Source organism: Anolis sagrei, chromosome 1 (assembly GCF_037176765.1).
Source record: "Anolis sagrei isolate rAnoSag1 chromosome 1, rAnoSag1.mat, whole genome shotgun sequence".
NCBI classification, from domain to species: domain Eukaryota; kingdom Metazoa; phylum Chordata; class Lepidosauria; order Squamata; family Dactyloidae; genus Anolis; species Anolis sagrei.
In genome coordinates, this window is record NC_090021.1 from 21,628,246 (window position 1) to 21,689,193 (window position 60,948).

The 60,948-nt window shown below is 41.6% G+C and overlaps 1 protein-coding gene across 2 annotated transcripts; it reads left to right on the forward strand.

Moving 5' to 3' along the window:
• The first annotated feature begins 28,026 nt into the window (after positions 1-28,026).
• Positions 28,027-60,722, forward strand: ENTPD6 (ectonucleoside triphosphate diphosphohydrolase 6). 2 transcript variants are annotated; one of them, XM_060754536.2, is made up of 14 exons: positions 28,027-28,204; positions 37,374-37,643; positions 39,594-39,670; positions 40,353-40,496; positions 42,970-43,045; positions 46,645-46,680; positions 48,863-48,951; positions 49,566-49,645; positions 49,816-49,880; positions 51,980-52,081; positions 53,836-53,976; positions 56,937-56,993; positions 57,889-58,001; positions 59,643-60,722. In XM_060754536.2, the coding sequence occupies exons 2-14, from the start codon at positions 37,427-37,429 to the stop codon at positions 59,730-59,732; spliced, it is 1,287 nt and encodes a 428-aa protein (XP_060610519.2). In that variant the 5' UTR covers positions 28,027-28,204; positions 37,374-37,426; the 3' UTR covers positions 59,733-60,722. The 2 variants fall into 2 exon arrangements, with proteins under 2 accessions (XP_060610519.2, XP_067319296.1); XM_067463195.1 differs by lacking the exon at positions 28,027-28,204 and adding an exon at positions 30,775-30,800.
• Positions 60,723-60,948: the final 226 nt, after the last annotated feature.

Below are 60,948 nucleotides of genomic sequence, written 5' to 3' on the forward strand. Positions count from 1 at the left end.
CCACTAGCATCAGTAAATATACTTTCATTAGCATCAGGAGGAACAAACAGAGAATCAGGTTCAAGTTCAAACTCAGGCTGAACCCCAACACCTTTGTTCTACTGTCCACTTTGGACTGCAAAAATGGTAGTGGTGGGGAGCTCTGTCACACATACAGCAGGGAAATGGGCTGCATCTCCAAGGAGGAGGGAGGGATGGGATTTAAAGTTTATTTCATTTTTATCCAATTTTTTTTCTTCAACAACTGGGATTCAAGACAACTGCCAGCAAATACAATAGATACAGATGAAACTATGAAAAATGATCACAAAGGTATTGCTAGAATCAACAACTGTAAGAACATATCCATTATGGATAGTCTAACCTCTGTCCAACTCTTAGCTGACTGGACAATATTCATAATTCTCACCTTTACCTGATTTGCAGGATTGTAGTGAAGGAGAGCACTGGAAAACACTACACCATTCAGAACTCTTTGGAGGAATAGTGAGATGTTGTTGTTTGTTATGAGCCTTCAAGTTGACTCTGAGTTTGGCAACTGGGGACGCCCAGATGTTTTACCATCCCATGGGAGGCTTCTCTCATGTCCCCGCATGGGGAGCTGGAGCTGACAGATGGGAGCTCACTCTCTCACTGGATTCAAACCACTGACCTCTTGGTCAACAGTCCTGCCAGCACAAGGGTTTAACCCACTGAGCCACTGAGGGCTCCTGAGACACACACTCTCACACACAAAAACATAATGCAGTTTCTCAAGTTGCTCCTGACGTGAAAAAAACAAAAAAAAATGATAGTTATATTTGATGAGATTAACATGTAAAATAAATCCATCAATAAAATTGATTCAATATAATCAAAGGAAATTTCACTGAAACGTGTTCCTGCATTTTGCCTGATTGCTGTAGCACAAATGTGAGCTCACACATAATCAGGCTACAGCTTTGAGACTCTCTCCATCAGTATAGTAGGCCCTTGATATCTGCTGAGGTTTGGTTCCAGTTTCCCTTCTGGATACCCTCTCACCAGCATTCAAACAACTGCATTTTGCCTTCTTCAAAGGTAAAACCTCTCAATGTCATGCATTTTGTTGCATGATGTTGGAGAATGCTGGCTGCAATGTCTTATGAGTTGTCGATCCAAAAAAGTGTCCTTTCTGAACTCTGAGGAACCGGGCTTCATTACTTAATGATTACCTTTTTAATTGGATCCAGGTTATTTGAAAAAATGCTTACAACCATAAAATCTTGGAACTTGAAGTTGGAAAGGGCCATAAGGGCCACTCCCTTTGAAAATCTGTATTTTCTCATGTGAAGCAACATGAGCATTAAGATTTGCAGGGAAGGATGTCAAGATTAAAGATAAATGTTCTGGGGGTCAGTGAACTGAAATGAACTGGAATGCACCACTTCACAACAAATGACCACCAGATCTAATACTGTGGATGAGAGGAACACTGAAGAAATGGAGTAGCCTTCATAATTAATAATAAAGTCACTAAAACGGTGCTTGGATACAATCCAAAAAATGATAGAATTGTCTCAATTCGAATTCAAGGCAAGCCATTTAACATCACAGTGATCCAAATATATGCCCTAACCACAGCTGCTGATGAAGCAGAAGTAGATCAGTCCTATGAGGATCTGCAGCACCTACTGGATAATACACCATCATGATAATATACTGACAAGACTATAATATTTGGAAACTATTTTAAAACTATTTTTAAAAGGTGTCTACCTGAACCTGTCATTTTCTAAACCTGTAATTCTTCATTAGGTTTAGATTAATTGCATCTCACCTGTGTCTCACTTACAAGGCATCCAAAAATCTGATGTTTTATTTAGAGCTTTTTAAATGATATATGTTATTTTCTGTTTGCTGGTGTTTTTTTATGGCACTGTTGTATTACTGCAATATGCCTACTATTTTTGTTAACATCTTTAAATGCTAATGTTGATATCTTTCGAACATGCACAAACATACATATATGTAGAGATTATTTATGTTATCTTGGGTATGCATAGTCATATAAATTGAAGCAAACAAATTATAAAATGATCCCTTTACAAATCAAGGCAAAAACAAGGATTGGAAAAAGATAAAACATGTATTTAAAATAATAATAAAAATCTGTAAGCATTTATTTTGGCTTTTTGGTTCTATCCATTCGGAATCAGCCCGATTAGGGATTCACTTTTATTGCTTTTTGTCGTTATTATTTAACAGCTGCACATTAATAACAACTCCATTTATTGAAGGATTTGAGTTGGGATTGCTATAATAAAATATACGGATTTATATTGGTCACTAAAAGAACTCTTTGCAAAAGTAGAATTTCCCCCAAGTGATTATGAGTCCAGAACATATTGTTTTTGCTCCGAGCGGCCGCAAAGCCCCATCACAGCTGAGTATGGTGACAGATGTCTTGTGTTAATGTTGAATGATTAAATGTCATCTCTGTAGCCACTCCCTATCTATGTGGCACCGCAGCGCATCGTCTGCACAATCTGTCTTCAATCTGTTCTTTTTGCTGAAAGCCTCAAGTGTCACCAATTGTCAGGGAGCTGACACTGCTGCATGGCCCCTGCATGTTGCTTCTTGCAGGCGAATTCCCTCCACAAAACTGTTGCAGTTTGAGAAAGCCATGCCAATCTATTAACACTGAAAGTTTGCTCTCACAAACTTTTGAAAGAATGTGCAGAGGAAGAAAGTTTGTGCATATTGAGTTCTTGGGCTTGGCAATTCCCTATTTTTCCAGTGGGAACCCACCCTGCTTCTTCAATATCATAAGGGTATCACAAACAGACATATTACATCCACAAATACCTTGGTAGGCCAGTTTAAGAAGTTACTTTTTGGAACAGCACCTCCTAGAATATCCAAAGCCATGCCAGCTTGAGGATTCTGGAAGTTATCATCCCCAAAAGTAACTTTCCCAAATTCAGGCCCTACTGCGGATTGGTGCACGTGACACTTGCTCTAATAGTTTGCTTGCTATTAAGGGGAGCCGAATGAGAGACAGATCTGGCATAAGGTGAACCTGGAAGGAATAGATTTGGAGAACATCCCAGTCATTTCAGGAAGAACTGATCAACATCCCTTTCCAAAAGATTGTGCCACATGGTGAAAGCGAGGAAAGAAGTTGGCATTACTGGCATTTTCCACTTTAGCCAATGAATACACTTGCTATCATGAGTTGCAATTCATACTAAGAATTGAGGATCTACCTTTTACACAAACTCTTTACACACTTGCTGTGGGTAACCTGTCAAAACAATCTTTTGGATAATCAGGGGAAACATTTCCAATACGAGACAATTTAAGTCCAATCTTAGAAGGTTTTTTACTGTTTCCATTTTTTTCAGTGGGTTTCATGAACTGCATTGTGATTTCTGCTCTTTGTCCCTGTCTGACACCAACAGCTTGGTTTTTACGTATTCCAGAGGAAAGGCAGCTTCAAATAATCAGATTGCTTCTATTTCCTAGCCCCAGATAATGGCTTCTTCTTCTAGCTTTCTAATCAAGTAAACCAATCAGTTAGTGAAGAGATCTGCAAAACTAACAGTGTCTCACAATCAAGTCAAATACTGTTTTTTCACTTCATGCGTGGGCTGTCTCCATCCTTTCCATGCAGCGCATGAAAAGAGACAGAGATAAGGGCACTCCATGTCAAAAGGATCACACCAAATATGTCCTTTGGCCTCTAATCACCATTTATATCCAGACCCACAGAAGTTCATAAAGCACATTTCAATCCAAACCTCTGCACCAGTGGTTCTCAACCTGTGGGTCCCCAGGTGTTTTGGCCTACAACTCCCAGAAATCCCAGCCAGTTTACCAGCTGTTAGGATTTCTGAGAGTTGAAGGCCAAATCATCTGGGGATCCACAGGTTGAGACCCAACGCTTTACACCAAAGGCAAGCCAGTATGATATTATTAACTGAAGAGAAGAGGTGTGAATAACCTCAATATCAAAGAACTACCACACATACTCATATATAAGCTGACCTCATGTATAAGTCAAGGATGATTCTGGGGGTCAAAATTATGGATTTGGATATGACCCAAGAATAAGTCAAGGGTCACCCCATAGAGAGAAGAAAGTGTCAGCACTGTCACAAGTGGCAATTTTCTCACCCAAGCATTCCAAAAGGCCAGAAGCAGCACCACAGCAGAAAGAGTAGAGAGGATGAGTGCTTCTTTTAGGTCCTCATGGAATGGACTAAGCTCTCAGTTTTCACCCCTCTACACAGAGAAGGGCATGGTTCCTTTTTTGGATAAGAGTTAAGGTACAGGACTTACACTGAATGTGGATAAAGATCTCATCCCATGAGTGTGGCAGGGGACAGGGAGAGTGGGAGAAAGCAGAGGGTACTGTTTGTTCCCTCCCATCTTCCCCCTCTTTTGGGATGGCAAATCATCCCACATCCCTTCTGCGACAAGGTCTGTTTCTCCCCCACTTTGTGACGCTTTCTCCCATTTGAAGTAGGTTTTACCCAACTCCTGAAAACAGCTTTAGGGCTCTGTTTCCATGCACTATGGAAAAGAAGCCCTACAGAGTCCCACTGGAAGTTCCCTTACTGGCTTATGTGGGACTCCTGTGTGGCCTCAATTCCAAAGTGCATGGAAACAGAGACCTAAAACTGTGGGATGAAGTCCTAAGTCAACTAAAATGTCTATACTTATACATAAGTGTATACAGTAAGTGATATAATTTGTGTTTTTTTGCTATTGATTTATCAATGAGAGCCAATATGGTGTAGTAGTTTGAGAACAGGGTTCAAATCCCCACTCTACCATGCAAGCATGCAAATCACATTCTCTCAGTCTCAGAGGAAAGCAATGACAAACAAATCTTGTCAAGAAAAACTCCATTGCAATGTTCATAATGAATTGGAAACAACTTAGTGTTATCTTGGGACAGGCACTGGCAGTCCTTCAGATTCTGAAATCTCCAAGCCCATTAGTGCTTGAATATCATCACCACTATCGTGCCCCATGAAGACCCTCACTGTTTACCTCTAGTTAAGCCCTTTTTAGTTAGTGGGATTAATACTTTATGTAGAGTTTCTGGGGGTCAGTCTAGACAGCTCTTTGTATTTGAATCCTCTGTTGCTCTGTCCCTTTAACAGTCCCCTCAGGGGCAGAACCTCGGGTAAGGCACTTTTGGTTCTTGCAAGAGTCAGCCTTTTTTGTGACTGGAAGGTGAAGAGAGAGGAAAGCTGGAAGGTCTACAAAATAGTATGTCCAGTTGGAGCAGTATTCAAGTCCAGTCAAAGCTGTATTCAGGTTTAGTCAGAGCTGAAAAATAGGACATGGGCTGGACAGAAATTTCAATCACAGCTTCTTGTAGAAGTTGTCAGAACTGAGAACTACTGCAGTAACTTTGAGGCTTGAATAGACATGAAGCCTCATTTAGAGTCTATAGTATGAACCCGATTCATTTGCTTCTTTATTGCCTTGTAATGTGTCAGACCACTAGGCATCTAGTTCAGTCCTGTCAACACCAAAGATGTGACTCTTCAGATGTTTTGGCCCTTAACCCTGCCAGGACATCTAATGCTAATGCTCTCTACGTGGGGTTGCCTCTGAAGACTGCCCGGAAGCTTCAATCAGTCCAACGTGCGGCAGCCAGATTGGTAACGGGCGGGGTACAGAGACCATATGACCCCTCTGTTACACCAGCTCCACTGGCTGCCGATCAGCTTCCAGGCACAATTCAAAGTGCTGGTTTTGACCTATAAAGCCCTAAACGGCTCTGGCCCAGTTTACCTGTCCGAACGGATTCTCCCCTATGAACCATCAAGGCTATTACGATCTTCCGGGGGGGGGCTGCTCTCGGTCCCACCACCCTCACAATCACGGTTGGTGGGGACGAGAGACAGGGCCTTCTCAGTGGTGGCTCCCCGGCTTTGGAACTCCCTCCCACTAGAGGTTAGATCTGCCCCCTCCCTCCTGACGTTCAGGAAATCACTAAAAATCTGGCTCTGGAATGTGGCATTCGGGGACTGAACCTAGAACCTTTCCCTGTGATGAATTATGATGAACTGTGACTACGAGCATGACTATGACTTTGACTGGATCGACAATTTGGCGTAGGAAACTGTAATGATGTAATGATGATGTTTTTATTGTACTGTGTTGTACTATTTTAATATGTAATGATTGTACTTGTTGTTCTTTTATATGATTGTACTTTATATATGCTGTAAACCGACCTGAGTCCCTCCTCCAGGTTGAGAAGGCCGGTATAGAAAACCTCTAAATAATAAATAATAATAATAAGGGATCATGATAGGTCCAGATATTGAAAGTACCACAACTTCACACTCCAATCTATATCAACATTGGGGAATGAATGATTGTGTGTGGTCATTTCTGAATTTCTCTTAACTTTTTTCCCAGACTACTACAAAGATCTCAACCACCATCACTAGAGGCAACAATATTTGCTGTGCCTTGAAACGAAGTGTGGGAAGACTACAAACTTTGTTGGGAGCCTATTAAGGCTTCTTGAAGTTAGCCGAAAGAGCTGATTTGCTTCCAAACAAAGTGTATGCTCCCATGTGCTTTGATTTATATAAAGAGGTGTTGTACTTTAATAAGATTATTATTATTATTATTATTATTATTATTATTCTTAATGACAAGTGATATTTCGTTTTTTGTTGCAGCTATTCTGACAAGTTCTTGCATAGCAATGGTGGAGAGGGTGCAATCCCCGATTGGTTGGGTTCACCAGGCCCTTGGAAGGGGCTAACCCTTGGTCTATACCGATGGAAAGCAACTCTCTAAAATGTCCCCAGCCTTTTCCTGGAAATGCCCAGAACTAAACCTGGATGTTCTGCAACACATGGGATTTCTGTCACTGGGTGAATGTACTCACTGCTCTAGAAAAACAGCCCAGTTCTCAAAAGGTTGTGTTGGCTCAAGCGTCACTAAAAGCAAATGGATATGTGCTGTCTGAGAGTAAGATTTCTTGCAACACCACCTCCTCTCCCTTGTACAGAACATCTGTATAATCTGGAAGTATATTGTCTTCCCAAAACTATTATCTGTTTGGCATCTGTTGCAATGACCTACTCCAGTGACAAGTCACACGCATGTACCCACACACACACACATGGAGCCATATGCGAAGAACAGATGAGAGTTTGTTTAGGGGTTTTTTTAATGAAAAAGGACCGATGTGGGGAGGGAAGCTGGTGAAGATGCGATCAGTTCACATGCTTTTACACATGCCACTTCAATTCCTGAAAGGAAGAAAACAAGAAACCTATTAAGAGGGCACTTAACTATGTCAGAAAGCAGAACAGATTGGCCCAAGGGCTCTTCTGCCCCCTCAATGTTAAGTCTTGTTTGATTTACAACATTTAGTATCCCTGTCATGGCACTCAGCGTTACTATGGCTGGACTGCTGTACAATTCCTTTTCATTATTTGAATGGTTATTCTTGCTTGAAATGACAACAGTAATATTTTTTGAAAGGACATTACCTTTTGGCAGAGTGGTGAGTTGCCCCTGGAGAGCAGATAAGGGGTGATGTGGACAGAGCAATTTGTCAGTTGTGGCTCTTTGTTTCATATGGAAGACAAAGCTGTGTTCTCCATGTAGTCTGCTCTGTGTCCCCTAAGATAAATTGAAGATCTTAGTTGGTGTGAAGGTTGTTGTTGATGTGAGCCTTCAAATCATTTCTGACCTTCAGCAATTCTAAAATGCCCCTATCAGTGTTGAATTGCTGAAGTGTTCTCTCAGGTTTAAAAATAGTAGGTTTTTCATTTGTGGTTTTTCCATTTTTTTTGCTGGGGTCTTTCACCCCTAAGATCCACAAAAGTGGAGGACCTACTGTAATTAAATCTTGTGCACCAGCTGCAACCATATGTCAAGAAGCCTGACTTGGCCACAGTGGTCCACGCCTTAGTTACATCCACACTGGATTACTGCAATGCACTCTATGTGGGCTGGTTATAGTTCAGCCTGTGATGTCAATGGCAATGTGTCCTGAGCCTGTGTCCAATGTCAATGGGGATGCGGGTTCTGGGCCTGAGTCAAGCCAAGGCCTTGCTGAAAGGTATCTCATGAATGAAGTGCTTCTCCTACAGATTCACAAGGTCAAATTCCTGGGGGAGGTCCAGAGTCTTTTTCTGAGAAACTGTCTTTGGAGGATAATTTGTCAGGTGCAGAATTTAATGAGTGTTAAGACAGAGAAAAGACTTTTGTAAAATGAGTCAGAGTTCTCAGGATCGACAAAGGTCAATCCATCTGTTGGAAAAGAAAGTTAAGAAATCCTTATGTGGTTGTAAGGGCAAGCGGAATGCTTTCCTTTCAGTTCTTGGGCAGGAAAAGCTTTATATTGGTACAAAGGAAAGGTTTTAGCTCAGTCTCATCAATATTGAAACTTCATGACAGTCTTGTTTCCAAGTGGATTTCCAGTTTCATGTTCCCAGTTTTGCCAGATTCTTGCATCATATATTGGATTCCCGTGCTGTCTTGTTCTCTGGATTTTGCATCCTTGGATCTTGTGCTTTTACCTTTATACCTCAAAGTTCATGGACTATCTTGTATCTTTGGACTACACTGTTTTGGACTATACTGTTTTTACAATTTTTACTGCTTTGCTTACATATATGCTTCAATAAATTGCTTGCTGATTTTACTATACTGATGTGGTGTTTAAGGACTGAAGTGTTTCTTTTCTGTGATACAACAGTGGCTACTTTTGAAAATGGCCTGGAAACTGCAACTAGTGCAAAGGTCGACAGCCAGATTGCTGCCTGGATCTAATAGGAAATGGACAATACCCCTATTAAAACAGCTCCACTGATTGCCAATAAGTTTCCAGTCCCAATTCAAAGTGCAGGTTATTACCTAAAAAGCCCTAAACAATTTAGGCACTACCCACTTTCATGACCACATTTTCCCTATGAACCAGGTTGGTGGGGATGAGAGAGAGGGCCTTTTCAGTGGTGGCTTCCCAGCCCTGGAACCTCTTCTCCAGGGAAGAGGATTTAAAGATTTAAAGATGGGCTCAAAGCCAACCTTAAAAACTCTGGCATAGACAGTGAGGACTGGGAAGCCCTGGCCCTTGACCGCTCCAGCTGGAGGTCAGCTGTGACCAGCAGTGCTGCAGAATTTGAGGAGGCACGAGTGGAGGGTGAAAAAGAGAAACGTGCCAAGAGGAAGGCACATCAAGCCAACCCCGGCCAAGACCGCCTTCCACCTGGAAACCAATGCCCTCACTGCGGAAGAAGATGCAGAACAAGAATAGGGCTCCACAGCCACATACGGACCCACAAGAATATTGGAAGACAATCATCCTCGGAAAGCGAGGGATCACCTAAGTAAGTCCCCAGGGAGATTAGGCTAGCACCAACTCTGTCCATCTACCACAGGGACCTCAAAACCTGGATGCTCCACTATGCGTTTGATAATGGTTAGGGCCCTGTCCATGAATGCCCAGCCCAAATTCATCATTATAGTGAACTCAGTGCTTTACCCCAACCCTGGCTCTATAATCTGCTTTTTGCACAAACCCATGTCCAGCCCTCTCGAATTTCTAGTCTTGCCCATCTTATTCCTGGTTCTAATACCAACATGTCTGGAGCACTGCTGGAGTCCCCTCAAGTCAAAATTAAATTTTGTGAATTTTTGGGGGGAAATGCCATGGAGGAGCCCAGAAAGGCCTGAAAATATATCTCCATGCCCCAGAGGACATTTGCAAGCAAATCATTTTTTTATTTTGATTTTTTGCAGGAACAGGTATAGGTCGGGGAGGGGAGCACTCCAAGGTCTCCTCATATTCCACAGTTTTCCACCCTTCGTCTAGATGACATGAAAGTGAGTGTAAGTTTATTTCCTTTCATATATCTCCATGAACAGAAGGGCTAGCTAATCACTTACTTTATTGCATCGCATAATAGTAGAATTTTATCCTCTTTTTTGAGCAAAAAAGGGGGGGGTGACTATTATGTGAGGAAAACAATTGGTGCCTCGTGTTTGTCAGTTTCCAGATTTTCTTTTAAAAGAACCTGTCTTCTTATCTCCAAGACAAAGAAGAGGGAGAGAGACCTCCCCATGTGTTTAAACTGTCCTATGGAGGAAAGCAAGCAGAGAGAGATCAAGTTTGTTTAAACTGTCTTTGAGGGGAGCTCTGGTTTTGTTTTGCTTTATTTAACACTACCCTTACAAATATACTTTTTTTCATTGTTATCTCATCCAGAGTTTTATCATTTTATGTCGTACATTTGGCCCCACCCACTGTGTTTGATTTTTCACTTTGTTATTTTGCACTGTTTTATTTTACTTGTATGTTTTACTTATTTTATTGTGATGTTTTTTTGTGCCATTCTGTATTTTTTTGCTGTAATGTATCAACGGGCTTGGCCTCATGTAAGTCACTCCGAGTCCCCTCTTGGGAGATGATGGTGGGTTATAAATAAAGTATACTATTATTATTATTATTATTATTATTATTATTATTATTACCTTCAATGATTATGTGAAGAAAGGGGGGAAAGTCTATTAAAATGGAGGTGCGACTATTACATGGTGGCAACTATTATGCGATGAAATACAGTATTTTCCTTTTGAAAAGGAAAAGAGTCCACGTTCACAACCCCAGCCACTCAGCTTCAGCTCTAGGTGGAGTTTATCCATCTAATAGGTCATGTTAAAAGAGGGCAATCCATTCTCTTTCACTTTCTCTACACCTACACTTACAAGTTAATAATGCGTTCCCATTAATTATTGATTTTCCTGGTAATACTTGTTAAAGTAGAATTAACGCTATTGTTCGTGAACAAACACTCTGCCTAAAGACAGTGTTTAGTGGGCTTGTAATCAGCTTTACCCACTTTTCTTCTAATCTGATTGAAACAGATTTCCTACCCAAATCTTTTTTATTATTTTGTTGATATTAAAAGGTCACATATTCACGATCCTTCAACTTTAATTTGAGTTGCCGGGAGTGAGTTGCCATTATGGGCAGATGAACGGAAAATTCCAAATAGCTCACGTTTTAATTAAAACGGAACAAGGAGACAGTAAATGAGTTTAATAAAAAAATAAAAGACAAAGAAGGCATGGTCCACGTCTGATGGAATTCATGGGTTCGTATTTGGTATCGACCACTGGATGCATTTTCGCCAGTTTCCCAAGCTGAATGCTATGTAGCTGTTCATCATAATGCTTTGTGACCCCCCGCATTTACTCCATCATAATTATCCTTTAATACTCTTATAAATGAACTTTTAGCTTATCTTTCATTAATTCTCAGAACAAGCAAAGCACTAAAATGTAACAAACAAAGCCATCTAAATAAAGTGTTTAACCCTTTGGAGAAAGGACTTACTGCTCAAAAGAGCGAGGTATATTTCGAAAAAGGACAATAGCCCACTTTTAAAAGGGTTTGACTCCACTTACAAATGACAACAGGGTTTCAAGTTGTCTCGGCTACAGATGCCTTCATAGCAGAAAACAATCTAAGGGTGAAAGCAAATATTACATTTTTAAAGGCAGAGGAAACCTTGCTTTAAATACTTACAACATTCAGTCCATCACCTCTCAACAAAGGAGTCCCCCAGGCAGTAAGAAGCCACAACTTGAAACTGCTAGGCCATCAAATATTGATGAAGGTGGCCAACTGAAACATTTACACCACTTCTGGCCCATCCCCTGTTTGGATATCAGCCAGCATGTCAACAACTTAAATCAATAAATTGTTTTCTAAAATCTACAGAGACACTCGCAGGAACACCTCAGCAAGTGAGAGTCCAAAAGTGGCAGGCTAAAACCCAGAACCTCAATCCATAGCTGATACCAAATGAGAGACTCCCCGCTGGGCACACAGAAAACTGGGTGACTTGGAAGGCACTGCACAAACTGTGCTCTGCCACCACGAGATGCAGAGCTAATCTTAAGAAATGGGGCTACAAAGTGGAGTCCATGACATCCGAGTGCGGAGAAGAGCAAACCACAGACCACCTATTACAATGCAACCTGAGCCCTGCCACACGCACAATGGAGGACCTTCTTATAGCAACACCAGAGGCACTCCAAGTGGCCAGCTTCTGGTCAAAGGACACCCTCCCTGTTGACATCAGACAGGCGCCCTCCCTTATGTCCTTCCGTAAGAGCCTGAAGACATGGCTATTCGAGAAGGCATTTAACTGAGTGCTACAGTAACTGGAAATGACAACTGGAACGGAATATGGACTACGATATTGGTTATGATTCTACGATAAGACGGAGCGGATATTTTTAGTGTAATTAGATGACTGTGTATTAGTGATATGTTGGTTTTTGTCGTTGTAGCTTATTGTAAATTGTTTTTTATATGTTGTACACTGCCGCGAGTCGCCCTAGGGCTGATAGCGGCGGTTAACAAATGCAGCAAATAAATAAATAAATTAATTAATTAATTAATAGAATGCCAAGTTTGCAAACTTTGTTGTTTTTTTTAATACAATACAACTGTTTGGTTTGCTCCTGATATGATAAATACCTACCTCCAACAGTCTCCCACCCTGGACATTCCACAGATATATACACCCCATTTTCCTAGTTTCAACAGACCTTACAACCTCTGAGGATGCCTGCCATAGATGCAGGCAAAACATCAGGAGAGAATGCTTTTGGAACATGGCCATACAGCCCGAAAAACTTACAACAACCCACATTCAGTCCATACTTTTCCTGTTCAGAGCTGCAGGGAAGGAGTGTTTTCACTGTAATTGTTTAAAATGTTCGATTTTTTTAAATTGACAAAAAGATTAATCAACAGAATACCTTGAAAAATAATTTTAAAAACTGATGCTGGAAACTATGATTGATTGGCTTGCATATGTCTTTGCTATCTTAATAATAAATCCCAAGAGGAACCTTGGCTTTGCCTGCAACTACCATTAACTCCAATTCCACCCATTGTGAGATGACAGAGGACACAATCAACAAGTGGAACCAACCTGGACTCAAGACGATTATTTGAGAACACAGAAATGCTGAACCACTCTAACAACCACCATGCAGAGAAGCCATTGAAATCCACAAGCATGTGGACAATTTCAACAGAAAGGAGGAAACCATGAAAATGAACAAAATCTGGCTACCAGATTTTAAAAAAATTCTATAATCAGAACAGTAAATAACGAGCAGCACTCAAAAACAAGGGGATTCCAGACAGGAATCAATAAGGGCCAGCTAACAACTCCCAACAAAGGATTCCCCCAGGCAGGAAGCAGCCACGCTTTGAAGTTGCAAGGCCATTCAATGCTAATCAATGTGGCCAATTGCAGCTTTCAAACTTGCCTCAAGCATACAAGAGTTTTTTCTCCCACCCTGGACATTCCACAGATATATAAACCTCACTTGTTTAGTTTCCAAAAGACCTCACAACTTCTTAGGATGCCTGCCACAGATGTGGGCAAAATGTCAGGAGATAATGCTTTTGGAACATGGCCATATAACCTAGAACACTCACAGTAAGTGGAAGGACTTAAAAACATTTCTTTCACACTGTACAGTTAGAATATTTAGATACCAATTTAGCTGCCATGGTTCCATCCTATAGAATACTGGGATCTGTAGTCATTCCACAGATATATAAACCTCACTGGTCTAGTTTCCAACAGACCTAGTTTCCAACAGTCAGAGCACAGTCCAGGGTAACTCCCAGGTATTTTGGTGTGCTGCAATGCTCCAGTGGGATTCCTTCCCAGGTAATCCTCAGAGCTCGGGATGCTTGTTTGTTCTTAAGGTGAAAAGCACACGTCTATGTTTTAAATGGATTAGGAATCAGCTGTTTTTCCCTGTAATAGGCTTCAGAGAACTTTAGGTATTGTAGCTTTAGGTATTGTAGGGTACTGAATACCATACATTGTACATAGCAAGGATCTAGCTGTACTCAGATTCCATTCCTGAAGAAAGCTCCAAAGAAAAGAAGCAGAACTTGGACTATAGCCCAAAGAGCCCAATGCCACTTACTCAAATAATAACCTATCCAAAAAGGTTGCAATATCAATAATCACCCCATGATGGAACCATACACTAGTTCTGAAAGCTACATTGTCTACCCCAGGGTCCAAGGGTAAGAGTCAAACATGGACCAGTGGTGGAGATCAGCACATGTGCATGATTCACTTGGCAGCTGAAAGCCTCTCCAACCTTATATCAATGCAAACAACAATTCTATGACTTGGAAATTTGTGGTACATCAGTATTGTCTGTCAATTGCTAGAATAAAATTTCCAGGAGGGACAGCACCTTTACACAACTTCAATTTCTGCTGAATGGTTCCCTAGTTGCTCCATTACGGATTCTGATCTCATATCTCTGCTTATGTTGGACAGCTCCCTAAGTTTGTCCAGGTCTCCTTATTTATGGCCTGGTTCTTTCATACTAAGATCCAATTAGAGCTTTTTAAAATACCACTTTAACCAAAATGGTTGCACTTTGGTAATGCACTAAGCATTCTTGGAATGGATTCTGAAGATTTTGAATTTGTTTTTTGCAAAATTATAAGAAACTAGCTGTACCTGCCACGCGTTGCTGTGGCCAACCTTCCCTCCCCCTTTCTCTCCTTCCTTCCTTCCCTTTTTTTCTTCCCTTCTTTCTTTCCTTTCTTCCTTCCTTCCCTACCTCTTTCCTTCCTTCCCCTACCTTTTTCTCCTTTCTTCCTTCTCTACCTATTCTTGGACTGCAACTCCCAGCAGCCCTCCTGATTGATCTATCCACCTACTATCTATCTCTATCTAATCTATCTATCTTATCTATCTGGAGGATTGCTAGAAGTTGCAGTCCAGGAATAGGAAACAGGAAATATGTTTGGATTGGGGTGCTCTCAAAGAAATCCAAGGAGAAGCAAGCTTGCAGATTGGAAGCAGTGCATTTGGATCATCCTCTTCCCCTAAAGGGCCTGGTCTTGGGGATGCTGGGAGCTGTCATTTTTGTGCATGCACTGTATTGTCATTTGGAGGTTTTTAAGTCCTTTTTGCTGTTTTTGGGAGGGGTTTATGAGTGATGGTCACTTGTTGGTCTGTAAGGGGTGCAGTGTCCAAATTGTGTGTATTGTGTGTAATTTTGTGAGTACTCAAAATTTGCTGAAAGATAATGGGAAATCTCTTCCCTTGTCCCCTGTAAATACTCTTTCTGCATTCACCTCTATTTTAATTGACAAAAACCAGAATACCAATCCACTCAAGCTTATTTATTTATTTATTGTGCCAGGAGCAAACCAAACAGTTGTATTTCATTTTTTAAACAAACAAACAAAACACAAAGTTTGCAAGCTTGGTAGTTGATTAAATGTCCTTTGACCGGTATCTGGCCACTTGGAGTGCCTCTGGTGTTGACGCAAGAAGGTCCTCCATTGTGCACGTGGCAGGGCTCAGGTTGCATTGCAGCAGGTGGTCAGTGGTTTGCTCCTCTCCGCACTCGCATGTCGTGGATTCCACTTTGTAGCCCCATTTCTGAAGGTTGGCTCTGCATCTCATGGTGCCAGAGCACAGTCTGTTCAGTGCCTTCCAAGTCACCCAGTTTTCTGTGTGCCCTGGGGGAGTCTCTAATTTGATATCAGCCAAACTGTGAGACTGAAATGGTTGTGGGTGCTTTGGCTATGAGGTTAATTGATGGTGTAGTAGTCATAAACTTTTAAAATAGTTTCCTTGCACTTTCCTCATCCAATTCTTCAGTATGTTGCTGGAAATCAATTGGTTTTTCACTGAGGTTTTTGTGATATTCAGTGAAAAGGTATTGCATTCATAATAGGAAAATACCTAATTCTCTGGGAGAGGAGTTTATGCCCATAAGTGCATTGACATTAACCTGGGAGGGCTAGATTATATCTAGTAATGCTCTGCAGAGCTCTAAAGAAGATTAGGCCAAGAGTATTGCTAGGGCAGGTGTACTCCTCCTGATTTCCAGTGGTAATAGAAATAATATTAGTAATAAATAATGTACTCATAAAGAATCATAAAAGATTAGCAGCTCTGCCCTGAGCCCCAAGCCAACTTGACAAATTGGTAGCTTTTCCAATATTAAAATGTTCAAAGACGACAAATTACACAAACTCTTTATCTGTTTCCCTCATGTCCCTGACCTACCTTATTTGCTCTGTAATATGATTTGCTTTCATCAAATCCTGTTATATGATTTCCCATGATTCTGATAGCAAGGTGATGATTTGCAAAGAGCCACAGGACCAAATCGTCCATTTACGGTAATACTATTGGATGCAATAGAGCTGTGCTGATTTACACCAGGAGAATTTCTTTACACCAGGAGAATATCCGATCCCTTCTTATGCTTTGCTTGGGGGGAAAAAGAGATAAATAAACACTGTTGTTATTTAGCTTTAAGGGTATTACAATTTTATTTACCCTAAAAGCATTTTTCTAAGCAATTCTGAATAACCCAATCCTCTATTTAAGCTTAACGGCATACCTATTTCTTTCCTGATTACCCATCAGGACAGTGCTCTACAGACTGAAAAAACTGTATTTTTTTCTGACAGCAGTAATCCCACTTTCCAGAGAATTTGCTATGATAATACATTTCCTTTTTCTAAATGCAAAAAGTGTTAATGCAAGAGAATAAGGCAACAAAGCTGGTTTCAAGCTGACAGCTTTGGGGAAAGAGAACTAGATGGCAAAAGAGTGCGACACAGTCATCCAGCAGGAAAAGTAACCTTTTTGTGGCTAGTTGATTCCATTGACTTAATTACACTAACATGACCGTTGCAACTCTTATGAATACATTTGATAATCCAAACTGAAGAATATTAATTTTGTGAGGAAACATTCATCCTACAAATTAGTTCCAGCTCATACATTACAAATAGCGAACACAAGTGATTATTTGGACTCGGCATGAGTCATTTTTCCAAATGAAGCAGAGAGTGTTTGAGGACCAGGACATCCGCAGGGAGACCAAGGTGCTTGTTTATAAAACCATTGTCCTCCCAATCCTGCTATATACCTGCGAAACGTGGATTGTCTACAGATGTCAGAGGCAACTCCTTGAACGAGTTCATCAGTGTTGCCTCCAAAATATCCTGCAAATCTCTTGGGAAGACAGGCGGACAAATGTCAGTGTGCTGGAAGAAACAAAGACCATCAGCATTGAAGCGATGCTCCTCCGCCATCAACTCTGCTGGACTGGCCACATTGTTCAAATGCCCGATCACCATCTCCCAAAGCAGCTACTCTATTCCAAACACAAGAACAGGAAATGTAATGTTGGTGGACAGGAAAAGAGATTTGAAGATGAGCTTAAAGCCAACCTTAAAAACTGTGGCATAGACTTCGAGAACTGGAAAGCCCTGGCCCTTGAATGCTCTAACTGGAGGTCAGCTGTGACCAGCAGTGCTGTGTAATTCAAAGAGGCATGAACAAAGGGCAAAAGAGAGAATCGTGCCAAGTGGAAGGCGTGTCAAGCCAACTCTAACCAGGACCACCTTCCACCTGGAAGCCAATGTCCTCACTGCAGGAGAAGATGTGGATCAAGAATAGGGCTCCACAGCCACCTACAGACCCACCGCCAAGACATCACATCTGGACAAGCCCAATTTAAGGTGCAGGTGCTTACCTACAAAGCCCTGAACGGTTTGGGACCAGCCTACCTGCGTGATCGCATCTCCATCTACGAACCCACGTGCTCCCTTCGTTCATCTGGAGAGGCCCTGCTCGTGATCCCACCTGCGTCACAAGCGCGTTTGGTGGGGACACGAGACAGGGCTTTTTCCGTGGTTGTCCCCCGACTCTGGAACACCCTCCCCAAAGATCTCAGACAGGCCCCTACATTGGCAGTCTTCAGAAAGAACTTGAAGACCTGGCTGTTCCGATGTGCCTTCCCCGAATAGGAAACCTCCAATACCAAGTCCCAGAAGCATTTTATTAAAGCTAAGACCGCTGCACACTGCACTTGCCCATAAGACTCATATTCCACCCGTCACATCAGCACTTTTAACTCTTGTACCCTTACTCTGGCCCCGGCCCAGTTTTATTGTGTCTTAGTGGATTGTTCATTGTTTGTTGTTGTTTAGATTACTTTAATTGTTTTTAATTTGCCTAGGTTTGTATTGTTGTATTGTGTGTTAAGGCCTCGGCCTTTGTAAGCCGCATCGAGTCCTTCGGGAGATGCTAGCGGGGTACAAATAAAGTTTAATAATAAAATTATTATTATTATTTTGATTTACATCAGCGTTTCTCAACCTAGGGGTTGGGACCCCTGGAGGGAGTCGCAAGGGGGTGTCAGAGGGGTCACCAAAGGCCATCAGAAAACACAGTATTTTCTGTTGGTCATGGGGGATCTTTGTAGGAAGTTTACCTCAATTCTGACATTGATGGGGTTCAGAATGCTCTTTGATTGTAGGTGAACGATAAATCCCAGCAACTACAACTCTTGAATGTCAAGTCCATTTTCCCCAAACCCCACCAAGTTCAGTCCAGATCCATCATTGTTTGAGCCCACTGTGCTCTCTACAACTCCAAAACTGAAGGTCAATGCCCACCAGACTCTTCCAGTATTTTCTGTTGGTCACTGGAGTTCTGTGTGCCATGTTTGGTTCAATTCCATCATTGGTGGAGTACTGAATGCTCTTTGATTGTAGGTTAACTATAAATCCCACCAAGTACAACTCCCAAATGACAAAATCAATCCCCCTAACCCCACCAGTATTCAAATCTGGACGTATTGTGTATTTGTACCAAATTTGGTCCAATTAATGAAAATACATCCTGCATATCAGATATTTACATAACAATTCATAACAGTAGCAAAATTACAGTTGTGAAGTAATAACAAAAATTGTATTTTATTTTATTTATTTATTTATTTGACTTGTATACCTCCACTCCCAATTTGGCCCGGAGTAGATTAAAACAATACTACTGTTTACAGCAGTAGATTAAAACAATACAACCAACTTTAAAATACAATAAAAACGAAAACAGACATAGTCCCGAGTTATTCACCCATCGAAAGCTTGTCGGAAAAGAAAGGTTTTACAGGCTTTCCGAAAAGCAAGTATTAAGGGGTTGCTGCATTAGGAAGGTTGAGAACCACTGATTTACATCTAAATAAGACCATGATTCAAGCAAGAGGCACTCAATTTTTTCCAGAGTTAAACATTTTATGATAGTTGAATGTAGGTAGATGCTCATCTCTGTGTCATTTGACTGTATCTTTTTTTTAACATTTTGTAGGATTTCATAGGGATCCAAAACCCAGAAAACTCTGCTTGACTGAAGACAATAGCAAGACAAAAGCATTAGCATGTACACCCGGGGCAACAATGGCTTAATTGCACTGCTCAAATCTCTTACAAATTGCCCGACTCCAGACTAAGATTCAACCCGAATGTTTCAAGTGCAGTCCCTGCTATTCCTCTCCTCCGCCCCTCCAAAACAATCTGTCTCTTCTTCCACTTGTTAAGGCAGAAACAATCGCTCTATTTATCCAGCGCTTCTCATCAGATTACCCTACTTATTCATGGGACTTCCTTTAATAAAAAAAACAATGGTAATTGAAAATGAAAGCACAGTTTGGGGGAGAGGAAGGTAACTAATTTGGGCTGGGATCTGCAAACAGGCAATTTGCAAATTAATTGCCCCCAAACAATATGTTCTGCAGACAGGTTGTCCGCACAGAGAGGCTGCATCCTTTGCGTTGTCTGGCGGCTGCCTGGTAATGGGCAGTTGAGATGCCTTTTTAAAAGTGGACAATGTGTTTGCTCATGTGTGCAGCCATTTAGTGGGGAAGCTGCAACGCCCACCCCGGGTGGCAAAGGCTTGTTCTGTTTGCGTCCAGCTGCCACGGCCCGCTCTCAAGAATACAGGGGCCATGTGTACCCAACAAAGCATGCTTGCCTTACTGCCCCTTCTGGCCTGGAAATGCCAATAGCATATGGGCCTTAAGGGAATCCCCGCGTTTAACAAACGCTACATTCTCCGCAGCCAAATGAAAATGTTATTGGCCTTTCGATCAACCAAGTTGCCCCAATTAAATTCCCTAGATGACCACAAATGGGATGCTAATTGGCTTGGCTCATAGATTTTCCACGCACCTTCCCAAGAAACAGATTGCGGCATTTTTCAGGCGACTAATCGTTAATTGAAGTAATGAATGGAAAGCTGGAGGGATGGATCATTTAGGTTTGGTAAATTTACATCCAAGCTATTCATGAAGGTATTGTACCAACTAAGTCCTTTTCATGGGAGATGGGTCCGTCATAGATTAGCTGGAGCCAGTCTCCAGACTCGCTTGTATGCTTCTGCCTGCTGGAGAATAGCCCAGAAAACGTTTGATAAAGATATTCTAGAGACAATTGTTTCTGTTGTGGAGGACATATTCCGAATGTTAGATCTATCTGCACTCTAAAAGACTTGTTCCTTTTGATATTTTCAGTAGTGTCTAACTTCCACCTGGTAACTGAATTGACCTGTTTATTCCAGCAAGCAAAAAACTTTTTTTATTGTTGTGGATACCAGTATTCAGATATATGTGGGTCCAAAGGCCTTGTGTGGACCAACAAGGCTTCAGCATGATTATATAATTATCTATTATTAGAATTATTCAATGCAGTTTAAAACATTCAGCTAATAATGCTGCTATTCAGTGCCAATAAAGAAACACACTTGATCCAGGACTTGATCAGACTTCCAACAATTTGAATGCAATATTCCTGCTTCTTGGCAGGGGGTTGGACTGGATGGCCCATGAGGTCTCTTCCAACTCTTTGATTCTCTGATTCTATGACCACACTACCTTGGCTCGGTATTAGAGCAGCATTTCTCAACATCGGAGTTATAGTTAGGAAGCAGCAATGAAAATAATTTTATAGCTGGGAGTCACCACAACATGACGAACTGTATTAAGGGGTCGCACTCCCCTTGAAGGCGCAGGTTCGCAGCTTGGGTGTGACCCTGGATTCATCGCTGAGCCTGGATCCCCAGGTTTCAGCGGTGACCAGGGGAGCATTTGCACAGCTTAGGCTCGTGCGCCAGCTGCGCCCGTATCTTGGGAAGTCTGACTTGGCCACGGTGGTACACGCTTTGGTCACATCCCGCCTCGACTACTGCAACGCTCTCTACGTGGGGCTGCCCTTGAAGACAGCCCGGAAGCTTCAGCTAGTCCAGCGCGCGGCAGCCATGTTGTTAACTGGAGCGGGACGCAGGGAGCATACAACGCCCTTGTTGTCCCAGCTCCACTGGCTGCCGATTTGCTACCGGGCCCAATTTAAGGTGCTGGTGTTATCCTACAAAGCCCTAAACGGTTCCGGCCCAAAATACCTTGCAGACCGCATCTCGGCCTACGAGCCCACGAGGACCTTGAGATCATCTGGGGAGGCCCTTCTCTCGGTCCTGCCTGCCTCACAGGCACGCCTGGCGGGGACAAGAGAGCGGGCCTTCTCGGTGGTGGCCCCCCGGCTATGGAACTCCCTCCCTGCTGAAATCAGACAGGCGCCCTCCCTTATGGCCTTCCGTAGGGCCTGAAAACATGGCTCTTCGAGAAGGCCTTCAATTGAGTGCTATGTTATCGGAATGACGACCGGAATGGACTACGACTATGAGATTGTTTATGACCCCAAAATAAGACGAAGCGGATTTTTAGCTTAATTAGATGTTTGTATTAGTAGGATGTTGTGCTGTGGTCTTGACTCTTTGTAAATTGTTGTTTTTTCTATGTTTTGTACACCGCCACGAGTCGCCCTAGGGCTGAGAGCGGCGGTTAACAAGTGCAAATAATAAATAAATAAATAAATAAAGGTTGAGAACCACTGACCTATATGGTCCAGGCTATCTCACTATATGAACCTGACAAAACCCTAACAGCTACAAAGGAAGGCTTTGTTTTTGCCCTCACCACCATCACAGGCTTTGCTTGGTGAGGACACAGGAGACAGGCTTCTCAATTATTCCAACTACCCTCTGGAACTCCCTTCTGCAGGAGGCTATGCTGGCCCTTTGCCTTTTGATATGTGATTACTGTCAAGGGATGGGGCTCCCGGTGGCGCAGTGGGTTAAACCCTTGTGCCGGCAGGACTGAAGACCAACAGGTTGCAGGTTCGAATCCAGGGACAGCCCAGATGAGCTCCCACTGTCAGCTACAGCTCCCCATGCAGAGACATGAGAGACGCCTCCCACAAGGATGGTAAAACATCAAAACATCCAGGCGTCCCCTGGGCAATGTCCTTGCAGATGGAAAATTCTCTCACACCAGAAGCGACTTGAAATTTCTCCAATTGCTCCTGACATGGAAAGAAACTGTCAAGGGGGAAATTGGGGTCTGTGTTCTTTTTTATGTTTAAACTTTTGTATCTTTTGAAAATAATTTGTACTGTTTATTGTTTTCAAAATTGCCTCTTTTTTTTAAATAGTGTTTATTGAATTTTTAAGTGTACATGAATAAAAAATGAAGAATAAAGATATAAACAAAAATAAATTGATCAGACAAACACCTACTCTTCAGATTGTATAAATCTTTCGCCTTTTACAAAATTGCATCTGTGACCTGCCTTGATCTCATTTAGGGAGAAAGAAATATATATTAAATAAAAAAATGGTTTGACAATTAAAATAAGGCTTTTCACTCATTACACAGAGAGCTCGTTATCTACAAGGCAGAATATTTTTTTATTGAACAATGGGCATAATGTCCAATGCTCTTTGTTCCTTTTTTTTCTCTAAAAGGACTACAGATACGAGGGCCATTCATTAAAGACTTCCCCTGACCCACTTCTATTTATCACAGGATGCTGAAACTGCACATGTGTAATTATATAAATCTCTATAGGTTACATGCCAATTTACAACTCAGAACTGATAACGGTCTTGATTTTACAGGTGCTGAAGTGGTGTGAGGTTTGATAATCGACCCAGTGGAAAGCAGAGCAGTCCTCAAGTTCCTTTACTTGAAAGGCCGCACACCAAAGGAGGCGTCCAATGAGATGAACAAGGTTTATGGTTATGATTCCCATCATATAATGTCGTCAATAACTGACAAAGTCAATTCAAATGTGATCAGACTTCGGGTGGAAACAGCTCCAATTCCAGGGTGACCTCACTCTGCTATTGATGAATGCACCATCCAGCAAGTGGAGGTTGCCATTTTGGAAAATCGCAGCGTAACCATTCGCCACCTAGCCCAAAATGTCAAGATTAGTGTTGGGTCCATGGAAAAAATAATTCAAGATCATCTTCACATACATAAGGTATCTACTCACTGGGTCCCCTGGCTGCTCACACCTTTCCGGAAGCAGGAATGAGTCGAATGCTCTCAGGCTCTATTGACGATGTGCCATGGAAACCAGGAGGACTTTTTCCACCAACTGATCACACAGGAGGAAAGCTGGGTCCATCACTATGATCCTGAGACTAAAGTCCAGTCGATGCAATGGAAGCATCATGACTCACCACCTCCAAAGAAGGCACATGCCCAACTCTTGGCAGGCAAAGTCATGTTCACAGTATTTTGGGACCAGCACAGAGTAGTAATGATGGATTTTCAAGCAAAGGAGACCATGATCACTGGGACATACTATGCATCACTGCTGCAGAAAATGTGGGAGGCCATCAAAACCAAGAGACGTGGCATGCTCACCAGTTCACAATGCACATGTTGCCCAAATGGAAGCATGCTCCTGTGGCTTTGAAATTCTACTACATCCCCCTTATTCACCTGATCTCGCACCATCAGACTTCCAACAATAAAGTTATTTTTGAAGGGCAAGCATTTTTCAGATGATGAGACTCTGATTTCTGAAGTCACAACGTGGCTTTTGGAGCAACCTGTCGACTTCTGCAAGCAAGGTGTTTACAGTTGCTTAAAAAGATGGGAGAAGTGTTTGCCCCTAGGTGACACCTATGGAGAGAAGGACTCATAACTGTGCGAAGTTTCATTGCTCTCAGTCCACAGGAAGTGGGTCAGGGGAAATCTTTAATGAACATCCCTCATATACTGTTTTAGAATAAAAACATTGAACTAAAGGAGGCCTGTATGCTCCCTATCATGGCCACAGCCCTATTCAAAGTTGGGGAGACCTGGAGTACATGAAAAAAGCCCCCATCAAGGAGATCAAGATGTTCTCACCGCCAAAGATGGGGGAAACTAGATCCCGGTTCATCACAACAACTTGCCAAATCCTCAGACCCAATTCACTCTAAATTAAAGCCAATGTTTCTCTCCTGATCAACAGCCTGCTTTGTGGATAAGTCAAATTGCAGCAGCTGTGGCTATTCAGTTCTGTCTTAATGATTAATTGAGAGCTAGAGCTTAATTGAAGAAGCGTGTTAAAAGTTAAAAGAGCCAAAGACCAACTAAGGAGCTGAAGGTTTTGCTGGACAAACAACATAACACTGTGTTCTGCTGCTTAGGGAGCTTTGATCCAGCTTGCTTTTTTAAATAAGGGAATGGCTGCTCAGCCCTAATCCTAATAACAGTTTATTTACGAATTGCCAGGCTGCTTACATTTACACACAGTAGCAGCATGCTTATTCAAAAGTATAGTCTGATTTCAAGAGATGTAACTCCAAAGTAAAAATGATAACATAAGTCATCCTTTTTTCTTTTCTCTCTCTCTTTCTCTCTTTATTTTATTTTATTTTATTTTTTGCCACCAGCCACCAAATTGTAATGCTGGCAGTTGTTCCGATCAGCCATTTGCAAGATGGAATTGGGCAACTGGTAAGCTCCCCAGATATTTCTTGTATTGTATCCCTCATCATAACTGTATCAATAATAATACCACTTTATTTATATGCTGCTCTATCTCCCAAGGGGACTCAGAGCAGATTACAACATACACAGATAGGCAAACATTCAATGCCTTTTAATACAGTAGAATAACAATGACATACAAATACATAGAGCAAAGGTAAAGGCTTCCCCTTTCATCTCCAGCTTTCTGGAGGCAATGCTCATCTCTGGCTACGGGGAGGTGCTCTTGTTCCATTTCCAAGACAAGGAGCCTGTTGTTCGTAGACACCTCCTAGTCATGTTTGCCAGCATGGCTGTATGGACATCTTTATTACCTATTGATCCACTCACATTTGCATATTTTCTTTTTTTCTTTTTGTTAATAATTTTTAATAGTTATGTATTTACAGTATTTTAAAAGATGTTGGCGGACAGGAAAAGAGATTTAAATATGGGCTTAAAGCCAACCTTAAAAACTTGTTGCATAAGCATCAAGAATTGGAGAGCCTTGGCTCTTGAGTGCTCTAACTGGAGGTCAGATGTGACCAGCAGTGCTGCAGAATTCAAAGCCACGAGGGATCACCTAAATAATGCTGAATACCCTGATCATAGGAATTGGCTGTTTTTTAAAATGGCGTGTTCATATATACACATACATACATACATACATACACTGTTTTTAGAGGGCTAAATAGTCTTTTAAACTTTTATTTATTTGTGTTTACACAATTGTGCTATTTTTTATTATTTGATATCTGATTGTTGTCTGTGTTACATCATTTATTTGATTCATCATGTATTTGTTTATTTTGCTGTAAGCCGCCCTGAGTCCCTTCGGAGAGAGGAGAGGGATATAAATAAAATTATTATTATTATTATTATTATTATTATTATTATTATTATTGGAGGAAAGGATATTAGAGACAAAGTTGAAGTACTTTGGCCACATCATGAGAAGACAGGAAAGCTTAGAGAAGACAATGATGCTGGGGAAAATGGAAGGAAAAAGGAAGAGGGGCTGACCATGGGCAAGATGGATGGATGGTATCCTTGAAGTGACTGGACTGACCTTGAAGGAGCTGGGGGTGGTGACGGCCGACAGGGAGCTCTGGCATGGGCTGGTCCATGAGGTCACGAAGAGTCGGAAGCAACTGAATGAATAAACAGCAATTATTATTATTAGAATAAAAATGCAAATAGTCGCAAAAAATGTCAAACACATACAATAAAGGAAAGAAATTAGTTTTCTATATTTGTTTTCATTTCATGTGGAATGAAATGATATGTTTAGGTAGGTAGTCCCCTGACATTAAGTCCAGTCATGTCTGACACTGGGGTGTGGTGCTCATCTCCATTTCTAAGCCGAAGAGCCAGCGTTGTCTGTAGATACCTCCAAGGTCATGTGGCCGGCATGACTGCATGGAGTGCCGTTACCTTCCCGCAGTACCTATTGATCTACTCACATTTGCATGTTTTCGAACTGCTAGGTTGGCAGAAGCTAGGGCTGACAGCGGAAGCGCACGCCGCTCCCCAGAATGGTACCTGCGACCTTTCGATCAACAAGCTCAGCAGCTCAGTGCTTTAACCCCCTGCACCACCGGGGTGTGACATTTGAGTCTTGAAGGCCCAGGCCGCATTGTATGCTGCTTTGAGTCCCACCCGGTGTAGAAATGAATAAACAACAATAATATTATTTTTATTTCGTATCAAAAGCATTGCATAAATTAGTATAAAAACTGATAAAAATAGAAGGAGCGCAGGTGGCTAATATCCTTTGACCAAAAACAGGCAACAGTAATGGCATTGTCTGTAGCCTCCAACAACTCTTCCTCTGTACATGAGGCAGGGCACAGTGGGTAAGCATACAGATGTGGAGTTGTCTGTTCTACTCCACAGTCACACAAGGTGTGGGATTCTTCTAGGTAATGCCATTTTGCCAGGTTGTCTTTTGATCTGCCCACTCCACTTCTGAGTCTGTTCAGGGACTTCCAAGTTGCACATTCCTGGTTTGCCCCTGGAGGAAGACCCTTGTGGAGGGCCATCCAATTGTGATTTCCTGGTTTAGCTGCCCAGAGGGATACCCTTGCTGTTGCTGGGGGGACGCCAAGAGGAGTGGTAGTTCTCATAAAGCTTTTCCTTGATTTGAGTCTACTGGGAGGAGGCTGGTAGCCATGTAGTGGATGCCTTTCACAGTGTTCAACCTTATTTCTCTCACATTTAGCAGCAATTATGTTGTATTAACTTTGGGTTTGGCCTCATGTTAGCCGCCCCGAATCCCCTTTGGTGAGATAGTGACGGGTTATAAATAAAGTTTATTTATATTTATTATAACTTCCTGTTGCACATCAGGGGGGCAACGCCAGGTAGCTTGTAGTGTTTATCAACAGGTGTAGGTTTCATCCTGTGAATATTCTGCATGTTTCATTCAATGCAATATTATATTCGTTTATCAACAGGTGTAGGTTTAAGACATCCTGTGAATATTCTTCATGTTTCATTCAATGCTATATTATATTTATTATTATTATTAATGCACTCCTTTATTATTATGGCACCAATATAAATATATGGGAGGCTCACAAAGCACTCAAAGGTGCAAACACGCAAAGTACAGAAAATGCAAAGACAGTAACGCAAAAGCAATAACAACCAACATGTTTCATTCAATCTATATTATATTTATTATTATTATTATTATTATTATTATTATTATTATTAATGCACTCCTTTATTATTATGGCACCAATATAAATATATGGGAGGCTCACAAAGCACTCAAAGGTGCAAACATGCAAAGTACAGAAAGTGCAAAGACAGTAACACAAAAGCAATAACAACCAACATAAACATCACCAAAAAAAAAACCTAGTTAAGATCAGTAAAATGCAACATCTGCAGGAATAAAACAACTGCAATCCCAACACAACCCCCTCCCCTACTTTTTCAAATTTATTGTAGGCTTTTCCTTGAACTTAAAATTGCAACAGTCTCACTCCTAACTGCAAAAATGAAATTGCAACATTAGTTCTCCCTCCTTCACATGAATTGCTATATTGAATTGTATCCACTAGATGTCAGAATGCTACAAGTAATAACAGGCTGAATCCTCACATGGGCAAACTTGGGCCCTCCAGGTGTTTTGGACTTCAACTCCCACCATTCCTAACAGGCTGTTAGGAATGGTGGGAGTTGGAGTCCAAAACACCTGGAGGGCCCAAGTTTGCCACTCTATGTTTACCCGTGACGTTTGAGTCTTGGAAGCCAGGGCAGGCACGCGCCCCCAGATATGGCGCGTGCCCGGCGCGCGCATGCGCAGCTCCTTCCCAGGCTTTCTCCTCTTCCTTTTCCTCCTCCTCCTTCCAGGCTGAAGGGCAGAGATGGAGGAGCACTTTCCTCCAGAAACCGGAGCCGGGAGCTGACAGGAAGGAAGGCAGGCAATGGAGGCCCCGGCTCTCCGTATGAGGAGCCGGCTGGGAAGTCTCTGGGCCTCCCCCTTGCAATACCCCCAAGGGAGGTGAGTGCCGGTGCATCTACACTGTAAGGTTAATTCGGGTTGGCACCACTTTGGTCCCAACCCCTAACCTTTTTGCTACGCCTTCTCTCGCCCAAGAGAGATGGTGCCTGCCTCTCTCTCAAGACTACAAAACCCAGGAGCTCAGTCATTGAGCTCTTTCAGTGCAAGTGGTATTGAACTGTGTTAATTCTGCAGTGTAGATGCACTTGGGGGGGGGGGGAGAAAGCTCTTCCACTTATGGAACTCCCTGCCACAAGGTCTGGCCATGAAAGAGTGATGGTGCCTGCTTCACCAGACTACAAATCCCAGGAGTTTAGTCATTCAGTTCTTTCAGTGAAAGTGGTATTGAACTGTGTTAATTCTGCAGTGTAGATGCACTTGAAGAAAAGAAAGAAAAGAAAGCTCTTCCACTCTGGAACTCCCTGCCACAAGGTCTGGCCATGAAAGAGTGATGGTTCCTGCTTCACCAGACTACAAATCCCAGGAGCTCAGTCATTGAGCTGTTTCAGTGAAAGTGGCATTGAAGTGAGTTAATTCTGTAGTGTAGATCAGGCATGGGCAAACTTTGGCCCTCCAGGTGCTTTGGATTTCAACTTCCACAATTCCTAACCTCCACCACACTCTGGGGCAGAGAGTTCCACTGCTGAATGGCTCTCACCAGGCATGTAGCCAGGGGGAGGGGCTTGTGGGGCTTCAGCCCTCCCCCCTTCCCCGAGATTCTTATGGTGGTCCATGAGAAAGCCTTACTGGTACATTATTTAAACTGTCATGTTTATTCATATTATGATCTGATCACCATGCTCAATACATCCCATATGCATGGGGGTATTGGGGTAACAATACAAAAGGTTTCCTAGGGTGGACCCTCTTTCACTCAGACTCAGCCCCCCCTCCCTCCAAATCAAACTCAGCTCCCCCTGAATCAAAATCCTGGCTACGGGCTTGGCTCTCACAGTCAGGAAGTTCTTCCTAATCTTCAGATGGGATCTCCTTTCTTGTAGTTAGAAGCTATTGTTCTGCATCCTAGTCTCCAGGGCAGCAGAAAACAAGCGTGCTCCCTCCTCCTTATGACTTTTGCTCACATATTTATACATGGCTATCATGTCTCCTCTCAGCCTTCTCTTCTTCAGGCTAAACATGACCAGCTCTTTAAGCTGCTCCTCACAGGGCTTGTTCCCAGACCTTTGATCATTTTAGCCGCCCTCCTCTGGACACATTCCAGCTTGTCAACATCTCTGTGGTGCCCAATTCTGTGGTGCCCAGAATTGGACACAATATCCCAGGTGTGGTCTAACCAAGGTGGAATAGAGGGGTAGCATGACTTCCCTGGATCTAGACACTATGCTCCTATCGATGCAGTCCAAAATCCCATTGGCTTTTTTTGCTGCCGCATCACATTGTTAGCTCATGTTTAATTTGTTGTCCGCGAGGACCCCAAGATCTTTTTCACACGTACTGCTCTTGAGCCACACGCCCCCCATTCTGTATCTTTGCATTTCGTTTTTTTCTGCCTAAGTGGAGTATCTTGCATTTGTCACTGTTGAACTAGTTTTGGCCCATCTCTCTAATCTGTCAAGATCGTTTTGAATTCTGCTCCTGTCTTCTGGAGTATTGGCTCTGGAGTATTGATTACAATGTTCTCTCTAGAAATCCCTAGTTTTTCAATGCTGGTAATGGGCCAACTTGGGGCCTCTTGATGTTTTGGACTTCAACTCACACAATTCCTAACAGGCTGTTAGGAATTGTGGAAGTTGAAGTCCGAAATACCTGGAGGGCTCAAGTGTACCCATGCCTGTTGTCTCTAACCCTATAACTCTGTGATCCCAGTATTCTTTGCCATCAGCTTCCTGTATGAGCATTTCTCACCCTTGGCCTAGGACAGGTTGTACTAGGTTTTAAAAAAAGACACAGAAGAAATCCTATCTATTTCAACAATTTTACAAAGTCAGGAGGACATAGGTCTTGCACCTATAGATAGAAAGGGTTGGTGCTTGGAGACAGAGCAGCAAGATGGATTGTTTATTGAATTCTACCTAAGGCTATGAATCGGGACCATCGGTACTCACCATTTAACACCATTTCAAACCAGTATTGAAGTTTTCATAGGAACCCGTAGGAGGCCCAGATCGGGATTACACAAACCACAGAGCACTGATGCGCATGAAGGGCTTCCTTCTGTTGCCTGGCCACTGCAGTTTGAAACTAGCTTCGACCTGCATTAAATAGTTAGTGTAGATGGGGCCTAGGATGCCCAAATATAGAGGATGTATTTCATTCTGTCTCTTGCTGTTTCTGACAGTGAAACTGCATTGTAGAATTGATGTAATAAACATCAACTGAGGGAAAGACATTTCAAAAAGTACAGTTTATCTTGCATCAAAAAGAGGGAAATGATAACAAGCCTCCCGAATGTTCTCTCCTGCACAACTATGGAACGTGCACCTGTACATCTATGTATCTTACCTTTTGCTTTGATGTACAGATGTACAAACTGTCTTGCGTGTGTGTGGGTGAAGACAGCTTTCAAAATAGCGAACCTCTAAGTCTATGTGGAAAAAGAAAGAATAGGAAATAATTTGAAATCACATATTTGTTGGTAAGTTGCATGTAGCTGGGAAAGCAGAAGTATTGTCAGTGTAATTATCCCATACAGTTATCTCTTTGTACACTGGGTTGCTGTGAGTTTGTACACTCTTTTTCATGAGAAAGCCCATGTAAAGTTAAATTTCTGTACAATTTGATGGGGAGGTGGGTTGTGTCGTGTCAGGAGCGACTTGAGAAACTGCAAGTCGCTTCTGGTGTGAGAGAGTTAGCCGTCTGCAAGGACATTGCCCAGGGGACGGCCAGATGTTTTGATGTTTTATCATCCTTGTAGGAGGCTTCTCTCATGTCCCCGCATGAGGAGCTGGAGCTGATAGAGGGAGCTCATCCGCACTCTCCCCGGAATCGAACCTGCGACCTGTTGGTCTTCAGTCCTGCCAGCACAGGGGTTTAACCCACTGCGCCACTGGGGGCTCCAATTTGATGTTGATGTTGTGTCAATAACTTCTATAACAGGCATGGGCAAACTCTGGCTCTCCAAGTGTTTTGAACTTCAACTCCCACAATTCCTAACAGCCTCCGGCCCTTTCCTTTTTCCCCCTCAGCCACTTAAGCTTTATAGTTCATCTACATTCAAAGAGCATTCTGAACTCCACCAATGATAGAATTGGGCCAGATTTATTTATTTATTTATTTAAAACATTTATATTCCACCCTTCTCACCCCGAAGGGGACTTAGGGCGGAGCACAGCGTATATACGGCAAACATTCAATGTCAGGACACAAATTCACATACAATACATAAACATTAAAAAACATTTATCAAAATATTAAAATACACCATTTAAAACCGTCCTAGTCATCTGCGTAAAATCTAATTGGCCTGGTTGTCTTTCCTATTGCCGCCTCATTGCCCTGTCCCGAAAGCTTGGTCCCACAGCCAAGTTTTTACCATCCTTCTAAAGGACAAGAGGGAGGGGGCTGACCTGATCTCACCAGGAAGGGAGTTCCATAGCCAGGGAGCAATCACTGAGAAGGCCCTGTCAACTCGTCCCCACCAATCCTGCCTGTGACAATGCCGGGACAGAAAGCAAGGCCTCCCCGGAGGATCTTAATCTCCATGATGGTTCATAGGGGGAGATGTGTTCAGACAGGAAATTTGGACCGGGGTCGTTTAGGGCTTTATAGGCCAAAGCCAGCACTATGAATTGTGCCTGGTAGCAAATTGGCAGTCAGTGGAGCTGGTGTAACATGGGAGTTGTATGCTCCCTGTATGCCGCCCCAATTATTAACCTGGCTGCCTCTCATTGGACTATTTGAATCTTCCGAACAGTCTTCAACGGCAACCCCACATAGAGTGTGTTGCAGTAGTCTATCCTAGATGTAACGAGAGTGTGGACCACCGTGGCCAAGTCTGACTTCCCAAGGTACAGAACCCCATGCTTTGAAGCGGGCCTCCCTCCAGCCTTGCATGCTCTCCCTTGCCCGCACATGCGTACACCTGCTCTCCCTTCCCCACTTGGAGTCTTAGAAACAGCCCTCCCCTTGGCTGAGAGGCTGACCAATCACAGTGTAGAAGGGCTTTTGGTGGGAGGATTCACAGCCTGTTTCCAAATAGAAAGAGAAGGACAGGAGGAGAGATCTTCAGCCTTCTCTGCCAAATATGTTTTCTGATGGTCTTTGGCGACCCCCCTTGATCCCCCCCCCCACTCCAGAGTCCCGACCTCCAGGTTGAGAAACGCTGGCTTAAAGCCATCACCATTGCCTGAGATGAGGCCACTATATGCCTCTTGCAATAGTATTCTAAGCTCAAAAGCCCATTGACTTTTTAAAAAAATCCAGCTTAAAAAAACCAAAGTCAAGTAACTGATTTTTATCTATTGCAAAAAAAACTATTTCTGCAAAAAAAAAATGCTATGAATGTTTTGTTTAAAAAAAAAAGCATTGCGTGTACTCAATAAGAACATCAGAGAACAGAACTTAAAAACACAGAGTGGAGGAGAAGGTCATTTTAAATTGAGAGCACATTCTACTCAGTATACTTTTTCCATTTATAAGAAAGATGTGGGAAATGCTAATATTGACGTGGTGTTCGTATTAAAGGAATTTGGATCTATATCTCCCTGGACTGGTTCCATCTGACTCTTGTGTTGACATTTTTGAAGTTCTCAAAGCCACTCAGTCTTGTAGTCACCTTAACTGACTGTTCACCATGTTGCATTTTAATATTTTTTTTTCCTGTTTGCACTGATGTGGATGCCAACCTGAGCAAATGGTTTACGCACCTTGTTTTGTTTGGCTTCCTATAGGGCTGAGCTCAGGTTAAGCTAAAAACCCAGATAAATATCGAATTATGCATATAATTTTATTTTATTGCAGTGCTGTGTATGATTTTTAATTATTTGTGGGCCAGAAAACATCCATAAACTTCTGACATTTCATGACTAGGAGACTAGGACGTGGAACAATGGCTTCAAACTACAAGAGAGGAGATTCCATCTGAACATTAGGAAGAACTTCCTGACTGTGAGAGCCGTTCAGCAGTGGAACTCTCTGCCCCGGAGTGTGGTGGAGGCTCCTTCTTTGGAAGCTTTTAAGCAGAGGCTGGATGGCCATCTGTCAGGGGTGATTTGAATGCAATATTCCTGCTTCTTGGCAGGGGGTTGGACTGGATGGCCCATGAGGTCTCTTCCAACTCTTTGATTCTATGATTCTATGATTCTATGAAGAGGCCTTTATTCTCAGAGATGGAGATCTGGACCAAAGTTGGCACAGTATGGACCTGTGTCTTCTGTGCCCACTGCGTAGGAACAATAAGATTTTGACACGACAGAGAATAACTAACAGAGTCCATTGTTCTTAAAATCCTGGAGAACACGGCCCTGATAATATGCTCAATATGTTCCCATAAAACAGATCAGGAAATCTATTTTCCAAGAGTTGCTGATTAATTGTTGAAAGGCCCTTCCCCAAGGAAAGGGAATAAATAGATTTTGGGGCCAGTGGAGCTTTGCATTGGCATAATCCTCTGACGGTGCCACAAGAATTAAAGCAACAAGAAGAACTCCAGAGTGGTCTTGTATTTGGTCAACAAAAAAGACTTTGAGAAGATTCATCGGCTGGATACCATTGCAACGTCTCTTAATAAACTAGCTTTAATAGCTTAACAGCATGTGTTAAGTATTTGGGCAGGTACTTTATCATTCTTTTTTTTTTTACCCTTACCCACTCATTATGATGTCAGAAATCTAGGCACCACAATTCTGGGCACCAGAATTCAAGAGAGATATTGACAAGCTGGAATGTGTCCAGAGGAGGGCAACTAAAATGATCAAGGGTCTGGAGAACAAGCCCTATGAGGAGCAGCTTAAGGAGCTGGGCATGTTTAGCCTGAAGAAGAGAAGGCTGAAGGGAGATATGATAGCCATGTATAAATATGTGAGAGGAAGCCACAGGGACATGAGAGAAGCCTCCTCGCAGGATTGCAAGACATCCGGGCATCCCCTGGGCAACGTCTTCGTAGACGGCTGATTCTCTTGATCCAGAAGCAACCAGAGACGACTTGCAGCATGCAAACAAGCAAGCAAAACAACCAACTGACCTTTTCAGGTTTTTTATCTGTTTGTTTGTTTTGTTCTTTTAAAAATGTAATACAATGTTCTGGTTGCGGATGACACGATAAATAAATAAGCCACAGGGAGGAGGGAGCAAGCTTGTTTTCTGCTTCCTTGGAGACTAGGACGCGGAACAACGGCTTCAAACTACAAGAGAGGAGATTCCATCTGAACATGAGGAAGAACTTCCTGACTGTGAGAGCCGTTCAGCAGTGGAACTCTCTGCCCCAGAGTGTGGTGAAGGCTCCTTCTTTGGAAGCTTTTAAACAGAGACTGGATGGCCATCTGTCAGGGGTGATTTGAATGCAATATTCCTGCTTCTTGGCAAAGGGGTTGGACTAGGTGGCCCATGAGGTCTCTTCCAACTCTTTGATTCTATGATTCTATAATCTCTGTGTTAAGAATTTTGAATCAATGACTTTTGAATCAAGTTTTAGATGCTTCCATTTTCAATGTATTGTTGAAGGCTTTCATGTCTGGAATCACTGGATTTTTGTGAGTTTACTGGACTGCATGGCAATGTTCCAGAAGCATTCTCTCCTGACGTTTCACCTGCATTTGTGGCAGGCATCCTCAGAGGTTGTAAGGTCTGTTGGAAACCAGGAAAGTGAAGTTTATATATCTGTGGAATTACTACAGATCCCAGTATTCTATAAGGTTGTGAGGTCTGTTGGAAACTAGGAAAATGGGATTTATGTATTTGTGGAAAGTCCAGAGTGCGAGAAAGAACTCTTGTCTGTTTGAGGTAGGTGTTAATGTTGCAATTGGCTACCTTGATTAGCATTTAATGGCCTGGCAGTTTCAAGGTCTGGCTGCTTCCTGCCTGGGGGAATCCTTTGTTGAGAAATGATTAGCTAGCCCTGATTGTTTCTTGTCTGGAACTCCCCTGTTTTGAGTGTTCTTTATTTACTGTTTAGAGTTTTTAAATACTGGGAGCCAGATTTTGTTCATGTTCATGGTTTCCTCCTTTCTGTTGAAATTGTCCACATGCTTGTGGATTTCAATGGCTTCTCTGTGTAGTCTGTCATGGTCGTTGTTTGAGTGGTTTAGCATTGCTAGGTTCTCAAATAATATGCGGGTTGGTTCATCAGGTGCTCTGCTATGGCTAACTTCTCTAATTGAAGTAGTCTGCAGTGCCTTTCATGTTCCTTGATTCATGTTTGGGCTTTGCTGCGTTTGGTGGTCCTTATGTAGACTTATCGACAGCTGCATGGAATATGGTAGACTCCTGCAGAGGTGAGAGGATTGCTCTTGTCCTTTGAAGAATGCAGCATTTCTTGGATTTTCTTAGTGGGTATGTAGATTGTTTGTAGGTTGTGTTTCCTCATCAGCTTCCCTATGCAGTCAGTGGTTGATGTATGACAAGAACACTTTTCCTCTGGGTGGATCTTTGTCTTTACTCTCGTGGCTTGTTCTTGGTCTTGCAGCTCTTCTAATGTCTGTGGTGGAGTATCCATTAGCCTATAGAGCTCAGTTTATATGGTTCAATTCACCTTGGAGGTGAACTTCACGGTCTGCCAGAGCTTTAATTGTGCTTCTTTTTTGACTTTGACATTCCACAGATATCTAAACCCCATTTCCCTAGTTTCCAACAACCTCACAACCTCTGAGAATGCCTGCCATAGATGCAGGTGAAACGTCAGGGGAGAATGCTTCTGGAACATGGCCAGACAGCCCATAAAACTCACAACAATCCAGCTTGCATTTTCATTATTCCTACTCTTGTTTTGCCTCGAGATCGTAGACCAGTTAAACCCAGGTAACTCTTTCCAGTGTTTTTGCTTAAGTGGCATTTCCCTTCTGAAAATCACCCATTTGATTGCTAAACATGAATTTAATCTTTCAACTATATATTTAGTTTTATGTAATTACGAGGGTTGAATGAAAAGTAATGCCTCCACCTTCGTTGCTTGGGTTTGGATGGGAATATTTTAATAAATCAAACACAGAAATAATCCTTATAATATGCTCTTTAACTACCACTATTCACTTTTCCACATAATCACCAGACAATTGGATACATTTCTGCCAACGATGAACAAGTTTTCTGAAGTTATCACGGAAGAAGTCGACACTCTGTTTTCACAACCCATCGTGCATAGATCTTCCGATAGCCAAGCAAAGCAATAATGTGATCCACACGTTCTTGTGAAATGCCAATTATGCTTGAAATTTCTCTCTAAGTGATACGATGATCGTCCTGAATCAATCTGTCAACCTTTTGCTTGTGAAATTCAGTGGTTGCTGTCACAGGACGTCCAACTCTTTGTTTGTCACGCAAGTCAGATGTTCCCACCTCAACATTTTTAAACTTACTCGCCCAACGATGCACAGTACTCACATCAACACAATCACCATAAGCAGCTTGCATTCTCTGATGAATCTCCTTTGGGGTGACACCTTCTGCTGTCAAGAATTCAATGACTGTACCTTGCTAAAGTCCTGACCGACCGTCTGCGCAGGGTTCCATACTTTGCACTTTAACAACACAACTGTTCAATGCTAAGGCTTCCCGCCAAAATGGAACTGTAGAGTAGAGTCTACTGAACAAGCCAGTACCTGTCACATACCAGTACTGCCATCTGTTGAGGAGTTACGAAAGTGGAGGCATTACTTTTCATTCAGCCCTCGTATATTGCTTGAGCTATATAGAATTTATGCCATTTGTTGGTTTAAGTTCATCAAAACTTCAAAATATGAAGGCCTTCTTTGTTACAGCAGTTATCTTTGTGCCATTTCCTTTATAGATAATGCTGTTTTGATAAATAGGTATTTAAGGGCAACGATGTGAGGAAGACTAAGAGGTTGTTAGTGATTCACAATACGTGGTGACTGATCGGCTTTTCATTGCGTCTGTACTACTAACTATTTGGAAGTGAACAGAAACTATCAGCAACTTCCTAATAATTTTAGGGAAATATCAAGATAAGTTCCCACATCTTATTTCAACAGCCTAGTGTTATTCTTTTTGCATGTTTCCTCATGTATCTGCTATCTTTTTGTTTTCAATACAGAGGTGCCATGAGGAACTCCGGTTTAAAGTAAAGGAGAAGGATTCACAGAAGAAATGAAGATACCAAAACTGTTCTGGGTTTTTGCAGTTTTCATGTGTGCTGCTCTGTGTGCTGTGTATATAAAATGGAATTTGAATGTTAAAGCAAGAGATCTTCCTGATGACTTGAACAATCAACTTGACGGTGAGACGATTTTCTATGGCATCATGTTCGATGCTGGAAGCACTGGGACACGTGTACATGTATTCAAGTTCTCGCAGAAACCAAAAGGTAGGATGACCTTTTAAAAATGAACATCCTTTGCTAACATTTACTAATTTTTCTACAGTAATGCCAATAGCTATCTCTTGTAACTGTTCATATTACGAAAACATTGAGAAAGATAGTGTTCTTCCATGTTCAGTATGAAATTCAGTAGAAGGGACAGGATATCCCCAAACATTGGAGAATTTGATCTAGAAATTTTTATTTATTGTGTCAGAAATGAATTGAGAATACAATTATAATATATAAAAAACCACAAACAAAATTAAAAGCTTGGCATGATGCTAAATGTCATTTTACCAGAAGCTGGCCCCTTGGACTGCCTCTGGTGTCACCGTGAGAAGGTCCTCCATTGTGTATGTGGCAGGGCTCAGGCTGCATTATAATAGGTGGTCTGTGGTTTGCTCTTCTCCACACTTGCATGTCGTGGACTCCACTTTATAGCCCCATTTCTTAAGATTGGCTTTGCATCTCAGGGTGCCAGAGCGCAGTCTGTGCAGCACCTTCCAAGTTGCCCAGTTTTCTGTGTGCCCAGGGGGGAGTTTCTCATCTGGTATCAGCCACTGATTGAACTTCCGGGTTTTCACCTGCCACTTATGGACTCTCGTTTGCTGAGGTCTTCCTGCAAATATCTCTGTAGATCTTAAGAAGCTGTTTCTTGATTTAAGTCATTGGCATCCTGGCTGATATCTGAACAGAGAATGAGCCAGAGATGTCAATGCCTTCATCCTTTGATCATTGGCCACTACTTCTCGAAGAATGTCAGGTGGTGCAATACCGGCTAAATAGTATAATCTCTCCAACAGTATTGGCTGTAGACATCCTGTGATAATGAGACATATCTTATTAAGTGCCACATCCACATCGACTTGAAGTTTGTGTACAGTAATGGTAATTGAGGTTCTGGGTTTTGCTACCTCTTGATATTTTGCAACTGCTTGAACTCAGTACATTATGATAGCATTGAAACAGATAATATTCTTCAGTGTTCAGTGTGAAATGAAATGGAAGGAACACACTATCACCAAACAATGGAGAATTTGATATAGAAATAAAACAAGAGAACAATTCACAGAGTTTTGTCAAGCTGACTGTTTTCTGCAAACCCATTTTTGGGGTACTAAATAGATGACTGCATATCTGTATCTCACTGAACAGCCATTAAAGGTAAAGGTTTCCCCTTGGCACTAAGTCTAGTTATGTCCGACTCTGTGGGGTGGTGCTCATCTCAATTTCTAAATCAAAGAGCTGGCATTATCCGTAGACAATTCCAAGGTCATGTGGCCAGCATAAGTGCATGGAGCACCATTACCTTCCCACAAAAGTGGTACCTATTGAGCTACTCACATAGCATGTTTTCAAACTGCTAGGTTGGCAGAAGCTGGGCCTAACAGCAGGAGCTCACCCTACTCTCTAGATTTGAAGTTCAGCAGCTCAGCAGTTTAACCCACTGCGCCCTCAGAGGGCCTATAACAGCTGCTTTAACTAATTGGAAGCTGAAGATGGAGAGCCTTGATTCCTTCAACAGATGGTGCCACAAACTATGGACTGCTAATATCAGAAATTAAAATAAAGCTAAGGAAGTACACTAAATTAGTCTTAATATGTGTAAAAAAAGAAGCTTTTAAACTGTTGGGTTTAATAGCATTCTACTGATTCAGCTTTAGATGATTAGAAGTGTCAATTCAACAAGACTTCAATTTAAGCAGTACATTGACTTTAAAAAAATCAAGTTTAAAAAATGTAACAAGTTAAGTAGTTGAATTTTATCTAAAGTTTTGGGTGCATCCATTAAGAACATTAGGGAGAGGAACATAGAGTGCAGGAAAGAGTCATTTTAAATTGAATGAACTTTCTACTCCAGGTATGGGCCAACACATTTTGGTGTCTGAATTTGGAAACCATTTGATTGTATGTTGATTACTTTTATTAATATTTTTGTTTCCTTTTTAACAGAAATTCCTCGACTAATCCATACCACATTCAAAGCAATAAAGCCAGGACTTTCTGCTTATGCTGACGATGTTGATAAGGTAATTTGAGATGTACAGGAGGACATGCATAGGCAATTCTCACGTTCTGTGCTCTATCAGTTAAGCACTTTAAGCCATACTCCTGTGTACACTTAACCTCTCGGGCACTGTGATAATTGTTTCTGAATAAATAGTGTACAAATATTCTGTCAGATTACAGACAGCTTTAGAGTAGACAATAGAATTAGTGTACATTATGCTATGTTGAATGGTAGTTATTTCTGTAAGCTGCTAAAGTCTTACAATTTGTAAGGTTTCTAGATTTATTTATTTATTTGTCGTGTCAGAACCAAAAACTGAGAATACAATTATAATACATAGTTTAACAAAGTTAAAAACTTGGCATTATGCTAAATTTCCTTTGACTAGAAGCTGGGCACTTGGAAAAGGAAGGGACCTGAGGCTGTTAGGAATGGTGGGAGTTGAAGCCCAAAACACCTGGAGGGCCCAAATTTGCCCATGCCTGATCTAAAACATCTGGGAGGCCAGTTGTTCTTCAAACCTGTAGTACCTGAACTTCCTACTTGGAGATGATGCTATATTCTCTCATATGTCCCTTCCTCCTAGATTATTTGAAATGGGGTTCAAGCACAGGTAAATTTGAATATTAGTGTATGCCCATCTTTTCCAAGTAGGTTCTTCTCTTAAACTGCTGAATTACTGTCCTCTTTTGCATCTCCAGAGTGCTGAAGGAATTAACGAGCTACTGGCCGTTGCTAAAGATGATGTCCCTGAGAATTTGTGGAAGTCAACCCCTGTGGTCCTTAAAGCAACCGCTGGGTTAAGACTGTTGCCCGGAGAAAAGGCTCAGGAACTGTTGGACAAGGTACTTCCTTCTTTTTTCCCCTTATTACCTTCCTCATTATATAATTTTGTGATTTTTTTTAAACAATCCTAATTAGAAATGTTGGAAATAAAGAAGGACAGAAACATACAGATAGAAGCTGTGTTAGAAATGTATTCTTATCTTAGAGGACACCATTCATATTCATATGCTATCCAAAATCTTGAAGTTTGGTAGTATAATGTAACAGTAGGAATTTTGTCAGCAACTACAATGAGGCATTGGGGAAGCAACATTCATAGTCATAGCTAGCTACTCTGTGGTTGCGGCTTAATGTTTCTTGTATCTTATCGATTTCAATCCAAATCAGCACTTAGTGTGCATCTACACCAGGCATGGCCAAACTTCGGTCCTCCAGGTGTTTTGGACTTCAATTCCCACAATTCCCAACAGCCTCAGGCCTCTTCCTTTTCTCCCTCAGTGGAGGGAAAAGGAAATGACCTGAGGCTGTTAGGAATTGTGGGAGTTTGCCATACACCAGAGCAGGAACACCAGCTTGATAAAATCAGCAAGCAGTTTATTGAAGAATATATGTAAGCAAAGCAATAAAAAGAACAAAAACAGTAAAGTTCCAATACATAAAATAGTGCATAAGCTTCAAGGAAAAACAAGATCCATCTATATAAATAAAAATGTAATGTTCGTTTGTGGGATTAACATAACTCAAAAACCACTGGACAAATTGACACCAAATTTGGACACAAGACACCGATCAGGCCAACAAGTGACCATCACTCATAAAAACACTGAAAAACACAGCGGAAGGGACTTTAAAAGCCAAAAAACAAAAAATACATTATAACACATGCACATAACTACATATATACATAAACACACATATACACACACATACACAATAATAATAATAATAATAATAATAATAATAATAATAACAATAATTTTTATTTATACCCCACCAGCATCTCCCCAAAGGGGATTTGGGGCAGCTAACATGAGGCCAAGCCCAAAGATACAATACAGCAAAATGAAATACAAAAACACAAACACAACAACAAACACAAACACAACAACAAAAATTACATCGCAATAGAATACATACATTAACAAGATAACACAAACAGTGCAAAATAACATAATAAAAGGTCGAACACAATGGACGGGCCAAATGCACAAGATAAAATGATAGAACCCTGGATGAGATAGGAGTAAAAAGTGAATTTGTGGAGGACAAGCTCAAAGAGGATGAACGTATCTACATATATACACACACAAAACACATATACACAGACTGGGCCACAGCAATGCATGGCAGGGGACAGCTAGTAGGTTCATAAAATCCATGAAACTCAGCACATGAATCCATGAGACAAGACAGGAGGAAAAATCCCAAACACAAATTTGGAGCATGGCAAAAACTTGGTACATGAAACTAAGAGCACTTGAAAGCAAGACCGTGATGAAATTCCAACGTTGGCCTGACTGAAGCAACTTTTCCCCATGAATCAATATAAGGCTTTTCCAGATCCTAAATCTGAAAGGAAAGCATTTCTCTTGACCTTCCCACCAGATGAAGGTTTGTTATCTCTCTTTTCCTTTAATGAACTGATCGTCTTAGCTCTGTCTCTGTTTACAACAGCTTTGCTTTCTACCTAAGCTCTCATTATCTTCTCTCTCATTAACTACTGCACCTGACAAATCATCTTCAGACAGTTTTTCTGAGAAAAGCTGTGAAGGGCCTCTCCCAAGAATGTGGTCTTGTGAATCTTCCTGAGACAGCTCAGGCCTCTCGTCTGAGCTTAACTCATCCCCAATGCCAATAGACTCAGGCCCACCATCAGGAACATCACTCCCATTCCCATCATGAACATCAGACACAATCACAGGATGAACATGCTGACATACAACAGAGTTGTAATCCAAAACACCTGGAGGGCCGAGGTTGGTCCATGCCTGATCTACACTGTAGAATTAATGTAGTTCAACACTACTTTATCTGCCATGGCCCAATGCTATGGGATCCTGGGAGTTGTAGTTTGGTGAGCCACACCAACAGACTTTGGCAGAGAAATCAGAAGACCTTGTAAAATTACAGTTCCTTGTATTTCATAGCATTGAGCCATGACAGTTAAAGTGGTGTCAAACAGCATTAATTCTGCAGTGTAGATGCATCCCTGAAGAATCATGTGAAGCAACATGGTGTCGTGTTAAAGCTTTCTGTCTTCAAGTTTACATATAGAAAAAAATATCAACAATGTAGCTAAGATAGGCTTGGTTATTTTTCCCCCCTTGAAGGTCATAGATACTCTTCTGAAAGATAAATCTATTTCCTGTGTGTGTGCAAGAAACTGTATCTACATTTCAAAATAAGGAAGAGCATTATCGTGTGAGAATATTTGCTAGAGGTCAAGAACCTAGCTTCCAAAGGACATCATATTTTTCTGGAGGATGTTTCTGCTTTACATACATTTCTAAATAAGTCTTATTTTACATTTAGGTGAAGTCTGTCTTTCAAAAATCTCCATTCTTAGTAGGGGATGATTGTGTCTCCATAATGGATGGAACGGATGAAGGTACGGTGACTTTGTTTTCCAGTGAATTCACCTGACTTTGGGGCAGGGACAGTTGTGTGCCTGCAAGTGGTTTCCAGCTTATGGCAACCCTATCGTGGCAAGATTTCTTCAGAGAAGGTTTTGTTTTCACCTTCCTCTGATGCTGAGAGAGTTTCAGCCAAGGTGACGCAGTGGGTTTCCATGGCTGAGCAGGAATTTAAAGCCTGGTCTCCACAGCCATCATCCAGTGCTCTAAATGCTATACCAGCCAGAGGCAAACTTGTATTGTCGAAGGCTTTCATGGCTGGAATCACTAGGTTCTTGTAGGTTTTTTCGGGCTATAGGGCCATGTTCTAGAGGCATTTCTCCTGACGTCACTACCTCTGAGGATGAGAGCATGAGATGGTGGACAGGAGAGTGTATCCATTAGACCCTGTATTGCCTACTCCTGATATAGAATCCTAGAGCTGGAAGAGACCCTCAAGGGCCATCCAGACACAATCAAAGCACTCCCAATAGACGGCCCCCATGGAAAAGCCTCCAGAGAGGAGACTCCACCACACTCCGAGGCAGCCTGTGCCACTTTCCAACAGCTCTTACTTTCAGGAAGTTCTTCCTAACCTTTTCAGTCCTGCCATTTGAACCCATTGTTCCTTTGTGCCCTGGTTCTCGTGTTCCCTCTCTACCTTCTCTTCTCCCAGCTAAACATCCCCCAAGAAGAAAGGAGGAAGGAAAAAAAGAGAAGGAGGGAAGGAAAGAAGAGAGGAAGAGAAGGGTGGAAGCGAATGGAGGGAGGGGAGGGAGGGAGGGAAGAGAGAAGGGAGGCTGAAAGGGTTGAAGAGAATGGAGGGAGTGAGAAAGAGGAGAGGGAGGGAGGGAAGAGAGAAGGAGAAAAGAGGGAAGGAAGGAAGGAAGGAAGGAAGGAAGGAAGGAAGGAGAGGGAAGGAAAAAGGATGAAAGGTGGAAGGGAATAAAGAAGGGAGAAAGAGGGGAGAGTGGAAACAGGGAAGGAGAAAAGAGGGTAGGAAAGAAGACAGGAAAAAAGGAGAGGGAAGGAGGGAGGAAAGAGGGAAGGAAGAATGAAAGGGCAGAAGGGAATGGAGGGAGGGAGAAAGAGGGGAGGGAGGAAAGAGAGTAGTAGGAAAGAGGAAAGAAAGGAAGGGAAAAGGAGAGAGAAGGAGGGAGGAAAGAGAGAAGGATGAATGGGTGGAAGGGAATGAAAGAAGGGAGAAAGAGGGGAAAGAGAAAAGAGGGAAGGCAGGAAGGAAGGAAAAAAGGAGAGGGAAGAAGGGAGGAAAGAGGGAAGGAAGGATGAAAGGGTGGAAGAGAATGGAGGGAGGGAGAAAGAGAGGAGGACAGGAGGAAAGAGAAAAGAAGAAGGAACGAAGGAAGTAAAAAAGGAGAGGGAAGGAAGAATGAAAGAGGGAGGGAGGGAGGACAAAAGGGAGGGAGGAAAGAGGTAAGGAAGAAAGGATGAAAGGGGAGAAGGGAATGGAGGGAGGGAGAAAGAGGGGAGGGAGGGAGGAAGGAAAGAGAAGAAGGAAAGAGGGAAGGAGGGAGGAAAGAGGGAAGGAAGGAAGGATGAAAGGATGGAAGGGAAAGATGGAAAGAGAAAGAGAGGAGGGAGGAAAGGAGGGAGGAAAGAGAGAAGGAAGGATGAAGGGATGGAAGGGAAGGAGGAAGAAAGGAAAGAGAGGAGGAAGGAAGGAAAGAGAGGAGGAAGGAAGGGATGGGATGGTGAGAGAGTGGTCTGATCTCTCTGAGAGAGAAGGGACTGAGAAAAGAGCCCAAGGGGCCGCATCCAGCTCCCAGGGCTGGGTTTGCCCATACCTGTGCTATACCTTGTTGACTTTCCCTCCCTGGGAGTTTAGCAAGCAAATACGATTTTGTTAAAATAAACCCAATTTTTCAGAGATGTGGTGCAGGCTGGTGTGTGTGTGTCCTTTCAAGATCTTCTGACCTACCCCTGATCTAATGCTGAACAGACAAGGGTGAGGCGACTGAGAGAAAATGAAAAAGCTGCAAGTGATAAGGAAATAAGGTGATCATTACTTCCTCAAAGGCAGATAATCTGGTGTTCATGCCAGTTCATGTACAGCTTTCAGTCAGTTGCCTCAGTACGTCAGGGAAGTAAAGAGAGGCAACATCCGGTAGATAAGGTATCTTCTGTTTATTCTGTGTTTTATTTAAGGAGTAACTTAGCACAGTGTAACAAACAGTCCTTTCCTTATGCACATATCAGTGATGTGCCAGAAAAAGCCGTTACACCCTTGCTTTAGACAAACACGGCCTTGCGTACATAAAAGCAGGATTCTTCACCTGCATTCCTAGCTGTATAAAGAATCCTGCCTTCAAAGAGACCCCTGTGATGATGATATTTTAAATAAACATTTCTTTTAGCTCACCAAAGTCTTCCTGGTATAAGCATGGCCAATTTAGACTGCATCTTTGGTGACTGACTTCAATTTGATTTGATTTGTATCTTTTCCCTGGATTTGCAATCCAAAATTACTGCCAACTGAATTTTTAAAAAGTGCAATAAAAACATAATTAGTTATACAAAATGAATCTGTCGCAAACCCAAATTATGGTTAAATAGTATAAAGGCTTACCATATATACTTGAGTATGAACCAAGTTTTTCAACCATTTTTAGGCTGAATAGGCTTATACTCGAGTCAAAGTTATTGATTATTTTACTCTGTTATTGTTATTATTATAATTACATTTATTATTTTACTCTATTCATTATTATTATATTTACATTATTTTACTCTGTTATTATTTTTATTGCATTTATTATTTTACTCTATTATTATTACATTTATTATCTTACTCTATTATTATATTTATTAATTTTCTCTATTTATATTTGTTATTACATTTATTATTTTACTCTATTATTTTTATTATTACATTTATTATTTTTTGTTATTATTACATTTATTATTTTACTCAATTATTGTTATTATTATATTTATTATCTTATTCTATTATTGTTATTATTACATTAATAATTTTATTCCATTATTATTACATTAATTACTTTACTCTATTTATTATTGTTATTACATTTATTATCTTACTCTATTATTGTTGTTATTACGTTTACATTATTTTGCTCTATTATTAATATTTTATTCCATTTATTATTGTCCTCTATTATTATTACATTTATTATTTTACTCTATTACTATTGTGATTATTACATTTCCATTATTTTACTCTATTTTTTAAAAAATCATCTATTTTATTCTGTTATTATTGGAGCAATACATAAGCACATTTACATTGAAGAAGGTTAGAATAATGGTTTAATCAGAGTTGGGCAGTCTGATCTTAAATTACAGCTTTACGTAAATATTTAAAAACATTTAACCTACTGATGCCTCAATTAATGTAATTTTATTGGTATCTATTTTTATTTTGAAATTGACCAGTAGCTGCTGCATTTCCCACCCGCGGCTTAGACTCAAGTCAATATGTTTTCCCAGTTTTTGTGATAAAATTAGGTGCCTTGGCTTATATTCGGGTTGGCTTATATTCAAGTATATATGGCATATAAGTTGCAAAATATTTTTTTAAGAATTTTGCTTCAATCTCTTTACTTTTTTACAACAGGTATTTCTGCGTGGGTTACTGTCAACTTTTTAACAGGTATGTGCTCAAGTAAACTGTTATATGTTACTATTTTTCTTAAATATCTGTATTGAATTAAAATATGCTGTATTAACCTCAAGATTCGTAGCATTATGTGTACTTGTCTTGAAGTCGGTGCTATCTTTTCCTCAAGGACTGAAGCTTTGATTGCGTTCAGTAAAACTACCTGTATTCCCCTAAATATATCTTCAGTATCTCAATGTATTTAAAATATATTTAGGCTAATGTAGGTAAACACAACAGCTCACCACATTTTATGTCTTTGTAATACAAGTTATATTTCTCACATTTATTCCAGTAATTTGAATAAAGTGAAAGAGAATAAGGTACCACAAAGTGGTACTCTCAGTTTATAGGTTTATAGGTCCAAGAAGTTACTGTTGGTGGGTTGCTGTGAGTTTTCCGGGCTGCATGGCGATGTTCCAGAAGCATTCTCTCCTGACATTTTGCCCACATCTATGGCAGGCACCCTCAGAGGTTGTGAGGTCTGTTGGAAACTAAGCAAGTGAGGTTTATATATCTGTGGAATAAAGTCCAGGGTGGGGGAAAGAACTCTTGATAACTTGAGGCAAGTATGAATGTTGCAATTGGCCACCTAATAATAATAATAATAATAATAATACTTTATTTGTACCCCGCTATCATCTTCCCAAGGAACTCGGTGCGGCTTACATGAGTCCAAGTCCAAAGTACATCAAACAAAACATCAATAACACAACATTAATAAAACAGTCAATAAAATACAAATCATATAAATCACATAAACAAAAAACAATAATCAATAGTGACATATAAACACTTATTATGAAAATATTCTTCCCTCTTGTACTAATATTAACTTTATTCTTTTTTTAAAAAATTGAATAACTATTGCTATATCATATCCTTGCTGCTTTGGCTACTGTCGTGTTGCCTTCTATCTTAACAAGCATTATTGTTATTTCTGTTGTGTCATGTCTTCTCTTGATTAGCATTGAATGGCCTTGCAACTTCAAAGACTGGCTGGTTGCTGCCTGGGTGAATCCTTTGTTAGAAGACATGAAACATTCAAGGCCAGACATGAAACAATCACACATGAAACAATCAAGGTCAGCTAACACCTCCTAACAAAGGATTCCCTCAGGCAGCAGGCAGCCAGTCTTTGAAGCTACAAGGCCATTCAAGACATGAAACAATCAAGGTCAGCTAACACCTCCTAACAAAGGATTCCCTCAGGCAGCAACCAGCCAGTCTTTGAAGCTACAAGGCCATTCAAGACATGAAACAATCAAGGTCAGCTAACACCTCCTAACAAAGGATTCCCTCAGGCAGCAACCAGCCAGTCTTTGAAGCTACAAGGCCATTCAAGACATGAAACAATCAAGGTCAGCTAACACCTCCTAACAAAGGATTCCCTCAGGCAGCAGCCAGCCAGTCTTTGAAGCTATAAGGCCATTCAAGACATGAAACAATCAAGGTCAGCTAACACCTCCTAACAAAGGATTCCCTCAGGCAGCAACCAGCCAGTCTTTGAAGCTACAAGGCCATTCAAGACATGAAACAATCAAGGTCAGCTAACACCTCCTAACAAAGGATTCCCTCAGGCAGCAGCCAGCCAGTCTTTGAAGCTACAAGGCCATTCAAGACATGAAACAATCAAGGTCAGCTAACACCTCCTAACAAAGGATTCCCTCAGGCAACAACCAGCCAGTCTTTGAAGCTACAAGGCCATTCAATGCTAATCAAGGTGGCCAATTGCAACACTCACATCTGCGTCAAGCAGACTAGAGTACTTTCTCCCACCCTGGACATTCCACAGATATATAAACCCCACTTGCCTAGTTTCCAAATGGGAGTTGCAATGCAGCAGCACCTGGAAAGCTGTAAATTGCTCATTCCTTCACGAAGACTGTATCTGCTTCTCTCTTTTCCAATTTTCTTTGTTCACATGCTGAGGAGTAACAGTGAATTATGATTCTGCCACTCTAACTTGGGAAATTGCCCATGTTTTTAACTTCAAGATGTTTACTCTGTCGGGGGTGCTTTGAATGTGATTTTCCTGCTCCTTGGCAGGAGGTTGGACTGGATGGCCCACGAGGTCTCTTCCAACTCTATAATTCTATTATTCTACTCTGACAAAACGTATAGATTTCATGACTAAACTTTCTAGTAATTTTGTTGTTTTGAAACTGTATTTCAGATAGTTTGAATGCTCCGGAAAAGAAATGTGTAGGAATGCTGGACTTAGGAGGTGGATCAACTCAGATCACATTTCACCCAAGCACCAAGGTAACAACAGTATTTATTTATTTACTTATTTATTTACTTTATTTATATACTGACTTTCTCAGCCCTGGGGGGACTCAAAGTGGTTTACAACATACTAATGGCAAAAAAAAAATGGAGTCCCTGGTGGAGCAGTGGCTTAAACTGCTGACCTACTGAATTTGCTGATCAAAAGGTCGCAGGTTTGAATCCAGGGAGCCCCAGCTTCTGCCGACCTAGCAGTTCAAAAACATGCAAATGTGAGTAGTTCAATAGGTAATGCTCCAACGGGAAGGTAACGGCACTTCATGCAGTCATGCTGGCCACATGACCTTGGAGGTGTCTATGGACAATGCCGGCTCTTCAGCTTAGAAATGGAGATGAGCACCAACCTCAAGAGTTGGACACGACTAATGTCAAGGGGAAATGCAAATATGACTACATCAATAGGTAATGCTCCAGCGGGAAGGTGACAGAACATGCAGTCATGCCGGCCACATGACCTTGGAGGTGTCTATGGACAACGCCGGCTCTTCAGCTTAGAAATGGAGATGAGCACCTTTAACATTTGGCGGGGTTTTTTTTGTTTGTTTGTTTTACTGTGTGGAATATTCAAAATGTTTTCTTTTCCTTTGCAGACCACTCCAAAGAGCACCTCTTCTAGTCACATCACTTCTTTTCAGATATTTAGTACCACGTACCAACTGTATTCATACAGGTTTGTACATTTTAAAATATAATAATTACCGCTAAGTCATTACAGCATTATAACTCATCAGAAATGCACACCAACTCGATTCCAGCTACTGCATTTTAACAGGTTACCAAATAATTTGAATTAACAAAACTTCAGGGTTGTTTTGATCTCACTTTCGTCTCTTTCTCTAGTTACCTTGGACTTGGGTTAATGTCTGCAAGGCTGGCCATTTTAGGAGGAGTTCAAGGACAAGCCTGTAAGTGTCAAATACATATGACTTCTCTCATGCATAGAGATTGTTAGATTATTTTTATTTATTTTGCTGTTTCTAACTGTCACCCATACACTAACTCAGAGTGGGTTATACTATATTTATAAATATAGTCAACCTTCAACATGTGCTTGGGTTTAGGGCCCCGGGACCCCCGTGGAAGTGAAAAACATAAATACAGAAATTACTAATGTTTTAATCGGAGAGGATGCCTCTCGGGCTTGACTCTGTGGTCAATCTCCAATGGAAGCTGACCACATAATCAAATTCAAAAACCCTAGAGAATCCTAAAGAGCTCTCTAGAAATCTCTAGGTCCTCCATGATTGGAGGAAGTCGACCATAGAATCACACTGAATACTAATCTGTGAATAATTAAATCTGCAAAAATCCAAACTGCAGTTGTGGAGGGACTACTGGATTCACATCATAAACACTGCACATGATAACCACCAAAACAATAGAACATAATAAAATCTCCCTTTCTGTTTGTAAATGTCTATCTAGTCATGCATCTGAAAGTCTGAGAAATGTGTCTGAAAAATGAATTAAAGGACATATTTTAATGTTTTATGAGCCATTCTGGGAACCTGCTTGTAGTAATATAATTTGAAAAAGTAAACATGCCCCTGATAGCGCAGTGGGTTAAACCGCTGAGCTGCTGAAGTTGTGGACTGAAAGGTTGGCGGTTCGAATCCAGGGAGTGGGGTGAGCTCCTGCTGTTAGCCCCAGCTTCTGCCAACCTAGCAGTGTGAAAACATGTAAATGTGAGTAGATCAATAGGTACCACTTCTACGGGAAGGTAACAGTGCTCCATGCAGTCATTCTAGCCACATGACCTTCAAGGTGTCTACGGACAACTCCAGCTCTTCAGCTTAGAAATGGAGATGAGCACCAACCCCCAGAGTTGGACACGACTAGACTTAATGTCAAGGGAAACCTTTATCTTTACTAAACATGTAAAGTCCTTGTTTTGAGCTGTATGATGTGATTCACACACTTAGCCAATAGGCATGAGATTCCATAAGGAACTACATATAGAAACTGTTGTATCCAAACTCTCTTTACTCCCTTCCTCACGCCCAATATTTTAAAAAATGGATACAGTGGGTATTCATAGGAGGCTGTTTTGTCAATTTTTAGTATTTCTGGACTTCTTTTAAGCTGAAGGTTGTAGAACTCTTGGAATTTCTTTATTCTCTATACGGCTCTATTGATCCAACCTACAAATAATCAAATCCACAAACCTTCAAATGCAGAGGGTCGACTGTAATTAAGTACAGAAATTGGTTTAGGATTTTTCTCACTGCAGAAATTTTTAGTGTTGAACCATCAGATTAATTGGACTTTTGTGCTGTGTAGATAACTTAGTCCAGGCATGGGCAAACTTTGGCCCTCCATGTGTTTTGGACTTCTGTTAGGAATTGTGGGAGTTGAAGTCCAAAACCCCTGGAGGGCCAAAGTTTGACCATGCCTGATTTAGACAGTAATACATCTTTCCAATTATACACTAAAGGTAAAGGTTTTCCCCTGACATTAAGTCCAGTCGTGTCCGACTCTGAGTTGGTGCTCATCTCCATTTCTAAGCCAAAGAGCCGGCATTGTCCGTAGACACCTCCAAGATCATGTGGCCGGCATGACTGCATGGAGTGCCATTATACACTAGCTTCCCTTTATATTTTACCTCTATGTCTGCTAAAAAGGTGGTGTCTAAGGGCCTTTCTACACTGCCATATAATCCAGAATATCAAGGCAGATAATCCACGTTATCTGATTTGAACTGGATTACCTGAGTCTACACTGCCATATAATCCAGTTCAAATCAAGTAATCAGGATTTTATACAGCTGTGTAGAAGGGGCCCTAAGGTGGTAATTATTTAGATTATTCTGTCTGAAGATAAGAAGACGCCAATATCCTCATAAATAAAAGCTGATGGATGGTCAATTAACAAAGCAGTCTTAAACATGTTGAGATTTGTATGGCTGATTGAACCGGAATGAAAGGGAAAGAGTGTTTGACCTATGAAGAATCAGATCTCTATGCAACATCCTCTCTATTTCAATCTACTTTCTCACTTCTTACAGTATCTGAAGGTGAAAAACTAACAAGTCCCTGCTTACCGCCAGACTTCCAGGGTGAATGGGAACATGCTAAGATAACATATAAACTCAAAGGGCAGAAGGCAGGTATAGTAACCTGATCATTTCCTCAATTACTACATTGTTTTTATCAAAGTAGTAGATTAAGTGCTGGTGATGATTCTTTGATATAGAACTAAATACATTCCCCTATAGTGTAGGCTGGGATATATCATCTTCCACAATTCCAGAACATAATATTGAGGGCATTTTGTGTATTTCTGCTTTTCTGAGATTTTTTAAAAGCTGGATTCTAGACATTATAGTGGTGTCAATGTTCTTGAAAATATCTGAGAAATTGCACAGTGAAATATTTAATCTAACGTTCTCAGTGGACATCAGTTCCCCCATTTCATTCTAGGAAGTGCTTTGCTTATCTCACTTGAAAATAATCAGTTTATTCGTGTATGAAGATGTACATCTGATATTCTTCTTTGAATGCTTCTGCTACTGGGAGCAAGATTAGAGGAAAGCAGTACTGAAAACTGGCTCAGAAAGCTCGGGGCCTCAGGTGCATTCAGAGGAGTCAGAAGTAGCAACCTCAGATAAAGAATCAAGTGATAAGGAGAGTTCCCATGGGAACGGAGATCAACAAAAGTCTGGGAATGGAGATCAACAAAAGTCTTCATTTACAATGTATTTCCAAAGGCTTTCATGGCCAGAATAATAGGTTTTTGAAAGTTTTTCGAGTTGTATGCCCATGTTCTAGAAGCATTCTCTCCTAACGTTTTGCCTGCATCTATGGCAGGCATCCACAGAGGTTGTGAGGTCTGTTGGAAACTAGGAAAATTGGATTTATATATCTGTGGAATGTCCAGGATGGGAGAAAGAACTCTTGTCTGTTGTAGGTAGGTGTGAATGTTTCCATTGGCCACCTTGATTAGCCTTTAATAGCCTAGCAGTTTCAAGGTGTGACTTCTTACTACCTGGGGGAATCCTTTACAAATCAGAACTGAAAATATATTGTGTCATTCAGAGAGATTACATGGGAAAGTTGTGAAGGAAATTCACGGGAAACAGCATGATTTCATGGGTGTCTAGACTTGAATTTCCCAAACTTAAGAGCCGATCACTTTGTGCCACAGTAAAGCTCTATATTTGAAAGGATGTCACATTGAGGAGAAGGGTTTTCCCCTTGTTTATCAGTATTGTGTCTGAAAAAGAACCTCTCCTGATGATCTGAAGGGGAAAAATTACTTGCAGATATTTGGTTTCTAGACCATAAAAGACTTATAGGGAGCACCTATAAGTCTTTTATGCTTCCACCTGGCTGTCTTAGTTATAACTCTGACTGTTGTATTCTGCAGTAACTCAAGCTTCTGGTTTGACCACAAGGCTGGTCCCATGCAAAACGATTGCAATCTAATTCATATAGTACATTTCACATTAGTGAGAGCATTGGGCGATGTTAGAATAAATGTTCAGAGCTTTTGGGAAAGAGCAGGAAGGCTTTTTAAAGGGAGAACAACAAGGAAAACTTCTTGGCAAAACGATCAGAGAATTCTCCAAGTGTCATGGGATTTGAGTGAAAGGAACCGGAAATAAGCAGAAACTGCTGCCCTACCATTAATTACAATTCAGAAATTATTGTTACTTAGTGAAAACTACAAATACCATGCCTGGATTAAATAGTAGAAATATTTTCTTTGCCTTTTTCATATCTTTGTAAAACTTATTTCCCACTCAGCCTATTCCAAAAGTCTTTGCTAAATGTGCAACCATAGTAGACCAATTTCATAAACTAGAATTTCATCATTAACACTGAATTATTAAAGGGTGTTTTTTTGTTTTTGTTCTTTTAGGAAAGTCGTCTTTTAAATCATGTTTTGATGAAATAGCTAAACATCTCAGCAAGAAGATTGACAAGGCAGTTGAAGTAAAAGACTCGGAGTTTTATGCTTTTTCCTATTACTATGACCGGGCCGTGGATGCTGGCTTAATAGGTAACTCTAAGTTTGATATTTATTAGCCACATGGAGATTATTGATAGCAGGGTTTTCATACCTTAGTTGACCTTCAGTGCACAAAGATACTGAGCTAGATCTGAATTTTAATAAGTACGACAATCAAATAATTCAAAATATTGTATTGTTTTTATGAGATCTGACCTGTGAATGACCCCAGTCCTGCCCACAGAAATGGAGAGTGCTGTTTGCCCTCCAACATAAGAGGGCAAACAGTGCTAGAAATGATCTCTATATACTTCTGAACTTTTTTTTTTATCGTGTCAGGAGCGACTTGAGAAACTGCAAGTCGCTTCTGGTGTGAGAGAATTGGCCGTCTGCAAGGACGTTGCCCAGGGAACGCCCGAATGATTTGATGTTTTATCATCCTTGTGGGAGGCTTCCCTCATGTCCCCACATGAGGAGCTGGAGCTGATAGAGGGAGCTCATCCGCCTCTTCCCAGATTCGAACCTGTGACCTGTCGGTCTTCAGTCCTGCCGGCACAGGGTTTTAACCCACTGCGCCACTGCAGGGATAATGGAATAACTGGAAATGAGCCTCATGGAGGGGAGTGACCAGGTGGCATTGGGAGGGTGGCTTGGGGACCGACATCCCATGCATTTTGCATCTTATGTTGCTTACATTTCATGCTCCGTAGTCATGGAACACACTTCAGATCTTCTAGTTCTGCACTATGTTAACATCCCCATATGCATCTTCTCTCAGTATGCATATCAATTGACTGATGACATACACACGTGAAATAGACGAGGAAAGTTTAATAATCATAATAATGACCAAGAACAAGCCATTAGAACCAATGCCATCAAAGCCAAAATTGAAAAGTCGACGACAGATCCCAAGTGTAGACTCTGCAAGGAAGCAGATGAAACAATAGATCACATCCTCAGCTGCTGCAAGAAGATCGCGCAGACGGACCACAAGCAGAGGCATAACACCATTGCTGAGATGATTCATTGGAACTTGTGCCACAAATACCATCTGCCTGCGACAAAGAACTGGTGGGATCACAAACCTGAAAAAGTTATCGAAAATGAACACATCAAGCTACTCTGGGACTTCCGGATCCAGACAGACAGAGTTTTGGAGCACAATACTCCTGACCTCACAATCGTGTTAAAAACAAAGTATGGATTGTCAATGTTGCAATCCCAGGTGACAGCAGGATTGAAGAGAAGCAACTGGAAAAGCTGACACGATATGAGGATTTAAATATTGAACTGCAAAGATTCTGGCACAAACCAATCAAGGTGGTCCCAGTGGTGATCGGCACACTGGGTACAGTGCCTAAAGACCTTGGTCTGCACTTAAACACAATCAGCGCTGACAAAATTACCATCTGCCAGCTGCAAAAGCCCACCTTACTGGGATCTGCATGCATTATTCGCCGATGCATCACACAGTCCTAGACACTTGGGAAGTGTCCAACTTGTGATCCAATACAACAGCCAGTAGAATGTCTGCTGTGGACTCATCTTGTTGTGTTTCAAATAATAATAATAATCTTTATTGATATTTCGTTCTATCTCCCCAGGGTGGATTACAAAACACATATACGGCAAACATTCAGTGCTGTTATACAATTGACAAGGATAGACAATACATAAACAGAGGTATAGGCTTTCCCATCTTTTTCCATCTCTGGCATCTGGAGGCTATGCTTGACTCCGGCCACAGGGAGGTGCTGTCGCTCCATCTTCCATGTTGAGGAGCTTTTTGTTGTCCATAGATGATGTCCCGATCAAATTGTTGGCATGTCCTTATGGGCACCTTTTATTATCTCTCCGCTTTAAAACAGTACCTGTTTATCTACTCACATTTCTGTTCGCAATCTGCTAGGTAAGCAGAAGTTGGGCTGACAGCAGGGAGCTCACCCCAACCCGGGCTTGTACTGCCACCCTTTCGATTGGCAAGATTTTCTGCTGCTTGGGGTCAACCCATTGTGGTAAAACCCAACCCAGCAAATATGTTATTTAGGACTGTTTTGTAATTTCTTGGTGTTTAAGCCTGTTCCTGGAGTTATTTGAAGTGTTTATTCAGAAAATTGCATTGGATGGGCCTCTTGGTGGTGCAGCAGGTTAAACCACTGAGCTGCTGAACATGCTGACTGAAAGGTTGGCCGTTCGAATCCAGGGAATGGGGTGAGCTCCCGCTGTTAGGCCCAGCTTCTGCCAACCTAGCAATTTGAAAACATGCAAATGTAAGTAGATCAATAGGTACCACTTCTTCAGGAAAGTAACAGCACTCCATGAAGTCATGCTGGCCACATGACCTTGGGGTGTCTATGGACAACGGTGGCTCTTTGGCTTACAAATGGAGATGAGCACCACCCCCCAGAATCAGACACGACTAGACTTAAGGTCAGGGAAAAACTTTACCTTTACTTTACCTGTCAAAAGCCTAGTTTTCACCAGCAAGAAACCATGGGAAATAGTACTATTTCAAGTATTCTGGCCCAAACCCATTTAGGACTTTGCTGGTCAAAACCAGCACTTCGAATTGAACATTAAATGAATTTGATGCCAATGCATTGAATTCCAGTGGTGATATGTCATCTCTAAAAGGTGTGCCAGATAACAGTATGGCTATATTTGTCATTAGCTGTAGCTTCAGAATGCTTTTCAAGGGCATTCCCACTTCTTAACAGTTTCAAATATGTGTTGTCGAAGGCTTTTATGGCTGGAATCACTGGGTTGCTATGAGTTTTCCGGGCTGTATGGCCATGTTCCAGAAGCATTCTCTCCTGATGTTTTGCCCAAACTTAGTTTCCAACAGACCTCACAACCTCTGAGGATGCCATCCATAGATGTAGGTGAAACGTCAGGAGAGAATGCTTCTGGAACGTGGCCATACAGCCCAGAAAACTCATAGCAACCCAGTTTCAAATTTCCTTCCTTTTTCTTCTCAAAACTGAAGAGCTCTTTTATTTGCCATTTAGATGCTGAAAAAGGAGGAACTCTAGCAGTCAGTGACTTTGAAACTGCTGCAAAGAAAGGTAAGCTGGTATTTCTGTCTTCATTATTACCTTGGATGATCCAGGAAACCATAAAAAAGATTTAGCTATGAGATCCACTCTCGTAGAAGAATGTACTCTAAAATTAAACCACAAATGGCATTCCACTCTGATTCGCATAGCAAGGACCACAAAAAGCACATCTACTAAATGTTGGTGAGGATGCAACACTCAAGGCACTTGCATCCATATGATGTTCTTTATTTACTGTTATAATTTTAGAGTTTTTTTTTAATACTGGTAGCCAGATTTTGTTCATTTTCATGGTTTCCTCCTTTCTGTTGAAATTGTCCCCATGCTTGTGTATTTCAGTGGCTTCTCTGTGTAGTCTGACATGGTGGTTGTGAGAGTGGTCCAGCATTTCTGTGCTCTCAAATAATATGCTGTGTCCAGGTTGGTTCATCAAGCGCTCTGCTATGGCTGACTTCCCTGGTCATTTACTGTTGTACATTTATAACTCTAAAATTATAACAGTAAATAAAGAACAAAATTCAAACACAGAGGAAGTCCAGAGAAGAAACAATCAGGAACAGCTAATCACCTCTCAACAAAGGATTCCACCAGGCAGTAACAAGGCAAACCTAAAAACTATCAGGGCATCAGATGCTAATCAAGGTGGCCAATTGAAGTATTCACACCTAGCTCCAAGAGACAAGAGTTCTTTCTCCCAACCTGGACTTTCCACAGATATATAAACCCAATTTTCTAGTTTCCAACGGACCTCACAACCTCTGAGGTTGCCTGCCATAGATGTAGGCGAAATGTCAGGAGAAAATGCTTCTAGAACATAGCCAACAGACAGTAAAATTCTTCATGGTTATCATTGCTATTGACAATATAAACTGCTTTTTATATCTCCCTTTTTTCTTCCCCAAAGCGTGCAAAGCCATGGAAGTTGATAAAGGAGAGCATCCATTTCTCTGCATGGATCTCACTTACATCATTTTTCTATTGGAAGAACTAGGCTTTCCAAAGAATTACGTTTTTAAGGTATGTGTTTTTAGCTGTATGTTTAGCCTGAGCTGGATGGGGGGTTACACTCCCCCTGAAGACACAGGTTCGCAGCTTGGGAGTGATCTTGGACTCATCGCAGAGCCTGGGACCTCAGATTTCGGTGGTGGCCAGGGAAGCATTCGCACAATTTGGAGTAGTCTCAAATAGACTACTACAATGCGCTCTATGTGGGGTTGCTTTTGAAGACTGTTCAGAAGCTTTAAGTAGTCCAACTAGCAGCAGCCAGGTTCCTTACTGGAGTGACATACAGGAAGCACACAACCCCCCTGTTAGGTCAGCTCCACAGTTCAAAGTGCTGGCTTAGCCTATAAAGCCCTAAACGGTTCCGGTCCAGCTTACCTATCCAAATGCATCTCCCTTTATGAGCCAGTTAAAGCAGTAAGATCGGCTAAGGAGGTCCTACATTTGGTCCTATCACATTCGCAGGTGCAGTTGGTAAGGATAAGAGACCGGTCCTTCTCAGTGGTGGCCCCTCGACTGTGAAACTTCCTCCCCACTGACATTAGATTGGATTAGATTGGCCCCCTCCCTCCTGACATTCAGAAAACAGCTTAAAACCTAGCTATGCAAACAGGTATTTGATGAATGATGGCAATACTCAAGCAGCTAAGGGAAACCATGGGATCGATGCTTTAATGCTTTAATGTTTTAATGTTTTATGGTTATAGTTTTTAATTGAGCTTAATTTATAGTTACCCTCTGGTGGCATAGCAGGTTAAACCACTAAGCTGCTGAACTTGATGACCGAAAGTTTGGTGGTTCGAATCCAGGGAGTGGGGTGAGCTCCCACTGTTAGCCCCAGCTTCTGCCAACCTAGCAGTTTGAAAACATCCAAATGTGAGTAAATCAATAGGTACCACTCCGGCAGGAAGGTAACAGCACTCCATGCAGTCATGCCATCCACATGACCTCGGAGGTGTCTATGGACAGTGCCGGGGTACAAATATTTTAAATAAATAAATAATTGTTGCGGTATCGGCATGGCTGCAGGGGTGTCTTTATTACCTTCCCACCGAAGCAGTACCTATTCATCTATTCATATTTTCATGTTTTCAAACTGCTAGGTTGGCAGGAGCTAGAGCTAACAGCGGAAGTTCACCCCAACCCGAAGCCTTGAACTACCAACCTTCAGGCCAGCAGTTCAGCAGCATAGTTTAAGCCATAGTGCCAACTGAGTTAATGGGCCATATAACTGTCATATCAGCAGAGCCACAGTGCTTTTTAATGGAATTGACTCCTGCTTACAATGGCCTATGATTTTTTTATTTTAGTTTTTTGTTGTGTCAGGAGCGACCTGAGAAACTGCAAGTCGCTTCTGTTGTGAGAGAATTGGCCGTCTGCAAGGACATTGCCCTGGATGATTTGATGTTTTTATCATCCTTGTGGGAGGCTTTTCTCATGGAGCTGATAGAGGGAGCTCATCCACCTCTCCCCACCTCTCCCCAGATTCGAACCTGCGACCTGTTGGTCTTCAGTCCTGCTGGCACAGGGGTTTAACCCCACCGGGGGCTCCATGGCCTATGATAGACAATACAGTAATCAAGTGATAAATGTCTACAGCAGTCAAGAGAGACATAGCCATTTACAAATCCTTGTCCACTTCTCTTCCCGTTCTAGCTTGCTCGAAAAATCAAAGACTCTGAAACCAGCTGGGCCTTGGGAGCCATCCTTCACTACATGGATTCACGCCACAACTTGCGGCATTAAGGTTTTTGGAGTCATGCAGGAAGCGGCAAGTCTGTTGCTACACAGATGGAGTCTCTTCCTTGTGCCTGCAAACTACAGCAAGCCCCTGCGACTACTGTGATTCGTACTGTTAGACCTGGATGTATGCTTAATATATCAAGACCTTGAGCTATCTCAGCAGTGGGACTCTGTGCAGTTCAATATATCAGTACACTCCATAAATATCCCACTGGAAAACAGTGGCTTTTCCCTCTGGAAAACAATAGGCAGCTAAAACCCAACCTTGGATAGCAGATCTGAGACTTAAACCGGATGAATGTAAAAGCCATCCTGTGAATCATGCTGAGACTTCTTTCATGTTTCCCATTGTCCTATACTCTCTGTGAGAAAAGCACACCAATCAAGCCTTTTGCCCTCGCTGTTAGCAAACTGAATCTAGTATCGAAAGCAAGTGCAACTTTTAATGCTATTTTTTTGCGTGTCATGGTGATTTGCTTTGATATTTTTTGAGTGTGAAAACTGTTTTTAAAATGTTTGACATTGTCTGATTTTTTTTTCCAGGTACGTAATGAGATTTGGGGGGTTTTTTTGATAGCTGGTTCAACTGTGCTTCCAAATTTCTGTTACTGGATCACTGAGTTATTTTGGAAGAGAAGTGATGACTTAAAGCTGAAGTCTTTCCATTGACTTTGGCTTTAGTTCAGGTATGGGCAAACTTGGTCTCTCCAGGTATTTTGGACTCCAACTCCCATCATTCCTAACAGCCTCAGACCCTTTCCTTTTCCCCCTCAGCCGCTTAAGCGGCTGAGGGGGAAAAGGAAAGGGTCTGAGGCTGTTAGGAATGATGGGAGTTGGAGTCCAAAATACCTGGAGAGACCAAGTTTGCCCATTTCTCTACTTAATATATGATTGTAATTGAATCAGCATGTGTATAAATCTATTGAAGGAAAGACAGACAGGTCAGTAAAAAAAATTGACAACAATTAAACAACATGGGTGTGTTTGATTGAAGTAGAAGTCAATCCGATCATTTTCATTTTCTGTATCATCACTTTCCAGAAGAGAGAAGCAACACACATCCGTGTTGCAACTCAGCAGGAGTTCACCTTGCTCAAAGCCCTCACCAAGAAACCAAACGTGGTAATAAATACTTTCTTAATAAAAACACATATCAAAAAGAGCAAAGGCATCTTAAGCAAACAGAAGGGAAAAATCCAAGAGTTACTGAAGGAAGCAA

Bases quoted from the DNA above. Each gene is read 5' to 3' on its own strand.
- ENTPD6 (XM_060754536.2), top strand. From the start codon at position 37,427: ATGAAGATACCAAAACTGTTCTGGGTTTTTGCAGTTTTCATGTGTGCT. The intron at 37,644-39,593 runs GTAGGATGACCT...CCTTTTTAACAG, and splicing joins GTTCTCGCAGAAACCAAAAG to AAATTCCTCGACTAATCCAT. The intron at 43,046-46,644 runs GTACGGTGACTT...TTTTTACAACAG, and splicing joins AATGGATGGAACGGATGAAG to GTATTTCTGCGTGGGTTACT.